The 59,237-nt window shown below is 46.8% G+C and overlaps 1 protein-coding gene across 6 annotated transcripts; it reads right to left on the minus strand.

The window, feature by feature from the left end:
- Positions 1–16,061: 16,061 nt before the first annotated feature.
- Positions 16,062–53,409, minus strand: MAFK (MAF bZIP transcription factor K). Of its 6 annotated transcripts, none has more exons than XM_044303657.1 (4): positions 23,981–24,069; positions 23,500–23,563; positions 21,819–21,898; positions 16,062–17,920 (listed from the first exon to the last, which is right to left on the minus strand). In XM_044303657.1, the coding sequence occupies exons 1-4, from the start codon at positions 24,056–24,058 to the stop codon at positions 17,486–17,488; spliced, it is 657 nt and encodes a 218-aa protein (XP_044159592.1). In that variant the 5' UTR covers positions 24,059–24,069; the 3' UTR covers positions 16,062–17,485. The 6 variants fall into 6 exon arrangements, 5 of the variants coding, with proteins under 5 accessions (XP_044159592.1, XP_044159594.1, XP_044159595.1 ...); XR_006391071.1 differs by lacking the exons at positions 16,062–17,920; positions 21,819–21,898; positions 23,500–23,563; positions 23,981–24,069 and adding exons at positions 48,013–48,423; positions 48,615–48,760; positions 50,591–50,785; positions 53,283–53,409; XM_044303659.1 differs by lacking the exons at positions 23,500–23,563; positions 23,981–24,069 and adding an exon at positions 53,283–53,382.
- Positions 53,410–59,237: the final 5,828 nt, after the last annotated feature.

Raw genomic sequence — 59,237 nt, forward strand, 5'->3', positions numbered from 1 at the left:
TTGAAGGCTGAATGGCATCAGAAAAGATAGCATTTAGCATAGGTTCCTGTCCAGTAGAGGTCACCTTGCTGTGGGGGATGGGCACAAATAATTTTTATTAAAATATCATTAAGGGTACTTTCACACTAGTGTTAGTGTGATCTGGCAGGCAGTTCAGTCGTCGGGGCTGCCTGCCGGATCTGCCGATCAGTGTGACAACTGATCCAGGTGAGGATCCATCTACAAATGCATTGCAAGAACGGATCCGTCTCCCCACTTGTCATGCGGATGGACGGATCTGTCTTGCAGTCTTTTTCACAGGATCCGTCCTTCAGTTGTTTTGCAATGCCGGATCCGGCACTAATGCAAGTCAACGGGAATTAATGCCGGATCTGTCAATCCGGCGACTGATCAGGCATTTTGGACAGATATAATACCGCAGCATGCTGCGCTATTATGTCCGGCCAAAACGCCTGACAGTGACTGAACGGAAGGCAAACTGATGCAAAGTGAACGGATTTCTATCCATTCAGAATGCATTGGGATATGCCTGATCAGTTCTTTTCCGGCATAGAGCTCTCCTTTGCCGGAAAAGAATAATGCTAGTGTGAAAGTACCCTAATATATATAATTTGTGATCATGTACTTTGTATAGGCAGAGTGCTAATAAAGAACCAGGAGAGGTGAGAACTAGAGATGAGCAAATTTCATATTTTGAAATTCGTTCACGTTTTGTTTGGTGGTAAAAGCAGAATTGCGTTATGGATTCTGTTACCACGGACCATAACGCAATTCTATGATGGAATGCATAACAGAATGACTTTAGAGGCATTCCGTTATTCATTCCATCATAATAGAAGTCTATGGGCTGCAAAACGGATCCGTCCCATTTCAGTTATGCAGGGGAGTCCTCTTCTGCTTAACAGAAATGGGACGGATCAGTTATGCAGGTCATAGACTTCTATTATGATGGAATGAATAACTGAATGCCTCTAAAGACATTCCGTCATAGAATTGCGTTATGGTCTGTGGTAACGGAATCCATAACACAATTCTGCTTTTACCACCAAACGAAGCGTGAATGAATTTCATAACATGAAATTCGCTCATCTCTAGTGTGAATTGATAATCATCACTAGAATGCCATGCTTATCACTGTTTATAGTATAAGGGACAGGAGAGGTGAGAACTGATTATCTATCACCACTAGAACAATCGCTGTTTACAGTATAGGGACAGGGGAGAACACAGGAGAAGTGAGAACTGATTATCACCACTAGACCACCCTGCTTATCACCGATTATAGTATATTGACAGGAGAGAACACAGGAGGGTGAGAACTGATTATCTATCACCACTAGAACACCCTGCTTTTCACTGTTTATAGTATATGGATAAGAGAGAACACAGGAGAGGTGAGAACTGGTTATCCTTCACCTCTAGAACACCCTGCTTATCACTTCTCATAGTATAAGGACAGTAGAGAACACAGGAGAGGTGAGTACTGATTATCTATCACCACTAGAACACCCTGCTTATCAACGTTCTTAATAAATAGGGGCATTTCTAAATTTTTATGAAAGTTTTACAATTAATTACACACTATTAATAACATAATATTTGTACATTTCTTCCAAATTCACAGCCCTGGGAATAACCTAATGTGTGATACATAACACATTTTCCTTTTCCATATTCTGGACGGTGAGGGACAATGGAAGGAGTGTGATATAAGTGAGCTGCTGGACAGTGTAAACAATGGGGGCAGATATTTTATTTAGAAGGCCCATGTAAATCACACATTTTCCTTCAATGTCACTTATGTTTGTTGTTTACAGGCCTATGCTGTGATCATTGTATGTATCAGTTTACCCAGAAGAACATCTACCATGGGTATCAGCTTTCACCATCAGCAGAGATGGGGGGATTTCACAACCTAGTTAATGTAACACTCTGCAAACTGAGACGTCAAAATGGCTGATTTAGCAAATGCCGTGGCAGCCAAAGAATGGCTATGAGTGCACAGGCCTGTTATAAGACATTACTGAACTGGGACCCTCCAGACATCTGCTGTATATACATCATTGTAATGGACCAGTTGGCACAAGTGACAGAAGCTACAGCTGATGTAGGATCGTCGATAGGAGGCTTAAAGGGAACTTGTCACCAGGAAATATTACAATTAATTATTGCTCTTATGGATCATGCACACGACCGTACCCTGGTTTTCGGTCTGCAAAATGTGGATCCCGACCACGTGCATTCCGCATTTTGCAAAATGGAATGTCTGGCCCATAGTAGAACGGTCCTATCCTTGTCCGTAATGCACACAAGAATAGGACATGTTCTATATTTTTGCCAGCGACATGGAACGGACAGCACATGGCGTCTTTTGCGACTCCATTGAAGTGAATGTGTCTGCATCTGATCTGAAAAAATTCAGATCGGATGCAGAAAGAGTATACGGTCGGGTGCACAAACCCTTAAGCTAGCTGCACACTGGTGCGCATTTAGAGATTTTTCACACAGATTTAGGCCTCATGCACACGACCGTTGTGTGCATCCGTGGCCGTTGTGCCGTTTTCAGTTTTTTTTTTCACTGACCCATTGACTTTCAATGGGTCCGTAGAAAAATCGGAAAATGCACCGTTTTGCAGCCGAGGCCGTGATCCGTGTATCCTGTCCGTCAAAAAAATAGGACCTGTCCTATTTTTTTGACGGACAACAGTTCACGGACCCATTCAAGTCAATGGGTCCGTGAAAGAACACGGATGCACACAAGATTGGCATCCGTGTCCGTGGCCGTAGGTTGCTTTCATACAGACGGATCCGAAGATCCGTCTGCATAAAAGCTTTTTCTGATCTAAGTTTTCACTTCGTGAAAACTCATATCCGACAGTATATTCTAACACAGAAGCGTTCCCATGGTGATGGGGACGCTTCTAGTTAGAATACACTACAAACTTTGTACAAGACTGCCCCCTGCTGCCTGGCAGCACCCGATCTCTTACAGGGGGATATGATAGCACAATTAACCCCTTCAGGTGCGGCACCTAAAGGGGTTAATTGTACTATCATATTCCCCTGTAAGAGATCAGGGCTGCCAGGCAGCAGGGGGCAGACCCCCCCCTTCCCAGTTTGAATATCGTTGGTGGCACAGTGTGCGCCCCCCATCGCCCACCCCCCTCCCTCCCTCTATTGTAATAATTCATTGGTGGCACAGTGTGCCCCCACCATCGCCCCCCCCCCTCCCTCCCTCTATTGTAATAAATCGTTGGTGGCACAGTGTGCCAACCACCATCGGCCCCCCCTCCCTCTATAGCAGTAACAACAGTTTAATCGCTGGGGCTCCTGATCGGTAACCATGGCAACCAGGAAGCTACTGCAGCCCTGGTTGCCATGGTTACTTAGCAATAGTACAACAGTATAAGATTCATACTTACCTGCTTGCTGCTGCGATGTCTGTGACCGGCCGGGAGCTCCTCCTACTGGTAAGTGACAGTTCTTTAGCAATGCGCCGCACAGACCTTTCACTTACCAGTAGGAGGAGCTCCCGGCCGTTCACAGACATCGCAGCAGCAAGCAGGTAAGTATGAATCTTCTACTGTTGTACTATTGCTAAGTAACCATGGCAACCAGGACTGCAGTAGCGTCCTGGTTGCCATGGTTACCGATCGGAGCCCCAGCGATTAAACTGGGACTCCGATCGGAACTCCGCTGCCACCAATGATGGGGGGGGGGGGGAATGGGAGGCCGCACACTGCCACCAATGTTGTTACTGCTATAGAGGGAGGGGGGGCCGATGGTGGTTGGCACACTGTGCCACCAACGATTTAATACAATAGAGGGAGGGAGGGGGGGCGATGGTGGGCGCACACTGTGCCACCAACGATTTATTACAATAGAGGGAGGGAGGGGGGGCGATGGTGGGCGCACACTGTGCCACCAACGATTTCTAACATTAGAGGGAGGATGGGGGGCGCACACTGTGCCACCAACGATATTCAAATTGGGGAGGGGGGGGGGGTCTGCCCCCTGCTGCCTGGCAGCCCTGATCTCTTACAGGGGAATATGATAGTACAATTAACCCCTTTAGGTGCCGCACCTGAAGGGGTTAATTGTGCTATCATATCCCCCTGTAAGAGATCGGGTGCTGCCAGGCAGCAGGGGGCAGGCTTGTACAAAGTTTGTAGTGTATTCTAACCTGAAGCGTCCCCATCACCATGGGAACGCCTCTGTGTTAGAATATACTGTCGGATCTGAGGTTCACGAAGTAGCTCATATCCGACAGTATATTCTAACATAGAGGCGTTCCCATGGTGATGGGGACGCTTCAAGTTAAAATATACCATCGGATTGGAGAAAACTCCAATCCGATGGTATAAAAGAACTCCAGACTTTACATTGAAAGTCAATGGGGACGGATCCGTTTGAAATGGCACCATATTGTGTCAACATCAAACGGATCCGTCCCCATTGACTTGCATTGTAATTCAGGACGGATCCGTTTGGCTCCGCACGGCCAGGCGGACACCAAAACGACTTTTTTTTCATGTCCGTGGATCCTCCAAAAATCAAGGAAGACCCACGGACGAAAAAACGGTCACGGATCACGGACCCCGTTTTTGCGGACCGTGAAAAAAAACTGTCGTGTGCATGAGGCCTTACATGCAGACTTCTCTGAGTTTCTGTTCCAAAATCTGCATGTGGTGCTTGTGGATTTGCACCCGGTCTCACCCTTTCCATTGCAGCCGCAGCATTTCATTTGTTGCTGTGTATTTTTAGTTCAGATTTAAAAATCCGCACTCCAAGTCAATTTCTGTACTGACGTGTACATTTCTAATCGCATACACTTAGCTGGTATTGTATTACACTGTGGTAATAATCTGCAGCGTGTGCAGGCAGCCTTACTCACTTGCACCTATACCTCCCATCATGTTGTATACAACAGCAGCACAACACCTGCTGAGCTCCAACTAACTCCTCGATGACGCCGACGTGCTGGTAAGGAGGGTTGGTGAACTGGAGAATCCTGTTCCATTGATTGGTAAGTATCCAAGAAGTCAGATCCCCACCAATCTAACATTTAGTACATATCCCGTATAGAAGTGATACATGATTAAGGGCTCTTTCACACCTGCGTTCTTTTCTTCCGGCATAGAGTTCCATCGTCGGGGCTCTATGCCGGAAGAATCCTGATCAGGATTATCCCCATGCATTCTGAATGGAGAGAAATCCGTTCAGGATGCATCAGGATGTCTTCAGTTCCGGAACGGAACGTTTTTTGGCCGGAGAAAATACCGCAGCATGCTGCGCTTTTTGCTTCGGCCAAAAATCCTGAACACTTGCCGCAAGGCCGGATCCGGAATTAATGCCCATTGAAAGTCATTGATCCGGATCCGGCCTTAAGCTAAACGTCGTTTCGGCGCATTGCCGGATCCGACGTTTAGCTTTTTCTGAATGGTTACCATGGCTGCCAGGACGCTAAAGTCCTGGCAGCCATGGTAAAGTGTAGTGGGGAGCGGGGAGCAGTATACTTACCGTCCGTGCGGCTCCCGGGCGCTTCAGAGTGACGTCAGGGCGCCCCACGCGCATGGATGACGTGATTGCATGGGGCGCTCTGACGTCATTCTGGAGCGCCCCGGGAGCCGCACGGACTGTAAGTATACTGCTCCCCACTACTACTATGGCAACCAGGACTTTAATAGCGTCCTGGCTGCCATAGTAACACTGAACGCATTTTGAAGACTGATCCGTCTTCAAATGCTTTCAGTTCACTTGCGTTTTTCCGGATCCGGCGTGTAATTCCGGCAAATGGAGTACACGCCGGATCCGGACAACGCAAGTGTGAAAGAGCCCTAAAGGGGGTATTCCAGGACTTTACTAGTCCTTAGGATAGCCCATCAATATCTGATCGGTGTGGGTCCGACGTTCTGCTGTCACGGTCTCTTCCGTGACCGGGGTCAGAAGATCTAAGAGACTGGCTGCACGTGATGTGATCTGACAGCCTCTATGGTTTTACTTGTTTTTGTGTTGTTGCTGGTTATGACCCCACCTCTCGTCTCAGGTGTAGCTTAAGTGATCATTCCAACTCCTATATTTAGTCTGGTCTCACCCATCATGCTATGCGGTTGTTAGCTCCTTTCTGGTTGTGGAAGTGCTGGTGTTTGGTTCTCCATCGAGTTCCTGCTCATCCACGTACTTTGGAGTTAAGTGTCCTTTTCCTATTTCTACTTTGTTCTATTCCCCTATCTTTTGGTATTAGGCCTGAGGGAGTCTCCTGTTCCTTCAGCTGGGAAGGAACAGGTCGCTTTTGTCCTGACACTGTTTCCAGGGCCCTTTAGGGTTAGACAGGGCTCTAGGTTCCAGTGTATGAACATTCCTACCATTGAGGTCTTTTCATACTGATAGTAGTGAGGGCTCGGTTTAGGGATTTACTAGGTGGTGACCTTTCCCTAGTTTTCAGGCCCAGTACCTCTTCACTTCCCTCCTGTGTCCGGTGTGGAGATTACTACCCACACCGCGCTGTGACACCAGCATCCTCCAGAAACTGAAGTGGTTCTGGCAACTGAAGTCAGCTACAAAATTGTACAGCTCCATCCAGTGTGTAGTAGACGGAGCTGGTTACTCCCAGCGCTGCTCCTGCTGAAGTGAATAGTAACCAGCTCTATCCACTTCTGATCAGATATGGATGGGCCACCAATACGAAAATCCTGGTTCTCCCATGACGGATGTAAAAAAAAAATGAAAATGAAAACATCATATGATACAAGAGAATCTCTAACAAATATAGAATCAGCCCTGTGCCTCACATGTACCCCATTCATTGCTCCAATTGCTTTGGTAGAATCTCCTCAGAGTGGCTGCTCAGAGGGCATGTCTTTTTGCTACAGCTCTAGGATGCGTGTCGGAGGGTCCTTACTGCTGCAGCTCTCTCCTTGTTACTGTCAAAGTTTCCAAAGACAGACACAGCTGGTGGCAGCTGAAGGATGTACCTGAGCACGTGCAACCATCTCAGTAGGTTGACATGCACATTACTATACAGATTAAACACCAGGTGGCGCCGTTATAATGAAGTAAAAAGATTATCAATAACTGGAGCATTTCTGTAACAGAAAGTAAATTACAAAAGTAACTAGTTTTTCATACTGGAGAAATTTGTGGATAGCTCACCACCCTCCTCAGTCAGGTAAGGGTGCTCTAGACGAAAGACTGCTCACTCAATCAGTCTAGAAAATGAAGAGTTAAATGGAAAACACGGCTGGCACTCACTATGTGGTTCACATCAAACAACTATTTTATTAATCCTAGTTCACAATGGAACAAAGGCAGCAATATATATATTAATATACACACTATAAATTAAAAAACGTTCAGAAAACCCCTAAAAATTGGATAAAATATAATAAAACTGTATAAAACACTACTATATATCTATAGTGATATTGCACAATGAGAAAATCACAGTACTCTTTTGCTTGATAGCAATTAATATCCAAGTCTCTTATATTTGGGAACTTATATCTTTAAATGTGGGACGCTGTAGCGTCGATTCAATGTCCGCTGTAGATTTGGAATACTCAATCCAGAGGCTGCAGTGGCTTAGTATATCAAATGCTAGGAGGGTGCCGTTGCCTTTTAGACAATTCGATATAGCAGTCCTTATATTGTGGCTTTTGGTGTTTTTGCCTATAAAGGAATGTTGCTTACCCTTCTCAGGGGAGTCTTCAGCAGTCAGAATCGGCCGCTTGTTGCACCGCTCGTTTTCGGCGTCCTCGCTCTCTGATGCTGGTCACGTGATATCTCAGAGGTATCGCGGGACTTAGAAACTGTGTTTCAATGTTCTTATGAGCGGTGTTGTTTTGAATATATCAGATGGAGCGCTCCACTTCTGAAAAAATGATTCAAATTTTGTCGTTCATGTCCCAAATGTTGCAGTATTCAGGGATATAACGCTAAACGCGTTTCGAGGACTTCAGTCCTCTTCCTCAGTAGCTGAGTGGCCGATTCTGACTGCTGAAGACTCCCCTGAGAAGGGTAAGCAACATTCCTTTATAGGCAAAAACACCAAAAGCCACAATATAAGGACTGCTATATCGAATTGTCTAAAAGGCAACGGCACCCTCCTAGCATTTGATATACTAAGCCACTGCAGCCTCTGGATTGAGTATTCCAAATCTACAGCGGACATTGAATCGACGCTACAGCGTCCCACATTTAAAGATATAAGTTCCCAAATATAAGAGACTTGGATATTAATTGCTATCAAGCAAAAGAGTACTGTGATTTTCTCATTGTGCAATATCACTATAGATATATAGTAGTGTTTTATACAGTTTTATTATATTTTATCCAATTTTTAGGGGTTTTCTGAACGTTTTTTAATTTATAGTGTGTATATTAATATATATATTGCTGCCTTTGTTCCATTGTGAACTAGGATTAATAAAATAGTTGTTTGATGTGAACCACATAGTGAGTGCCAGCCGTGTTTTCCATTTAGTTTTTCATACTGAATTCTATTAAAATAACATTTAATAAAAGGACACAACCCCTTTAGATGCCACATATTAATACCAACACCACCAACCCTGTACTTGGTCACAAACTCTAGTGCATGGCTGTGCGGTCTCGCTGGTTACACCTTCTTCCTTGCAACGTGATGGTCCTGTCCACTGACATTCTAAGATGGTAATACCACACCTAAGGATAGGTCATCAATATCTGATCGGTAGTGGTCGGACACCCGAGACCCCTGCTGATCAGCTGTTTGAGAAGGCACCGGCGCTCGCAGTAGCACAGTGGCCTTATCGCAGCTTATTCTGGGCCAAGTGACGTCACATTCATCAGTCACATGGCCTAGGTGTAGCTCAGCCTTCTCGCAGCTTTCCATAGGCCAGTGATGACATGTTCATGCGTCACATGGTCTAGGCGCAGACGAGAGCGATGCCAATCACAGCCGCTATACAATGTACGGCGCTGTGCTTGATAAGGGCTCTTTCACACTTGCGTTGTTCTTTTCCGGCATAGAGTTCCGTCGTCGGGGCTCTATGCCGGAAGAATCCTGATCAAGATTAGCCCCATGCATTCTGAATGGAGAGAAATCCGTTCAGGATGCATCAGGATGTCTTCAGTTCCGGACCGGAACGTTTTTTTGGCCGGAGAAAATACCGCAGCATGCTGCGCTTTTTCCTCCGGCCAAAAATCCTGAACACTTGCCGCAAGGCCGGATCCGGAATTAATGCCCATTGAAAGGCATTAATCCGGATCCGGCCTTAAGCTAAACGTCGTTTCGGCGCATTACCGGATCCGACGTTTAGCTTTTTCTGAATGGTTACCATGGCTGCCAGGACGCTGAAGTCCTGGCAGCCATGGTAAAGTGTAGTGGGGAGCGGGGGGAGCAGTATACGTACCGTTCGTGCGGCTCCCGGGGCGCTTCAGAGTGACGTCAGGGCGCCCCACGCGCATGGATGACGTGATCGCATGGATCACGTCATCCATGCGCATGGGGCGCTCTGACGTCATTCTGGAGCGCCCTGGGAGCCGCACGGGCGGTAAGTATACTGCTCCCCACTACTACTATGGCAACCAGGACTTTAATAGCGTCCTGGCTGCCATAGTAACACTGAACGCATTTTGAAGACTGATCCATCTTCAAATGCTTTCAGTTCACTTGCGTTTCTCCGGATCCGGCGTGTCATTCCGGCAAATGGAGTACACAACGGATCGGGACAAGAAGGCAGCAGCAGTGTTCACAAGAATATCGGTGCCGTCTCAAACATCTGGTCGCCGGGGGTCCTGGGTGTCAGACCCCCACCGATCAGATACTGATGACCTACCCTGAGGAATCAAAATCTCAGAAAACCCTTTAGTTTAGTTTATTTTTTTTTTAACACAACTCACATAAAGTCACAGATCTTTCAATGAGAACTCTTTATTGGAAAGGTACAAAACCAGTCACAGCAGTATTATATACAGCAATAAATTACTTTGTGGCTGTCATATAAGGAGAAATTGGTGCACACGTACAGTACACAGGATTACGGTCTTGACATACAAACATAAATCCACAATTACTTGGATATATCCCAATAATTTATTTTTTTATTTTCTTTTTTTAAAATTTATATAATGTATAAAAAAGCAGCACAGGAAAAAAATAAAATAAAAATAAATATTGAAAATCAGCCTACTGAATAAAACCACAGAGACGAATCAGGAGGCGATGAACTCTACAAATGATCTCTATTCTTATTGACAGAAAAGCAAATTTGACTGCCCTCGTGGTTGTGTCTTTAACCTAAAGACGCAGAAAAAAATAAAAAATAAAAAGACGTCGATATGAAGATAAAAAGGAGGAAACAAATCACATTTGAAAAACAGCATTTAAAAAAAAATATGATAAGAGGTATTGGGTATAAGAATAATGGACTGTGAAATCACGCTTACATCCAGCTGAGGTTCCATACGTTTACAGCTCAGATATAAAGATGGAGGATAATTTCTTCGTAATATTCTCGTGAAGGAAGCGATAAGACGGGTGCTTTCACTCTTACAAACGTGTGCAATATAACATTGTAAATGCTCCACCATACAATCACTGTTCACTTCAAAAAAGTATATGCTTTTTAAACATTTTAAATCGGGGGGATTATAATTTTTTTATTTTTATAAAAGAGCAAAATTTTGTGAGCATGTTACTGAATCACAGACACGCGGCACGGACAGGTGCAATACACACGGTGGCGTTTTTAGCTGCGGAGGCGTGACGCCATGGGGGGGGGGGGGCGTGCCTCCATTGACATAACCAGATTAAAAACCCCAAAACACTCACAGCGGCTTCTTAGCTTGGACTGATAACAGCTACGACACCGAAACAGCAATTGGGTTATGTTGGCTTAAATAGATGCTCGGAGATTAAGGCAAATGCACCATTTAATAGTCTGGGTGTGTGTGGGGGGGGGGGGGGGGGGGGGGTATGTGACAGTCAGGATTATTTACCTAGATGGTAAGAGGACGAAGTTTGAAGAACACAGCGCGTGTGGAACGTATATACGGCGACGACCGGTAGAGGCCGTACGTAACACAACAGCACAGATAGCATCACGGGACGACATCTGAAGGCTTACGTTGCGGATACGTGGTGAATAACTTAAATCTGGAAGAAGACGCAGCATGTTAAACCCCCCCCCCCCCCGGGACCATTGTTACAGAGCAACATATAACAAGACTTAACCACTAGACGGTGAAGAAACGCGTGGGACTCTGTCTTCAAGGTGCTCGACAGCAGCATGAACTGACTACATGTGATAGCACAGAGTCTGAAAAGACAGCGAGTAATGGGGTTCAACAAGTACAGTTGTTTAGGATTTCCGAAGGAGGGAGGTCAGACATTTTCTAATGCACCCCCCCATAGATATGCGTGCACCGATCCAAACAGGTGCGTAAAGTACATGTATATTAAGGCAACCTTGGACAAAGGTTAATACTGCAAGTGCAAGTCATTCTCATGGGGAACCTGTCTCGATGGGACGCTTCGTCCGCTCAAAATTCAAATCGGGAGGGGTTTAATAAACCAAAAGAATAAAATAACAGCTTGACCCACAATCCCCTCCCTTCTGTGAGCGTCTCCAGCCATTCAGGGGAGTCAGCAGTGGTCACGTGATGCTTCCTAGCAGCCCCAGGGGCCCATTTTAATTAAGAGGCGAATTGCTCTTCTCCCAGCTGGCACTTTGGGGTCGTTCTGTGGATGCCAAAATTAGTACAAAAATTTTACAGTGAGGCCTCATGCACACAAACACGATTTTGTTTCCGTGTCCTTTCCGTTTTATTGGCGGATAGGATGCAGACCCATTCATTTCAATGGGTCCGCAAAAAATGCAGAATCCACGGATGGCATACGTTTTATTTTTTGGGCGGACCGGTCATGTGCATGTAGTCTAAACCAATTTTTTTTTGCTGGTATCAATATTAGATAAATAATCACTATTCCAGGTGTTTGATCTTATTCCCACCCAGGTGTTCACAAAGCGTCATCAACCTCTAGCATCAGCTTAAAGGGGTTGTACAGGTTTAGAAAAAATAAAATAAAAAAAGACTGCTTTGTTCCAAAAAGCGCCACCTCCGTGCATTGGTTGTGTCCGATACGTTAGCTCAGCTAAAGGAGCGGAGCTGCGATACAACACACACCCCGTGGCTAGGCGTGGCTCAGTTTCTCGGAGAAAGCAGCCATATTTTTCCAGTCCTTTACAACCCCTTTAAATCTGAACTAGCAGCCCAATGGCAGAGCTTTGATTTAGTTTTTTTTTTTATATATATAAAATATAAAAAACAAACTTGAACTGGGGGAGAAGGAGGTCAGCTCAGAGGAAGAATAAGATCGCTTCCAGTGAAATTCCTGGACAAAAAGGAGTGCTTGGGGGGGGATTCAATTAAGAACATCCACAGAATAAAATAAATAAATTGGTTATAACAGAAATGACATACAATATAGTAACCCATAGAATAGATAAAATACAATTGTGCGGAAAAAAAGAAAGAAAGAATGAGGAACGTTAACCCCTTCTGCACCACATCAGCCTAACTGTACTCACTTGTAGGCTACTGCAGGAAGCAAAGGGTCACAATTATTATTAATATTTTTTTTTTCTCTAATAATTTTTGATCTTTAAGTCAAGTCTGGCGGGGCCGATAGAGATCAAGAGGGAGGTCTCCTCTTACCCTACAATATTATTTTCACAGTAACCCATACACGATTGCATCGTCTTCCAATAAAAGAACTGCATTTACTAAACGTGAAGACAAAAAAAAAAAAAGTTTTTTTTCCCTATTAAGAAAAAAAAAAAAATCTTTGTATGATAAAACATTTTTTTTTTTAATCTCTTTAAATATTTCCATATGTTCCTTATGGATATCCAATATGGATTACCTACCATTTCCATGGTATCAACAGCATAATGACACCTAGGTCCCTGTTCTCCCTTTTTCTCATTTAGCTTATCCGCCTCCTATAGGGCAGGAGGGGAGGAGTCACTTTTTTTTGCTTCTTTCTTTGATTCGGGCTAGCAACTTCGTAGCCAAAATAAATTATTTGGCACACGTCAAATAAATAGATAAAATCTAGAAAGAAAAAACATCATAGAATCCTCTTATCTGTTCCTTTCTGTAATATATCACTATAACCTATGCGAGGACTGTGTGTGGTTATATACCCTACCGCTAGGCAGGACAGGCTCGGCTATTCAGACACATGTCCCTGAATGAACAGGACTTCACAGACAGATGACGGTAGGAGGTTGTTTGTCTCCCTCCCCCGTTACTTAACTATCTTTGAAACTCCATTGTCCAATTCAGGAACTATGAGCCTTGCGATAGTACCAAGGGAATCTGCCCGGAACATGTGATGGATAGGACTCGGACACCTTCAAAAACCTCTTGCCGCTGAAACAAAAACAAAATAAAAAGGAAATGTACAGCAGTTACATAAGATGACTGGCATGACGTGTACAGATATTACTCGTACAGCGCGGTAAAATTTTCCCTGTCATCTTGGAAATCCTCCCCACCATCCACATTTTGAGTAGTAAGCGGGTTGGAGTCCGACAAAGGATAATGCGCATCACCGATGTTACAGCCGCTAGTTGCTGCAATGTAGAAACCATACTGTAACATACTGATGGCCGTACACATTAGATGAACACTGTCGTTCTAGCCGAGACTGCACCAAGACAGGACACGTCCTTTCTCAGCACGATTATGGCCGTAAACCGCAGCCTGCCATTGAAAACAATAGGAGGTGGGTTCCGTGCGGCCAAATTTTGGCGCGGAATCTGCTCTAAATTCTCACAAAAAAGACGCCATCTGGACATCCCCTAATGTGTAGGGCCACCTTTAGGGACACACCGAGTAAGATTTAGCAAAACAGGTGCAACGGAAAACTAGCTTAGCTGCTCATAGCAACCAATCAGGTTCCGCGTTACATTTTTCCAAAGGAGCTGTGTAGAAGGAGAGGTCGAATCCAATGGGTTGCTACGGGCAACTAAGCCAGTTTTCCTTTTTCACCAGTTTTGATAAATCTGCCCAAGAATGTGAAAGCTCATTTCCCAATTCTCACTGTAGTTTTTCATTAAGTTGCACAAAAATAAATAAAAATTTCACAGCGGCCATGAAACTAGTGCTTTTAAAATGATTATAATAAGATAACAAGTTGGAAGTTTAAAAAAAAAAAAAAAAAAGAAGAAGAAGTGGTCACTGCCGTCGTTCTTCTCCCATAGGCACTTTTTCAGCCTATGCAATGCAAAATCTTTGCAGGATAACAGTCAAAATGAAGGACCACCAATGAGCAGCAAAGTGAACAGGAACATGCAGCATAAGCGAGTTCTGATGGTGAATTATAATTTTAAAAAAAAATAAAAAAATTGTCCTTCAGGTCACCTCCTACACAAAAAAAAACAAAAAAAAACAAAAACACTTTTGGTTGCCGACCTCTTCTTGCAACACACAAGTATATCACTGCGACAACAATCCAATAATCGCCCCTCGGTTGGCTGCAGCGATCGATAGTTTTTCTCGATGAGCCTCCCCCCCCCCCTGACGCTCTGCTTTATAGCTGCAGTCCGACGTCACTTGCACAGACTTGTCAAGCATCAAAAACCCCCACAAAAGGTCCAGTCGAATCAACTACTACATTCTGTATACAATTGTGTAACTGGTTCACATTAAAACGATACCATCCGATGCCATCCCTGCCAATACAGCAGTGGTCGATTCGAGCCAGGGACGTAAAAAACTCCTACAAAATACCTACTAAGTGCCAAACAAAACTCTACAAGAACGATTTCATCATGGCCTCATCAACTAAACGGTGGAGGAGATCTGTCCATGACTATGTCCAATACTTTCAGGATAAATACAAGTTAATGGTAGCACTCCTAAACCATACAATACGTAGAATAAAAAAAAAAAAAAAAAAAAAAAAAAAAAAAAAAAAAAGAAACAAAAAAAGAACAAAATGCCAAAAACCACCTACAAACACAATACAGGTCTTTAGAAACATACAATGTCTGCTTATCACACAGATAACACTTACAGAGTCCATCAATACATCTCCGTCTATATAACGCCAACTCTCTATAAGGGTGGTTTCACACTTTTTTCCCCCCCAAAAAAATACCTAATTTTTTTGTTATTTTTTTGCAAAAAGGCAACGGCTAGGTATTACACATTGGCCTATAGCAAACTATGAAACAACCTAAAAACATTAGGGGAAGATCTAACTACTCCCCTGGGTTTGCAACTTTTTGAACGCCCCTGCGACTAGATTTAGTCGCATTTTGTGTTTTACACTGCCATTGCCACTTTCCAAAAATGTGGGTGGTGCCTCGGCACAGTTATTATCCTTTACGCCAGTTTTCTGGTGAAAATGATGACTGAAATCTACACCGGCATAGATTTCAATCAGACGTGCGACTACCAGAGGATTTATCCGGGAATTTATATTGATTACTAGAGATGGGTGAAATTGTGTTTTCAAGTTCGGCGTAGTACAAGGTTCGGGTTACCTAAGAATTCAGTCATGGATTCCGCTACCACCGATCATAAGTTGGATAACTCGAACCTTGTATCCCGAACTTGAAAACACAAGTTCGCTCATCCCTACTAATCACCTATCCTCGGCGCTGTCCTTGGAAAGCTCCCGGGAGCCGGCTGCACTCACAAGAGCTTCAGTGAGGGTGGCGGGTCCCTGAAACAGCTGATCCTGGATAATCCCTTTAATGACAAGGCGTGCGCCTCATCATAAGGCCTCATGCACACAAACGTATTTTCTTTGTGTCCATTCCGTTTTTTTGCGGACCATATACGGAACCATTCATTGAAATACGGAACGGAAATACGGAATAAACACAGAGTAACTTCCGTTTTCTTTGCGGACCATATATGGAACGATTCATTTCAATGGGTCCGCAAGAAAAAAAAACGGAAGTTACTCTGTGTGCATTCCATATGTCCATATTTCCGTTCCGCAAAAAGATACAACATGTCCTATTATTGTCCGGATTACGGACAAGGATAAGACTGTTCTATTAGGGGCCAGTTGTTCCGTTCCGCAAAATACGGAACGCACACGGATGTCATCCGAATTTTTTGCGGACCGCAAAATACATATTGTCGTGTGCATGAGGCCTAAATGAGATGCCTCCTCCGGCTGCTTAGGGGTTAGCACAGACTGGTCTTAATACATCTCCCCCTGTGTCTTTTTGTACTGGCGTTTTTGGTCCCTTGTTTTTTTTTGTTTAAAAAAAAAAATAAAAATCAGCCACCCCCCAACCCCAAAAAAAAAAAGAAAGCGTGGCAGCACCCTCACACCTTCATAGCACAAAATCATTACCAGCTGTAACGTTCAACCACTGCAATATCACAACACTAATAAAGGAGCACTCCGGGCACAACAGACCGCGCTGTGCCTAGTGCAGGGAATAAGGAGGTGGAGCGTGACACAAAGAACATTACATAGAAAAGTCATGCTGCGCCACCTCCTCGGGCCCTGCCCTAGGCATATAGCGCGGTAACAATTTACCTGGTGGTTCCTTTAAGCCATCAACAATACTACTATTTGGGGAGCCGCAACATTTCCAGCAGAATGTACGGCATTCGCTGGAAATCGAATATGACTGGATCGGCCAGCCAATACAAAACAGTGGGTAGCAAGCCAGTCTACCTCAGCCCGTCATTTTGCCCAATGGCTGCGGGATTACAAATGCATCAGTGTGAATCACGAAGATCAATCTACAAACAAAAGAAAGAAAAAAAGAAAAACAAACACACAACCAAGTAGAAAAATTGCGCTCTACAATGGTTTTACGTCATCACCAGCTGTGAAGGATTTGTGAGGACGGAAATGATTACAACACGTGGATGCCACCTTGGTACATTTCAATATTTAAGGAAATCCTGAGATTCTTTACAAAGGCCATTAAAAAAAATGGAAAAAATTAAATAAAACATCCCACCGGAGAACGACAAGCGACAACTCCACAGGCGCTGACCACAATCCTCACAAGGACATGACGTCGGCAACATATAAATTATTACATATTGATATTCTGCTTTTATTTCTGGTTACCCAGAAAAGAAACAAAAAGGTCTTCAAAAAAATTTAACAAAAATAAATATAAAAATCGGTCGAGCCCCTGTCACTTTCCTAAAGTGATGTTTATGAAGGGTCCGAGAAGATCCATAATTTAAACATAAAGTCCTATTGAGAATGAAATTAAGGAACCTCATCCAACGCAACGAGACATATTCCCTGGTACAACTACGACAAGGCCATAGTGTTGTGAACCTGCGTGTAACCTCTATGCGTCATGTCGGGGTGGGGTACGGAATCAAAGGCAATGCCTAACATCTGAATAGGCGGGAAGGAACTGAGAAACGATATTAAGCGAGTCCCATAATGTCCCTCTCAGAACAGGCAGCTAGTTCTCTCCACCGCTCGCTTTTCTGGATACTAGGACGCTGCGGAGAACGGTATGGACGCCGAGGACAAGTCGGCAGACTTCACAATGGTGATGACGCTGGTGGTGGCAACCTTGGTCGGGGTGATGGGGCCCCTGGCGACTGTGCGGGCAAAGGTCTGGAGGGCTTCGTACTTGGACCGTAGAGCATCCAGCTCAAGCTTCATGCTGGAGTTCTCTCGCGCCAGCTTGTCCACTTCGTGCTGCAACTCCACGCGCTGTCTCTCGAGCTCCTCTTTTTGGGTGACGCGCTTTACTCGGCAGCTGGCAGCGTAGCCGCGGTTTTTCAGTGTGCGCCTACGCTGCTTTAGGCGGATGATATCCTCTTTTGAGAGACCTCGGAGGTGCTGGTTTAGCTCCCGCACAGACATTGACACGAGCTCATCATCGCTTAATGCTGGGGCGTTCTCTCCTGCCTCCTTCTTTACCTGGAAGAAATGCGACAGGTTACTACAGTGGCCCAGAGACATTTACCACATTACATAGGTAAGCGATCATTGATTATAAGCTGGTTCCACCTTTTTATTGTTTTGAAGGATCTAAGGATAGATGAAGAAGCTTTGAAAGTATTTTCATCCTACTAGCCGCTGTACAATATAGTATATTGAACAGGACGGCTGATTGGTGGGGGTGCTGGGAGTCAGACCACCACCAATCTGATACTGAAGACCTATACCAAGAGTCCTGGAAAAACCCATTTAATTTAAATATTAACCAGATTTCCCCTTTACGAATGAATCAGCCCACAAAAATTTTGGCGAGACGGGAACTTCTATCACGATTAACGATGCGGATCGCTCCATGTAAAAGACAAAGTTCACGGCATCGGTTGTGGCAATTGACGTGAAGCAAATTTTGCATTTTAAGCCGTTTCCAGATAAAGGGAAAGAAAAGACGAACAGAAAATGACAAAAAAACATGAACCAGGTTCTCTATAGCTTCTACTTCCGCTGTCAAAATGCCTATAAAAATATCACAAAATAACAAAAACTGTGGAATTTCCTACACGGAGACTGGATCCTAAACCAATGGCACTTCAAATTTACAGCGGCTGTTGCAAATAGAGACATCTAGGGAAGACCACAAAGAGTTAAAGTATTTTAACTAGAGATGAACCAGAGGTGCCGCAGGTGATGGTGCCAACCTAAATACGACCCCCGGGTGATGGAGCAGGAGGCCATCAGCGCCCATCATCACGTAGCGGCTGGTTTAGATGGGATAAGAACAGGAGGTCCACTTATTTCCGGTACCGCAACAATCCCATAAACCCCTTTAACATTTTATAGACCTGGCATTATACAGTTTGATATAAATAAGAGGTGTCAAAGTGGCATTTTTAGTGGCGATTTACACAAAATCTCAGCCTTTTTTGCAGCAATCTTGCACAAATCGAAGCAAAGAAATGCATGTTGATTGCAACATATAGATGTATCTTGACAATATGAAGTCAGGAAGGGCGCTTACAGCAGAGAAGGGTCCGTTTGCTCTCTGTACTCTATACATAAAGTACGGCGCTATGGCTCCAACCGGCTCAGAAGACCACTTGTACGGATAAGTGGGCCATAAACAATGTGTGGTATCCACATCCACATAGGACGCGCTAGGAGATGTAATCTATAGTTGGCTTGGGTGGCAGTACTTATTCCAGTACATTATCTGGTCATAGATCACGGCTAGGTCATGCCCAGGCCCAATCTTTAGGTGCTGATCACACTAGAGCAGGGGTGGGCAACCTGCAGCACTCCAGCTGTTGTGAAACTACAATTCCCAGCATGCGCCATTTATTTTTACGAGAGTTCTGAAGAGCAGGGCAAGTATGCATGCTGGGAGTTGTAGTTGCATAACAGCTGGAGTGCCACAGGTTGCCGACCCCTGCATTAGAGTCCTCGTTCCAGGACGGCCAAGCAACGGCCATTTTTAAAGTCAATACAGAGGAAGGATGATGAACCCCTCTGCCTGATAAGGGGTCAGCCAGGTTTCCATTAGGGATGTGAGAACAGCACTGCAGACTGCTCTTCTTGCTTTTAAAAAAATACTGGAAACCCTGACTAATGTGAACAGTCTTACTGGCATTAGTATGACCTATTGTATTCAAAAGCGCAATGCTGTAATTGACCAAAGCCAAAGCCCATTATTCTTATAACAGAAGAGGTTCACCAAAATGATAATGAATGTATGGCTGATGGTTCGTCATCAAATGCTAGGTAACAGCTTACGGCTATTTTGGATAGACATGTACATTAGGGCTGCATGATATGGGAATTTTGTGCGATTGCGATTAGGGCCCTAAAAATTGCAAAAACAATATGCGATACGATATTTTAAAAGGGAATTGTGCTAGAGGTCTATTTGCTTGGATTTTCAAGGCAAAAGCACACACAAATTACTGATAAGGCTGAAATGTAGTTATGCTCAACTCCAGAACTGAAATGCTGACCGTGTTTTTCAAAATAAAACCTCTTTTACTAAATTAAATAACATATTTGCATTACTGCAAAAGTACAAAATACTTGTCATTTTCTTAGGACGAATGCACGCGGCCGTGTTCCGCGGCCGAGAGCGGACCGTGGAAACCCGGCCGGGATTCCTGCTGACAGCATGAGCGCACGGAGTCATTGGTTGCTATGACGCCGTGTGCTTCATGGAGCCGCTGCTGTACAGTACTACACTATACTTAATAGCACTGCACAGAATAGCACTGCTGTTCAGCATAGCGGCCGGCGATACATCCGTGTCAGCCACGTAAAAAGTCAACCATCGCTTTTTGGGGGAAAAAGTTTGTCTAATAAAGCAAAAAATATGGTAATATAATTGCAGCATTTTTGGGTCGGGCGATTGCGATATGGCGATTTATTGCGATTGCTTTGGTGATATATTGTGCAGGCCTAATGACACTGGCTGACCTGTTCCATGTGCACTTGGCAGCTGAAGGCATCTGTGTTGGTCCCATGTTCATATGTGCCCGCATTGCTGAGAATAATTAAGTTTTAATATATGCAAATGAGCCTCTAGGAGCAACGGGGGCGTTACCATTACACCTAGAGGTTCTGCTCTCTCTCTGCAACTGATGCCCTCTGCACTTTGATTGACAAGACCAGGTGTGATAACGTCCTCACACTTGGTCCTGTCAAAGTGGACAGGGTGCAGCAGTTGCAGAGAGAGCAGAGCCTCTAGGTGTAATGGCAACGCCCCCGTTGCTCCTAGAGGCTCATTTGCATATATTAAAAACACAGAGGTGAAAATGCCCCAGGGTCTAATGGGGCAAATACGAATGAGCGCTTCCATTATGGAAACGCTCATTAGTACTGGAGGACCGGGAAGCGGTGAAGGCTCTGTACTCACCGCTTCCTGGTCCTGTGCTGCGGCTACGCACAGTGTGAGGGCGCTCTGTGAGCGTCAGATGTCACAGCACAACCAACGGTAGGAGGAAGTAGATCGCGCTGGATGAGAGGAGCGTCAGCGTCCGGAGCAAGAGAGGTAAGTGGACAGAGGTCGCACTACGTTTTTTGCAGAAGAGTAAAAGCAGGGTCACTAGTGGGGGGAATCCTATTAGATTTTCTGTCTCCCCTTCTTGTATTTCTGTAGGTCATGTCCTCATCATACCTATTTTGCACACCTAAAGACTATGCTCCTCATTATCCTGCAGCCGGAGAGGGGTGCTAGTTATGGGGTCATAGCAAGGTGGACAGGACAACAACTCATCCACCCCCCTCTAACCGGGGGCAACACATGCCTGGGGGCAGCTTTTCTCTCAGACCAGTCACATGAGTCAGCGGCTCCTTACCTCTCCAGCGACCCTGTCAGGTTTCCTGGGGTCCTCAGACAGCGTGCCCCACTCTCCTTACAACAGCCACCCCCGGAGCTGGCCCCTCCTCATCCCCTGCTGCAGGACCTGTATAGCTCCGGAGCGCACCTATACCAACCAATAACAAAGCTCTTTGCTGTAAGGAGCTTTGCTATTGGTTATTTTAGGCACAGTTCACAGCGCTCACGACTGTGGGGGAAAAAAGTCTAAGGCGCATTGGTATCCTTTAGACTTTTTTCAGGGAGAACAGGCATTGTACAGGCGTTATTGCGACCTTTGTAAGTGGACATGGGGGCTGATATGAGAGACAATGGGGCTCTTATCTGAGGTCTGATTGGGAGGGGGGGAATCATTCACATTGGGGTCTTATTAACATTGGGGGTCTGACCTGAGGTCTAATGAAAAAAAAATTTCCTCCTCTAAAACCTAGGTGCGTCTTATGGGCCAGTATGTCTTATAGGGTGAAAAAAATATGGTAAATGAAGAAAAATTATTTTAAAAAAAAAATGGGAGTTTCTTACCTTTAATGCCTTGTTTGGTTTGAGATTAGTCGTCATAACCTGTAAACAATCACCAGGACAGAACGGTGCAGAAAAAGCAGCTAAAAAAGAAAAATGTAAAAATACTTAAAATCATTATAAAAATCTTCACTCTACTTAATGTGCATATATACATAATTCATGTAATATAGATAAAAAACAAACCAACCACAAGATCCCTTACAAACGGCCTTACCATGGAGGTATACAAGGAAGTGGATCACCCAAAACAATAACTTTTAGAAAATGTCAAGGAACCTAAACGGTATCTAGAGAGGTGTTGGGAGATCCAGTAAATCTGACCAGTAAGCACATATTAAAACCAGCAGCTGCACCGAGCGCAGAATCAGAGGTCGGGAGCCTCCCTCCTGGCAATCAAATAAAACGGCACCGGAACCGGATTCGTGCCTCCACACGATATGACAAAAAATAAAATAAAAATCACGCACTGCTTATTACAAACCCCGGCATTTAAATCATTGATGAAAAGAAAATGTAGCTGAGACACTACAGATTTCCCAAGGATGGTTGCCATGGAAACCATGAAAAAACAGCCAACTTGGAGACTGTAACCATGGAGACAAACGACGATGAAGAAGAAGGGGGAAAAAAAAAAAAAAAAGTCCAAGTGTGCAGATGACTCAAGGGCAAGTCCAACAAAGACGGCAGAAGAAGAATAAAGAGCGAACCGTCTCATTGATGGCGCTGGAGGAGGACGTGTTGGGAAGAGAACCGCTGGAAAGATGAAAGAAGGCATCCTGGGCGCTTACCATGTAGGAATTAGATCATGACGGCTCAAAAACTGGAAAGGAGCGAAAAAAAATAAAAAATAAAATAAAAGAAGTGGCCTATTGCGTCCTATTTCAATCTTATTAACACCCCTTTAAATTTGGATGAAGTTTTTTGTCACTAGTTAAGCCAAAAAGGATTAGCCTGGAGAAAGGTACAGCTGGTTTACTCGCCTTGGTAATGATAGGCTTCAGAAATTCATAAAAGAAACCGTAAAACAAATATTAAAAAGGGAATGAAGAAAAGTCATTACTAACTACACACGACGCTCGCAGTTGGCTGCCCGGCGATATCGCGCAATGAAAGGAAGAGTGCCACGGGGGCGAGGTCACAACAAACAGCGCACGCTTTCATTAAGAAGGAGACTATCGCGTCTCATTCTACCGGGAGGGAAGATATCTCATCTAAGCAATCTCTTTAAGATATTCGCCTAGACAGGGGGTCGGATAAGGCGCTGGCCATCCTGCACTTACCAGAAAAGGAAACCACTTGAGATTGAAGCTTTAAAAAAAAAAAAAAAAAAAAAAAAAAAAAAAAAAAAGAGCGCCATCCTTCTTTTTGATAGGGCCAACACGCTCTTGCAATAGATTCAATATTCAATGTTAGAGCTCATGCACAGGACCGTATGTATTTTGCGGTCCGCAAAAAATACGGATGACGTCCGAGTGCATTCCTTGTCCGTGATGCGGACAATAATAGGACATGTTAAAAAATTTTGCGGAACAGGCACACGGAGTAACTTCAGTTGTTTTTTTTTGCGGACCCGTTGAAATGAACGGTTCCGCAAAAAAAAAAAAGAGAAAACATAACGGACATAGAAAGAAAATACGTTCATGTGCATGAGCCCTTGCTTCTATAGTAAAAACACACAAACCTTGAAAAAAGTACGATCTGCTATCTCCGTCCATTCCAATCATGTGCAATGCCTTTGCCCCCAGCTACCAAGATAAAAAAAAAAAAAACAACCTGTAAAAACCTCCATAAAAGTTTCCTTGCGCCATACCTGACTGTTACTAACTAGTATCACTGGAGGGTCTGGATGTTATAAATTGGCGGCTCAGTGGCCGGCACTGGGGTCCTGACCAAGGACGACATCTGCATGGAGTTTGTATGTCCTCCCCACGCTCCAAAGACATACGAATAGATGGACAGTGAGAGACGATATTCTGTAAAGCGCTATATAAGTGAATAAAATGTATTAAAAGATTACGCAAGCGTCAGGCCTGCGACTCTACTACTTGTGTCCTGCTCACGCTCTTATCAAAAAATGGGGGAAATTAAAAAAAAATATATAAATAATAATAATAATAATAATAATAATAATAATCCAGCCATGCCGGACTCTGCGTTCTCACCTGGTACTGACTTGGGGACCTGGTGCGGTGCTTAAAGTGTAAATATGCTGGAGGAGGCCCTGCGCCCTGTAAAGACATTGCCTGCGTACACCCACCACTCACACAGAAGGAAGCCACACTGAGGGAGGCCCTCCTCGCTGTGTGACATAGCAATGCCGTGACTCATCGGCTGTTTACAGGCTTTGCAGAGCTCGCATTCCCACAGACCAGACCAACACGCCCCCCGACTCCCACGTGCTTATGGCTAAAAACTATAGTAGTACATAAGGAAGTCCCCCCCCCCCCCCCTAAATTTGTATTTATAACTCTGCACATGGGAAGCCTGATGCAGCAGCAGTTTATTTATTTATGTTTTTTTTATTTATTTTGCTTTCTGCACAAAAAGTACCAAGTGGAATAAAAACAAATAAATATTATTATAGGAAAAAAACCGTATCCAAACCCAATGACGAAAAGAAAACATTCCTGAGGCGTGGAGGTGTAACCGTTTCTGTGGGGAAAACAAGGAAACGAAAAAGAAAAGTTGGAACGGATTAAGACAATGCGGTTAGAAAAAAAAAAAAAAAAAAAAATTGAACATTGCCAAATCTAGAGAAATCCTATGGTTCCAGGCTCTGCACCAGCGAGGTTTTGGGGGAATTTTATAGCGGACGTAGCGCGTTTCATGCCAGTCTAGCTTAGGGGAATTTTACAAGACGCACAGTAAACAACCTCCAGACAATCTGCTAGTCACACTCCTGGATGCTGACTTGGTGTTTGAGAGCAAAGTTAGTTTTTTGGGTTTTATGCACATAGCTGTATAATGCATGACCTGCAAGTTGCACAGAGCCAGAACGCTGCATCCGAACTCTTAGGCTCCATTCACACGTCCGCAATGTGTTTTGCGGATACACGGAGCCACGGATTCCGCAAAACACAGAAAGCGGCAATGTGCGTTCCGCATTTTGCGGACCGCACATTGCCGGCACTAATAGAATATGCCTGTTCTTGTCCGCAATTGCGGACAAGAATAGGACATGTTCTATTTTTTTGCGGAAACGGAAGCACAAGTGCGGATCCGCAAATGTGGATTCGGACAGCACATTCCGGCCCCATTGAAAATGAATGGGTCTGCACCCGTTCCGCAAAATTGCGGAACGGATGCGGATCCATTTTGCGGACGTGTGAATGGACCCTTAAAGGGGTTATACGGCTTCCAATTCAGGGGATCGACTTGTAATAAAGAATAAATGGTGACTTACCAAGGAGGTCCTGTGCCGCAGCTTTGGTTATCCCCGACTGCAGCAGAGTAGTCAAATTGACAGCAAGTGACCTCTGCAGCCAATCCCTGGACTCAGAGGTGTACTGAAGCGGACAGTGATTGGCTACAGCGGTCACATTTTGTCAACGTGACATCACCTCTGCAGCTGGGAAAACAAGAGCCCTGCCGGAAGAACCGCCATTGCGGCGCAGGATCTGTCAGGTAAGTAATCATCTATTCTTTATTATAGGTCCACTGGAAAAAGGACAATCCCTTTAAGGCAGGGCTTGACAAATTTCCTTGGAATCTAGGAGCCAGCTAAAAAAAAAGTTAGGAGCCTTTTTTTTTCCCCCTTATAAAGCCTTATTTTCAGCGACAAAAATAACACCTCTTAAATTAACATCTAAAGAAGTCTAGAACCAAACAACATGGGCACTAACAAGACAATGAAAATATTATGATGCGACACCAGATTATTTTTATCAAATAGATCATTTTGTTTTCACTTGTTTTAAAAAAAATATATAAAAAATGCCCCCTTCTTGCTAGTAACCCTGATGTGTATCTTTACAGATGCACACAGGTTTACACAAACATTTGCCTCTCTGCTTTTTCGCCCATTAACCTTCTAAGATGCCAAAGTAGATTAAAAAAAAGAAAAACGCAAAATCAGTGAATCAACTTGCACGTGTCACATCGGACTAATAAGTAACGTCTCCTTGTGGGCCCCCCTCTCCTCGTACAGTATAGCATCTCCCTGTGGCTGCCCCGTGCCAAATAACATGACCCATGAAGGATAGCGGCAGCACCTCACTAGTCACCATAAACCAGTTCACACCATTACTGACATTTCTCCATGGTGACTATCAGATGTTTGTGGGAAATGCGTTGGTTTTATACCCAAACTATTTGCAGAAGTGACATCGTGCTCGGTTTCCGCTGACTGAAGATGACTAGACAAATGAGTATTTCCCCAATCAATGCTCCAAACTTTTGCCAGTTTTGTGTGGTCTGCGCTGCCAAGTTAACCAAACGCCGCACGTTGCCTCCTTACACATGACACTTCCGTGGAGATGCGACACCCCCTCCTGCTGGAATACGAATGTGTTTGTGACAAATCCGGTTACCTTATTAATATAACTAACCACATCCCACTTTTGCCGCCCGCGTATTAGGGCATGTTCAGAAGGATTTTGGGGCGCAGATATGATGCTGAAAACTTGACCGAACATGTGCTGAAGTCGCCTCCCAGCGTTTTCAATAGGAGGCTGCGCCACAGTGCACGTGGCCAAGGATTTTTGCCACTCCGCACGGACCCCTCACAAAGCCGCAGTGGGAGTATGCTCACGGTTTAGCTCCATTCAAATGGAGCTAAACCTACAGTGGGTCCGCGTGAAAACCCACAGCAGCTGTTTCTGCCGTCAGATGCGCAGCAGATTTCATCACGGATTGGGTTTCTGCTGTGTGTTTTCATGCGGATCTGCTATAGGGTTAATTCCGTTGCGAGGGTACAGTGCCAAGAACGAGGTGCCTGTACATTTTAGGCTGGGTCTTAAAAACCGTGAGGCAAAACCCCGGGCCACATGGACACGGCAGCACAGCCTCCTACTGGAAACAATGACAGGTGGCTTCAGCCAAGTTACACTGAAAACTGCGCTCAAAATCCGACATCTGAACATAACCCACACGCTGCAAATATTTGTTGCAGAATTTTCCATAACTGAAATGGGACAAGCAGAAACCCATGTGCTCGCTGCCCCATTCAAACGGATGGAACTGATTTTCAGAAGCAGAAAATTCAGCAAACAGGAACGTATGGCCAAGAGGCTCCATACTAGAGACCTGTATAACCTCCAAAAAGCAAGGCTCCGCCGAGTGCATGATACCAAATGCAGTTTGTGGATCCAGCCCCCACTCATTGTTCGGGTGCACAGAGCTAATGGACTGCATACATATAGTGTTTTCAGTGGGGCAATGTCTATGGGGACCTCACGACTCTCCCCCAACATTATTAGCGGTTGATCCATTTGCTGTCTCAGGAGATCACCACCGCTGGCTCTTCTCCTCTCCCCCCACTGAAAGCACATACTGTTCATACATATATGGGGGAGACTGAGGGTATATGGCACCTCAAGATATGTAGAATCTGCCCTCATGTGTAAGGTAAGGGTCGCCCCAGACGCCATGACAGCAGCGGCTCCTACCTGCGCCGTCCCTCCCCGTCTCCATCTGACATCTCCCAAGCAGCTCACCTCGTCCTGCAGTCGCAGAGTCACAGTTCTGAGGAGGAGGAGAGGTGCTGCGGCGCTGAGGAGCCTGAGCGGTACGACGAGGACAGCCTGAGCCAGTAGCGGTCCTCTTCACTGTAGTCTGGGGCGGGAAGCGTGAGGGGCGGGCCTAGTAGACGCGGACTCCTACATGACGCCGCGTCTACTCTAAACTTATTGATACTGCGCCCGGCTGCTGGGGCTATTTTCAAGCAGGGGCAAATACCCAGGCACCAGGACAAAATTCCTGATCGCCATGGGGACCTGGGATTTGTCGAGCCCTGCTTCAAGGGCTCATGCGCACGAACGTGTGTCGGCCGGGCCCGTGCGGTGGACCGCAAATTGCGGCCCACAATGCACGGGCACCAACCGTAGGATCCATTCACTTTAATGGGGTTCACGATCCGCAACGCAAAAAAAGGAGTGCATGCACAATTTAATTTTTTTTTGCAGTGCGGAGGCATGGACAGAAAACCCACGGAAGCACTCGGTAGGGCTTCTGTGCCGCACCGAACCTTTCGGATTGCGGACCCATTCAAGTGAATGGGTCCGCATTCGTGATGCGGTGCACAAAGGGCCGGTGCCCGGTGTATATTGCCGATCTGCTATGTGCAAGCCGCAATACATGGGGATCAGCTATGTGCAACGGTGGTGTGCATGAAAAAAAAAAAAAAAGGGGAAGACCAAAACTGTGCAATGTTCCACGGCAGGCAGTATAAGGCCGCTTTCACACAGTCCGTATTTTGGTCAGGGATTTCCATCAGTGATTGTGAGCCAAAACCAGGACTGGAGCCTCCACGGAGATCAGGTATAATGGAAAGATCTGCACCTGTTTTGGCTCCCGATCACTGATGGAAATCACTGACTGTGTGAAAGAGGCCTTACCCTGGGTTCACACCTGAGCGTTTTACAGCGCGTTCAAACACGCTGTAAAACGCTTAAGACATGAAAACCAATGCTTCCCTATGGGAAGGGTTCACACCTGGGCGTTTTACAGCGCGTACGAACGCGCTGTAAAACGCCCGACGCTCAAACAAGTACTTGAGCTTCTTTGGGGCGTTTTGACGCGCGTTTGTGGCCATAGGACACTGCAGTCAATGACACAAACGCGCGTCAAACGCGCGTTTACTATTACAAAAAACGCGCATAAAAACGCGCGACAAAAACGCGCGTTTGAGGAACGCTCAGGTGTGAACCCAGGGTTAGAGGGAGTTAGGGCACGGCACACGGGATGACTCTGCTGCTGAATTTCAGTAATGGAAATTCAGCGTCGAGTTTTTCTGAAGTCTACGGCCTCATGCACACGAACGGAGATGCGAAACGGAAGCACGGATCGGAACCCCATGGAAGTGTTACGTGGTGTTTCTGTCCGCGCCTCCGCACCGCAAAAAATAATAATTTTTGAATATAACTTGTTCTATTTTGAATGGGCCTCGATCTCTCCCGGCCGCCACGCGGACGTTGCCCGTGCATTGGGGACCACAAATTGCGGCCCCCACACGGATGCACATCGTTCGTGTGCAAGAGGCCTAAGGGGAAAGCCGCACAAACAAACGACATGCTGCGGATCATAGCAGGTGTACACAAGATTTAGCAAGTCTCCTTCACGCTGCGGGTACTGTATTAAGGTTTTTCTGCCAAAAATATGTTCAGAAAAAAAAATTATAAAACGCGCAATAGGGGTTGCCTGGGACTGGAGAAAGAGGCATTTTTTCCCCCCATAAACAGCACCACTCTTCTCCGCTGGCTGTCTCTGGTATTGCATCTCATCCTTCCCTTTCAAGTGAATGACGCTGACCACCAAAGCCAGACACGGTCCGTGGAGGGGGTTGAGAAGAATTGTTTTCTTTAATCTTTTTCACAACAGAAGAGGTCTTTTTGGGCATGGAAATGCCATTTAACCCTTTCAGGTTTCTTCCTCAGTAAATTCTGTGAAGTGAGGAAAGTAATAATTAAAAAAAAGAGGGTTGAAAGAAAAAAGAAACGTATTTAGGCAGAGGAATTCTGACAGCTCCAGAGGAAGCACTGGGACATAGTTCTCCGCTGACTCATGGCTGGACTTGGCCAATAAATAGAAGCTTGCTGCAGTAAAGAGGCATAGAAGGGAAAACACTGGAATATAGTGAAAAGACATTAAGAGGAAATAGAGATGATTTAATACTAAAGGACTTTAGGGGGGAAATCAACTGAGGGTCAGAAAAATATTCAAAGTAATAAACTAATCAAAGAGGAAGAATCCATTAGGTTTAGACCACAAAACGTGTGGTTTTTCTGTGTGGATTCCTGTGCGGAAAAACCGCAGTGTATACAGTACACTAATCTCGTGTAGACTTTGCAGATTTTTTCAGTGTGGAAATTGACCTACCGGGCAGATTTCTAATGAAATAGCCTGCCAATTATGTTTGCAGTTTAGGGTACTTTCACACTAGCGTTTTTCTTTTCCGGCACTGAGTTCCGTCACAGGGGCTCTATAACGGAAAAGAACTGATCAGGCATATCCCCATGCATTCTGAATGGAGAGCAATCCGTTCAGGATGCATCAGGATGTCTTCAGTTCAGTCTTTTTGACTGTTCAGGATGGAAATACCGCAGCATGCTACGGTTTTATCTCCGGCCCAAAAAAAACAAACTGAAGACTTGCCTGAATGCCGGATCCGGCATTTTTTTCCCCATAGGAATGTATTAGTGCTTGATCTGGCATTAAAATTGCTGCATTGATGGTTTCGGTATTCCGGTCTGCGCATGCACAGACCTTTAAAAATGTGGGGGAAAAAAACGCGGATCTGTTTTGCCTGATGACACCGGAATAACGGATCTGGTATTGCAATGCATTTTTCAGACTGATCGGGATCCTGAGCAGTCTGAAAAATGCCATGCGTTTGCATACAGTTTGCCTGATTAGGTAGGCAGTTCAGGCAACGGAACTGCCTGCCGTAATCAAACAACGCAAGTGTGCCCTGCCAACTGATCAGGATCCTGATCAGTCTTAAAAATGCATCAAAATGCCGGATCTGTCTTTCCGGTGTCATCCGGCATTTATTTTTTTTCACCTTTTTTTCAAAACGGATCCGGCATTTTGAATTTAATTTTAATGCTGGATCAGGCACTAATACATTCCTATGGAAAAAAATGACGGATCCAGCGTTCATGCAAGTCTTTTATCCCAAAAAGAGTAACATGCAATCATAAAAAATAAATCCCTCCGAAGGTGTACATAGCCTTTAACTGCATATGTAAAATTCCAAAAGTGCTTCAAAGATCAAGAAGCGTTTACGTAGCGCAGCAAGTCTAATGTATTTCATGTCGGCTTGTTCCCAGTTGCTTTAGCTGCAGCTTTCTGAGCATTTACTAGCCGGTCCGATATTATAAGGAATCATACACACGAACATGTGCCGCCCATTGGGGACCACAATGCACAGGCACCATCGGTGTCGCCTGCGCTAATGGATGCAGCCCTATTCAATTTGAATGGATCCGCAATAAAATAGAGCAGGTTCTATATTTTTGTGGTGCGGAGACACAGACCGAAATGCCACGGAAGCGTTCCATAGTGCTTCCCTGGTCTTCCGTTCTGTATCTCCCGGATGGCGAACCCACTGAAGTGAACGGGCCAATGCCTATATATTGCATACCCGCTGTTTGCACAAGTCCTAAAGCAGGGGTGCACAACCTTTTCTGGTTGGGGGCCACACTGTCAGACTGAAGGAATCCCAAGGGGCGAAAATAAAAGGTTAAATGGGTATTACCAACTGAAATACTGCATTTATGGTGTATTGTACACACAGTATATACTATAAATGCCTGGTTACACCTCCAGGACCCTCATCTAATGGGAGAATACATGAAAAATGCATGTGAGCAGCCATAAGACATAGACACACATGTCTGTCACCAGATGGTTGGGGGTCACACAGAATGATATTGAGGGCTGCACCCCTGTCCTAAACAAAAACAAAACTAAAATCTGCAATTGAATGCAGAAATTTGAAAAAATAAAAAAAATAAAAAGCGCAAATACAAATAAAAGCGTAGAAATATATGCAAGATCAGGCTTACTTCTGGGTGGCTTATGTTTGCAATTCTGGCACAAAGTCATGCGGCAGTGACGGAGTTTGGCAAGGTCCTGGGTGACCCCTTCCATCAGACACAGGCAGTGGCCTCTATACCAGGTGCTTCCAGTACCGTTACCTACTATCTTCACCATGCAAGGACTGGGCACGCACAATCCACTGCCCAATGCAAAGGGCACAGCAGCCCATTGGGTTCATCTGTCTGTTACCTCTGTCCACAGCACAAGGCAGATGAGATCTGATCACGTCAAGCACAGTATGAATCACTTACGATATCCCACTAAGACACCCTGGCAACTTAAGTAACATTTAGAGGGAGGTTAATGTTGAAATCACCTCTCCTATGTGACAGTCACATTCATGTGACATCAGTGTGACAGCATCTTTTCCAGGAAGCCCCTGGAGCTCTGTTCCTGCCGCCTTGTTAGTACAGCTACTTTCACACTAGCGTTTTTTTTGCAGATCCGTCATGGATGTGCAAAAACGCCTCCGTTACAATAATACAACTGCATGCATCCGTCATAGACGGATCCGGTTGTATTATGTCTTCTATAGCCATGACGGATCCGTCTTGAACACTGTTGCAAGTCAATGGGGGACGGATCCATTTTCTATTGTGCCAGAGAAAAAGTTTGGCTCCGCTTCGTCAGACGGACACCAAAACCCTGCAAGAAGCGTTTTGGTGTCAGCCTCCAGAGCGGAATGGAGACGGAACGGAGGCAAACTGATGCATTCTGAGCGGATCCTTTTCCATTCAGAATGCATTAGGGAAAAACTGATCCGTTTTGGACGCTTGTGAGAGCCCTGAACGGATCTCACAAACGGACCCAGAAACGCCAGTGTGAAAGTAGCCTTGTGCTGCACCATGAACATTGTAAATTTAAAGTGCAAAAAACAGAACTGTTTTTCATTACCACACCAAAGAAATAAAAGTTATTGTCATCAATATGTTATATGTACCCCAAAACTGTGGCGCTAAAAAATACAATTTGCACAGTAAAAAAAAAAAAAAAAAAAAAAAAAAAACACAACAAGCTCACATATGGCTAGATTGACAAATAAAAATAAAGTTGATAATGCCGAGATTTTGGTTTGGCCAAATCGCCCGGCAGTAAGTGTGAAACAATAGAAGTCAGAAGTCTGGCTTAGGCCTCATGCACACGACAGTGATTTGGCTTCAGTGGTCCGTGTCCGATTTTACTTCTGTTGTGTTTCCTTGTGTCTTCCTTTTTTTTTTGTCCGACAGGGGAAAAAAAAAAAAAAGGAAGGGTAATAAAAAGTGTAATTTTATTGCACCAAGGTCTTGTAGAAAAAAAATAGACACGTATGACATACCAGTTGTGCATACATTTTTTTTGACGGACCCATTGACTTGAATGGGCCCGTCCTCCGTTTTCCACCGACAAGAATAGGACAGGTTATATTTTTTTTAAGGACTGGAATCACAGACGTGGAGAAAAAAACAGGAGGACTATCAGTTTTTTTTTCACAGCTCCATAGAAATGAATGGGACCTCCACTAAACTGTGAAAAATGACGGAACGGACGCACACAACGGTCGTGTGCATGAGGCCTTAAAGGGAAATGCCGGCAGGAAGGCCATGTATATGACAGAGGGGGAGACGCGGAGCTCTGCCAGGCATACATTAGGTTTATATGATTTCTCAGAGCCAATCCCGGCAGGACTCCTCGGAGAGCCAGTGAGAGTCCTGATGACTGACAGCCTTCAGTCTATACACTCTGAGGGCTCATGCAGACGGCCGTTGTCCAGCCTTTTCCTGCATTGGGGACCGCAATTTGCGGCAGGGGTGAACGACCAATGAGGCGAGGCGATTGCCTCGGGCAGCACCAGGTAACGACAAGTAGGGGGCAGCGGAAAGGCCTCGGAAAAGGAGTGCTATCATTTGTCGCACAATATGTAATGTTTTCCAAGTATGCCTTTAACAGTAAAGCCTCATGCAGACGTCCGTGGGAAACACGGTCTGCGAGATACCGGACTGGCATTGTAGGAGTGCACAACATCATAGCAACCAATGACGCTGTGCGCGCCTACAATGGCAGTCCGGTATCTCACGTACCGTGTTCCACGGACGTCTGCACGAGGCTTTAAGGCTGGAGGGAAGGTGGTTAAGTTGAGAATTTGGCATGGCGGAGGGGTGGAGTGTCATTTCAGTTTTCTCCTCAGGCAGCAGAAAGGCTAGATCAGGCATCCTCAAACTGCGGCCCTCCAGCTGTTGCAAAACTACAACTCCCAGCATGCCTGAACAGCTTACAGGTATCAGCCTACAGCAGGGCATTGTGGGAGTTGTAGTTTTACAACAGCTGGAGGGCTGCAGTTTGAGGATGCCTGGGCTAGATGCACCCCTGATTTGCGGCTGCTGCAGACGGATCCAGGTCCATTCAACTTGAAAGGGTCCGTGATCCATCTCCTAGGAGTCCTGCCGGGATGTACTCCTTTGCTTTTAAAAGGTACAAGAGATCACCTGACAGGTTTCGCTTTAAATACTCAGTGCCACAAGGCAGCCGGCACATGACTGCGCGGTGCTGTAACCTTAATAAACGCCTATTCTTGTGTTTTGAACTAAGCTACTAACTATATCACCTTTATCTGTAAATAGCTCAGACAGAATAAAGGTCAGAACTGCTGCCGCATTCCCCTGCCAGCACGAGCACAACAATCCATACAGACTGCTCTCCTGGACAAATTCCAAAACGTCCTCGGACACCGACGGCTACGTTTTTGGAGCCACTTCTTGGTTTGTTTGACGACTGAAGTTATTTGGACCATAGTCACTTACCTGTAACTTCATAAGACTTCTGACACGTCAAATATTTATACTGGAAGCCGTTTCACCCCCCCATATGATCACTATCAAGCCTCATTCACACGTCAGTGTTCGGTCAGTGATTTCCATCAGTGATTTTGAGCCAAAAACAGGTGTGGCTCTAAACACAGAACAGGAGCAGATCTTTTCCTTATACCGTATGTCTGTGGAGGCTCCAGTCCTGGTTTTGGCTCATAATCACTGATAGAAATCACCGAGTTGTGAATGAGGCTTAAAGGGGTTGTCCGGGTTTAGCGCTGATCCCGGACAAATCTCCATATTTACCCCGGCAGCCCCCCTTACTTAATCATCAGAGCAGTTCATGCTCCAATGCTCTCCTTTGCCCTGCGCTAAATGTCTCACAGGGCAAATGCATTTTCAGGAGTTTCGGTGACGAACCAGGATCTCCATGGGGCCGCCAGGAAGCCCGGTGACGTCACCGATGGGGCGGCTTTAGCGCTGCCCTAGCCAGTAAAATGGCTAGAGCAGCGCTAAAGCACGCCCATCAGAGCCGGTGACGTCACCGAACACACTGCCGGACGGAAGCTTCCACCCGGCAGTGTGTTATTGTAAACAAAAGAGCATGTGGATCACAGGGTGTCCTGCTGCGAGGATCCCTAATGATCGACTCTATTCTGCAGGGAAACCTGGCATAGAGTGCTCAGTCATTGCAGCGCCACCACAGGGTAAATAAGGCATTACATGGTGAAATCAACAGGCTGTTCCGGGTACTGCAGAGCGACGCACTTTTCCTTTTTATGGCCGCTGTCAGCTGTGTTTCATTGATGGAGGCTTTCTGAAAAAGCCATATTAGGGCATAAGGACGTCATAAAAGGGGGTCCCACAACCAGGACCTCCTCTATAAGGGTCCATTCAGACGCCTGTAAGCGTTTTGCGGTCCAGAAATTGCAGATCCATCAAACACGTATACAGGCCATGTGCATTCTGCATTTTGCAGACCACACATGGCTGGCCCTATAATAGAAATGCCTATCCTGTCCTTGATTGCGGACAAGAATATGACACGTTTTATCTTTTTTGTGGTGCCGCAGAACAGGACTACAGAGGCGGACAGCACACAGTGTGCTATCCACATCTGTTGTGGCCCCATTGAAATAAATAGGTTCGGACCCGTACCCTTACACCTAGAGACACTGCTCTCTCTGCAAGATCCTCTAGGTGTAACGGCAACGCCCCCGTTGCTCCTAGAGGCTCATTTGCATATATTAAAACATAATTTGTAGATTGTAAGCCCTCACGGACAGGGCCCTCTCTCCTTCTGTACCAGTCTGTAACTCGTCTTGTTCACGCTTAGTGCAATTGTCTGTATTATGTATGTGCGCCCCTTATCATATGTACAGCCCCATGGAATGAATGGCGCTTTAATAAAAAATTTATAAATAATAATTTTTCTGAGAAATAAGGGCACATATGAACATGGGACCAACACAGATGCCTTCCGCTGCCAAGCGCACATGTAACAGGTCAGCCGGTGTCATAGGTACAAAACTGCTGACAGATGCCCTTTAATATCCGAGACAAGCCGGCCCCTCTAAGTGCAGCACGCTGTGCGGCTTTGTCCAGTAAAATGCTGGACTCCTGGATGGAAACCTGAGGGACCCAATTAAAGCTGATGAGCTCCGTACGTTTCCTTCCGATGACGAATCCAGTGCTGCATTTTTCTACTTCGTTAGAGGAACATTTAATGCAAATATGAGCGCAGCCTTATTCCGGTCAGTGATTTCCATCAGTGATTTTGAGCCAAAACCAGGTGCGGCTCTAAACACAGAACAGGAGCAGATCTTTCCCTTATACCTTATGTCTGTGGAGGCTCCAAATCAGTGACGGAAATCATTGACCAAAACACTGATGTGTGAAAGAGGCAATAAGCCCCATTCACACGTCCATGTTCAAATCCATGAGCAGGTGGTCAATGATGCATCCGTGAAGCTGTCTGTGAAGGATCCGTGTGTCTGTTTTTTTGCTGTCCGTGTTTCGCTGACACTGAACAGCTGTAAAATAATTTTCAAACATTTTTTTTTTAATGTTTCGTGAAACACGGATTGCATCCGTGGTTTTCACGGACCCGTAGACTATAATGGACGTGATGGATCTGTTAACAAGGACAAAATAGAGCATGCATCCGTGCTGAAAACACTGACCCACGGACCGTGCTAAAAGCACCGATGTCTGAATACACACATTAAAGTGAATGGGAACATGTGCCGTTTCTGGAGAACACGTACAGCACACGTCCGTGAAACACTGACGTCCGAATGAGGCTTTAGTACGCGTTTTTTTTTCTTCTATACAAAAACTACATTCACAATCTCACGCGCATTTAGGTAACATCAGCGAAATGCAAAGTACTAGCCCAGCTGTATAGCTCAGGCATGCTCAACCTGCGGCCCTCCAGCTGTTGCAAAACTACAACTCCCAGCATGCCCGAACAGCCTACCGCAGGGCATTGTGGGAGTCGGAGTTTTACAACAGCTGGAGGGCCGCAGGTTGAGCATGCCTGGTATAGCTTACACACGACTACTACCAGGACAGGCACATGGAATTGCACTTGATAAACTGTCCATTAGGGTCCATTCACAAGTCCGTATGTGTTTTGCCGATCCGCAAAAAACGGACACTGGCAATGTGCGTTCCGAATTTTGCGGACTGCACATCGCCGGCACTGTCATAGAAAATGCCTTTTCTTGTCCGCAATTGCGGACAAGAATAGGACATGTTCTATTTTTTCGCGGATCCGGAAGTGCGGACAGCACATTCCAGCCCCATTGAAAATAAACGGGTCCGCATCTGTTCCGCAAAATTGCAGAACGGATGCGGACCCATTTTGCGGACATGTGAATGGACCCTTACTTAGATCTCCTATTTGCACCTCTATCGAGAGGAAGCTATAAACCCTGCAGCAATACGCTTTCACGCTGAGGTCCACGCCGTAACACAGGTGGTAGACCGTCACGTCGGACACACGCTGGAGTCCACAGGGGCGGCAGAAAACAAGGTCTGACCTGTTGCCGCAGGATTAACGCTTTTATTTTTGTATATGATCGATCATCGTAAAGTTCTAGTTGCCATGGAAACAGGGCTTGGAGCATTAATGGACGTATGGATGTGACAGCGGTGTCACCAGGGAAGGATTTGCAGCTGCATACCACAAAAAGATAAAACATAACGTAAAAAAATGTAAAGTAACGGGAAGGAAAAAAAATATGTTGTGACCTTTAACGTCACCTACAGGGAACCAAATTGTGAGCCCAAAAGGGGGAAAGGAAAAAACAAAAAAGCATGGGCGTGGTACAAAAATGTGTGACTAAGCTTTATGTGCAGAGACCCGAGTCATCAGCCGGTGTCCGACCTTTATACAAGGAAAATGCTGATTAGTCACCTTTGCCGGGGAGGACGACCGTTAATATTAAATGTGCACACTTTAACCAGTTAACCACCACAACAAAGTGCTTGCCGAGGGGGCGAGTAAGGGGGACGCAGTGTCCCATGACGAAGAAAATGTCAGGCATGGAACACCTAAAAATAGTGGGACTGGGGGGGGTAATAATGATTAAGAGGGTGCGGGGCTTGTGAGACCCAGATCTGACAGGTGACAATTATTATAACAATCCTCGCTCGTAAATGATCGGTTCAACCAAAACCTCAAAAAATTGGTCCCCTGTGCTGTAAGATCACCATCCTCAATCGTCCTATACGTCATATAGTCCTTCTGCGGGAGAAACAACCTTACAGATTGCACTGCTACCAAGCTGATACTTTGTGTCACGCAGATAAGCGGCGCCAGATACAGAGAAATACTACATTCCTTTGGTATAGTATTACCAAGGCCTTGTTTGTGGATCCAGCACAGAGCAGCCTGCCGGATCGCAACTGACTGCAATGGAGTCTGGCAGTGATCCAGCCGATTTCCGGCTGGGTTTCGGCTGGAATAAAACCATTGCATTCAGCAGTTTATGTCCGGCATTTCTGACTGCAATGGGGATCCGGCGGTGAAGTAGAGGATCCAGCATGGGCGGCCCTGTGAGATCCGGCAGGCTGCTCTGTGCCAGAACAGGATCCACAAATGGAGCCCAAGGGAGTCAGGGCGGAGAGGCGATGGCAGACATTCATGTCTAGATGAGATTTGGATGTCAGGTGCCCGATCCCTTGGTCAACAGAACAGAAAAAATAAATAAAAAATAATCGACCACAACAAAAACTTCATGACACTCGGCGAAATGATCCAAATAAAAATACGCTCCTCAAACTGACCCAATACCAACCCCGGCGCAGCAGATGTGGAGAATGAGGGTGCGCTGTTCAGCCGGGAGGCAAGTCTCCTGCAGAACTGTCCAGTACAGGCTTCTTTCCTACTCCCACGTGAAATATTCTGTGTATGGCTGGCTTAAAGGGAGTCTGTCAGCATGATCAACCCTATCAAACCAGGCATATAACCTGGCAGGGATGATCATGCTGAAATAAAAACGATACCCTGATTATGTATTTCTGTTATCCCATTCCTGATATGTAAATGAGATTACTGGAGCACCGGGAGTCCCGGCCCAAGCCCTCTGAGCACCAGTTAGTGACACCCCTGCAGCTTTTGTCCTCCCACCCTTTCCCCATCTAGCCCTGTCTTCTTGAGCCTGTGCCGTGTCTCCTGGTCTTGGCGTCCTGCTCAGTTGGAGCGCACTGGTTTAGGGCGCAGGCTCAGATCCACTGCGCAAGTGTCAAGATCAGGAGGCACTAGAGCAGTGATGGCGAACCTTTTACAGACCGAGTGCCCAAACTGTAACCCAAAACCCACATATTTATCACAAAGTGCCAACACAGCAATTTAACCTGAATACTACAGTCCAGTATAGTATTATATCTTCCATGTACTTTATAATTTAGCTATAACAGCCTGCCTACATTCAATGCACTCTCTGTGCTGTTCATAGTGCGCCCTGCGCTGATGAATGGCAGGAAAATACTAAGGCATACTGGTACATCATAGACTATTTCCAGGGCGTGGGTGCTCACAGAGAGGGCTCCGAGTGCGGCCTCTGGCACCCGTGCCATAGGTTCGCCATCACTGCACTAGAGCTTTAGGCGTGTTACTACCTAGTGCTCCGAGGGCTAGGGCCCGGACACTCGGTGCTCCAGTAAGCTCATTTACATATCAATAACAACCTTCTTTTCTCTGGAATGGGATAACAGGAATATATAATCAGGGCTAGTCTTTGTCAGCATGATCAACCCTATCAGGTTATATGCCTGGTTTAATAAGGTTGATGATGCTGACAGATGCTCTTTAAAAGGCTATGTACACCTACAAAACCATTTTTTTTATTTTTTTTTATTGAATCATCCAAAATAAAAAATAAAGTCTTCATTACAAAATGTTCTACCATTTTGTGTCTACAGCTGCGATGTCTCCATGGTAACAGACTACAAAGAAACCCTGTGTAGTCTGATCCCCCGTTCACATTCTCTTTGGTCACCAACTAATATGTCAAGTGTAAGCCAAGAAGAAATGGTTAACCATGGAAGGTAGCGTGACCGCGCGATCAGACTGTCGCCATGGAGACACACAGGACTGCATGGCCGCTGTAGACACAAGAGCAGGATAGTTTTAATGAAAACCATCAGCAGTGTTGCTTCTCTTTCTATTGTAGATGCACTGAAGGAATAATAATAATAATAATAATAATAAATACTAGTTACAAAGGCGCACATAGCTTTCATTGCTATGCTACTCCTCTATTGAAAGGGATTGTCCCATAAAAAATATTCAACAGTTTTCAAACCAGCACATCTGAACAGTTTCGGAATCGCACGTAATTAAAAATGTATTATAGCCACTGAGTTAGACTACATGCACACGACGGTTGTGTGTTTTGCGCTCCGCAAAACACAGATGGCGTTCCGGAACGGCACAGACAGCCTTTAATATAACTGCCTATTCTTGTCCGCAAAGCGCAGACAAGAATAGGACAGGTTATATTTTTTTTGCAGACCACGGAACGGAGCAACGGATGCGGACAGCACATGGAGTGCTGACCGCATCTTTTGCAGCCCCATTGAAGTGAATGCGTCCGCATCCGAGCTGCCAAAACTGTGGCTCGGGTGCCGAGCAAAACAGCGGTCGTGTGCATGAGGCCTTATCCAATTGATTTCATCTGTATAGCGCCACCTGCTGTCTGTTCTTTCTCTAATTTCTCTCTACTGCTCAGCGAGGAGGACGCACATGCTCAGTTGCATCCTTCAACTGCCGCTACCTATAAAAGGACACGCCCCCGTGATCTGCTAGCTGGATATAAATCTAGCAGAGTACCTGGAACAATGAATGGGGGGGGGAGATCTCTGGATCCATGTGAGGTACAGGGCTGGTTCTAGGTTTGCTGGACATTGTCATGTACTGTATGATGTCCTATTTTCATGGGATAACCCATTTAAAAGGAGACTTCTCTGCTCCAAAAATTACACAGATAAAGAAGCGAACATCCCTGTGTGTGCACGGAGCAGGTCTCGGAGGTATGACCCACTCATATCTGGCATTTATGGTATAGCCTAGAGATATGCCATTAATTCCTGAGACAGGTCAATTTCTGAGACTGGAATACCCCTTTAACTGATTGGCAGAGGTCAGACTCCTGGCCCCACTATCAGTTAAAGGGGTATTCCAGTAAGATTAAGTTCTAGCATAACCATAGGATAGGGGACAACGATTAGATTGGTGGAGGTCCTACCACTGGAACCCCCACGACCATGAGAACGGGGGCCCCGTATCCCTTGCAGCCCCCCCTGAAAGGAACGGATGTGGGATCTGCCGCTCCATTCCTTTCTATGGGAGTCCCGGAGATTGCCAAGCACAACGCTCCCCTCTCTCTGGAACTCCCTTAGAAATGAATGGAGCAGCCGCACGCATGCCTGACAGGCTGCAGGTACAGGGCCCCCATTTTCGTCATCAGTGGGACCCCCACCGATCGAATAGTTATCCCCTAGGGATCAGCAACCTTCGGCACTCCAGCTGTTGTGAAACTACAACTCCCAGCATGCTCCTTTCACTTCTGTGAGAGATCAGAGAACAACCAAGCACGTGTGCATGATGGGAGATGTAGTATCACAACAGCTGGAGTAACGGAGGTTGCTGACCCCTGCTGTGGATAGAGGATAACAATCTAACCAGAATACCCCTTTAACTGTTCCACCATAAATTGGCGCTGGTTACTGCTCAGACCTGTGAAGCTCCAGCGCCGGAGATGCTGCAGAACGGTTGATCGGTTCTTTGCCAGGAGTCGGACCCCCGCCAATCTGGATGAGGACAATAGAAGCGTCCGGAGAAGCCCTTTACATCCTCTCCACAGACCACCCTTTACCAGACTGCCCGCTTGGCCTTGGTGAGGCTGGTATACCTCCGTGCACCCCTACTCCATACGCAAACATCACACACAAATAAAGCATAGGGCGCAATGGACGGTTTTTAACATAGTCCAGTGAATGTCTACGCGTGGGCATAGGTCGGAGGCACCCATTCGCAGAACGTAGAGGAAACCCAGTGTGAACAGGCCCCAACGGTCACGCATTTCAAGGGCTACTCTATAAAAAAGGTTAAAAGTGGGCAGAAACTGTACATTTATAATATTGTTACCTGTCTGACAGACCTGGTGTTCTGCACTGAAACGTGCCCTTCTCCAGCTGTTAAAGAACTACAACACCCAGCAAGCCCAGGCTGATTGCTGCAGTCAGAGCATGCTAGGAGTCGTAGTTGCAGCAGACTGCAGAGCTGTGGTCAGCACCTCGCTGTGTGGAGAGCAGCTGCCAGCGCCTCCGGTACCGCACACACGTGTGTGAGGCGCCGCTGTCATGGCCCCTCCATGCTGAGGCCTACTCCCCTCCTGTCATGCCTGAGGCCTGGGAGACCCCGACCACTCGGCGACCACACCGGTCACACACACACGACAGTGAGACGCAGTTACCGGAACTCCAACCCGGCTCGGTCCCGGTGACGCGTTATTCTACCCTACCTCGTGAGATTTCCCTACCCTCTGACTTCCTGTCGCATGAGCGATGACGTCGGGGGGCGTGTCTCACCTTTCTCCATCTGCGCATGCCCAAAAGGACACTCTAGTGAAAAGCTCAAGGCTGAACTTAGCAGCACGCCGGGAACCTGCGCATGCGTCTAGGAGCCGAGGTAGGGAAAAATCACGGGTCAGTGCGCAAGCGCAGTTAACTCATTAAAATCCACCCGATATACGCGTCCCAGTGCGCAAGCGCCGAGGGTAAGCATGAATATCCATGCCAAAAGCACTTTTAACCCTTTGCAGGAGCTATTCTCATATTGGTTCTTGACTGATTGTCCTCCTATATATAGGTTCTATTATATAGGGGGTCTGTCTGCACAGTATATGGGGGGGGGGTCTGTCTGCACAGTATATGGGGGGGGGGGGGGTCTGTCTGCACAGTATATTTGGGGGGCTGTCTGCACAGTATATTTGGGGGGCTGCCTGCACAGTATATTTGGGGGGCTGTCTGCACAGTATATTTGGGGGGCTGTCTGCACAGTATATGGGGGGCTGTCTGCACAGTATATTTGGGGGGCTGTCTGCACAGTATATTTGGGGGGCTGCCTGCACAGTATATTTGGGGGGCTGTCTGCACAGTATATGGGGGGCTGTCTGCACAGTATATTTGGGGGGCTGCCTGCGCAGTATATGGGGGGGGGGGGGTCTGTCTGCACAGTATATTTGGGGGGCTGTCTGCACAGTATATGGGGGGCTGTCTGCACAGTATATGGGGGGCTGTCTGCACAGTATATTTGGGGGGCTGCCTGTGCAGTATATTTGGGGGGCTGTCTGCGCAGTATATTTGGGAGTCTGTCTGCGCAGTATATAGGGGGCTGTCTGCACATTAAATGGGGGGGCTGTCTGCGCATTAAATGGGGGGGGCTGTCTGCGCAGTATATGGGGGGGGCTGTCTGCGCAGTATATGGGGGGGCTGTCTGCACAGTATATGGGGGGGTCTGTCTGCGCATTAAATGGGGGGGGCTGTCTGCGCAGTATATGGGGGGCTGTCTGCGCAGTGTATTGGGGGGCTGTCTGCGCAGTGTATTGGGGGGCTGTCTGCGCAGTGTATTGGGGGGCTGTCGCACAGTATATGGGGGGGCTGTCTGCGCATTAAATGGGGGGGGCTGTCTGCGCAGTATATGGGGGGCTGTCTGCGCATTAAATGGGGGGGCTGTCTGCGCAGTATATGGGGGGCTGTCTGCGCAGTATATGGGGGGCTGTCTGCGCAGTATATGGGGGGGGCTGTCTGCGCAGTATATGTGGCGCTGTCTGCGCATTATATGGGGGGCTGTCTGCGCATTATATGGGGGGGCTGTCTGCACATTATATGGAGGGGCTGTCTGCACAGTATATGGGGGGGGCTGTCTGCACAGTATATGGGGGGGCTGTCTGCGCAGTATATGGGGGGGCTGTCTGCGCAGTATATGGGGGGGCTGTCTGCGCATTATATGGGGGGGCTGTCTGCGTAGTATATGGGGGGGCTGTCTGCTCAGTATATGGGGGGCTGTCTGCTCAGTATATGGGGGGCTGTCTGTGCAGTATATGGGGGGGTGTCTGCTCATTATATAGGGAGGTCTGTGCAGTATATGGGGGGGGGCTGTCTGTGCAGTATATGGGGGGGGCTGTCTGTGTGGTACGGTATATTGGGGGATGTATGTGCAGCATATTTGGGGGGGGCAGTGTATTATATTTGTGGCCTGTGTGTTAGATGTGTACAACCCTATTTTAACAAAAAAATAAATAAAAATTCCCTATATCTCCTATGCCATGGCATGTTTTTTGCTACGAAACTGCAGTCATCTCGTCACTTGGAGAAGGATGAGAAGCGGCCCCCATCCAGAAGGACACACCTGCCACCAAATCCGTCTCTCACTGGATTCTGTAATCCCCGTCTGCTGTGTATGTGCGCACCGTCCGTCTGCTGCACTGCGTCTGTTCTGCCATTTGCTCTAACCATTTTAATAAAAAAAAATTGTGTCACAACTCTGACCAGCATGTTCTCCTATGGAACACGAAGTACCTGAAGTGGTAAGAAGAAGCCCATGTTTGAGGCCTGCGCCCTGGCGGGAGCATTGAAGGGGCATCTGACAGGTGACGAGCTGCTCCAGCATTGTGTACTGTGATCACCGCGAGTTCAGAGGTCTTCACCCATAGGCCGTCCACATGCTGTGAATTACATCTCCCATCATGCTGGTAAAGTATTATGGGAGGTGTAGTCCAAAACATCTGGAATACCAAATGCGTATGAATGAAAAGCATGGTGTGTGACTGGTCAGTAACAAGGGTTGAAGCCTTGACGTGGCGTTACTGCTCACATGTGTATCCATGTGCCAATTCAACCAATGTGAGTGACTGTAATTAATACTGATTAGGTAACTATAAATACTGTGACAATGGAGAATTAAACGACCGTATCTCCTACACACCACTTACACCGTGACTGTATCTCCTACACACCGCTTACACTGTGACTGTATCTCCTACACACCGCTTACACTGTGACCGTATCTCCTACACACTGCTTACACCGTGACTGTATCTCCTACACACTGCTTACACCGTGACTGTATCTCCTACACACTGCTTACACCGTGACTGTATCTCCTACACACTGCTTACACCGTGACTGTATCTCCTACACACCGCTTACACTGTGACCGTATCTCCTACACACTGCTTACACCGTGACTGTATCTCCTACACACTGCTTACACTGTGACCGTATCTCCTACACACTGCTTACACTGTGACCGTATCTCCTACACACTGCTTACACCGTGACCGTATCTCCTACACACTGCTTACACCGTGACCGTATCTCCTACACACTGCTTACACCGTGACTGTATCTCCTACACACTGCTTACACCGTGACCGTATCTCCTACACACCGCTTACACCGTGACCGTATCTCCTACACACCGCTTACACCGTGACCGTATCTCCTACACACAGCTTACACCGTGACCGTATCACCTACACACCGCTTACACCGTGACCGTATCTCCTACACACTGCTTACACCGTGACCGTATCTCCTACACACTGCATACACCGTGACCGTATCTCCTACACACGGCTTACACTGTGACCGTATCTCCTACACACCGCTTACACCGTGACCGTATCTCCTACACACTGCTTACACCGTGACCGTATCTCCTACACACGGCTTACACCGTGACCGTATCTCCTACACACCGCTTACACTGTGACCGTATCTCCTACACACTGCTTACACCGTGACCGTATCTCCTACACACCGCTTACACCGTGACCGTATCTCCTACACACCGCTTACACTGTGACCGTATCTCCTACACACTGCTTACACCGTGACCGTATCTCCTACACACTGCTTACACCGTGACCGTATCTCCTACACACCGCTTACACCGTGACCGTATCTCCTACACACCGCTTACACTGTGACCGTATCTCCTACACACCGCTTACACCGTGACCGTATCTCCTACACACCGCTTACACTGTGACCGTATCTCCTACACACTGCTTACACCGTGACCGTATCTCCTACACACCGCTTACACCGTGACCGTATCTCCTACACACTGCTTACACCGTGACCGTATCTCCTACACACCGCTTACACTGTGACCGTATCTCCTACACACCGCTTACACTGTGACCGTATCTCCTACACACCGCTTACACCGTGACCGTATCTCCTACACACCGCTTACACTGTGACCGTATCTCCTACACACTGCTTACACCGTGACCGTATCTCCTACACACCGCTTACACCGTGACCGTATCTCCTACACACTGCTTACACCGTGACCGTATCTCCTACACACCGCTTACACCGTGACCGTATCTCCTACACACTGCTTACACTGTGACCGTATCTCCTACACACGCTTACACCGTGACCGTATCTCCTACACACCGCTTACACTGTGACCGTATCTCCTACACACCGCTTACACTGTGACCGTATCTCCTACACACTGCTTACACCGTGACCGTATCTCCTACACACTGCTTACACCGTGACCGTATCTCCTACACACTGCTTACACCGTGACCGTATCTCCTACACACTGCTTACACCGTGACCGTATCTCACCTTTTGGACTCTTGTACACGACTATATGCACTAAAACATGTATAGTGTTAGTTAACAGGCCATATTGATCGTGCGTACAGGAGCACATGGCATCTTGATGTTGTTCATGTTGTGCCTCACAATGGGCTATTGTCCCGCATTCATATGATCTATTCTCTATTCGTGCTAAGCAATAGCCCCACCTGAAGCTCGACTTGCGCAGCATCAGTGTAATCTAGGATTGTGTGTACTCCTGTTGGCATGATCAATGCCAGTGCGGGACATATGGCCCTCTTGTAGGGAATACAGTCGTGTGAAAGAGGCCTTAAAATGAGTTTTCTCATCTCAGACAATAGGGGCATATCGCTTGGATATGCCATTGTCTTATAACTGCTGTTCCCCGCACCTATATTGAGAACTGGTCCCCGAAATTGGAGTATGGCGCAATGCGCATGCTCTGCCGTCCTCCACTCTTCTCTATGTGAGAGTTGTGGATTAGCAAACAGTGGTCGACGGACCCCATTAAATCTGGTGTCCTCCAGCCACAGCGCTACCTGCTCCGTTCTCAATATAGGTGCGTGTCCCATCGGTGGTACCCACACCTATCAGACAATGGTTGCATATTCAAGCAATATGCCACCATTGATTGGGATACCCCTTTAACAGCAGTTAGTCCCTTGCGGTAATCACACTAGTTATGTCATAGCGTCATAGGGAAATCATTAATCAAACTGTTAAATTACAATTTATTAATGAATTCCTGATGATGCTGATGGACCGTGACTCCCACAAGGGCTCAAATGAAAAGGGGCAAGATTGAACGACGAACAAGCCTTTGCTGTTCATGTGGCAATCATAGGGTCTACGATCAATAAAGGGCCAAAACATAGCTCATTACTGATGGTATTGTTCATGGTTCACCTTTGGCAATAATGTCGTTTATGGAAAAAAAAAATACCAAGGGCTTTTCAATAAACGTACTGTAGTGACCCTATGGTAGTTGTAATGTCACCACAGCGGTAGTGCTAAAGGGTACTGTTACCCTGTACCGGCCAATGAAAACACAAATACATCGAAGTTAACTATACATTTTTTTATTTTTTTATAAATTACAATATATCCATAAAAAAAAAAATATATATATATATATATATATATATATATACATACTATACAAAAAAATAATTTTTTTTTGTGGAGTAGGACTGTCGTGTAGGTGGTTTGAGGTTGGCAATGGTAGCCCCCCTGTCCTCTTTATTCTCTGAGCTAAAAATACAGTCCACAAGAAAGGATGCAGGTTGAAATTGTGGGTTGTATAAGGGTCTGAGGAGGAGGGTACCCGAGCATGTGAAGAGGTGGTGGGGAAAATAATGGGACGGAGAAGTAGAAAAGAGACAGAAGGGAACACATGCCCGGGGGCTGGGAATGGGAAGGTTGTCGGTAATGGTCACTGGTGTGGGATGAGGTTGTGGGGGCCGTGGCCAATTTCTGTGACACATTCTCTAAGCATGATATTAAACTCATGCAACTGCTCGGGCGTCATTGAGTCCACCAAATTGATTATGCTTACCCCATAATGGTAGTTAGGGCTGCATTGGATCGCCGACTCTGCTCCCTCCCAGCGGCGAATCAAGGCAGCACTAAACTCCTTCTGATGTTCGTCCAAACCTTCTACAGTGTTGGAAACAACCTCTACACGGGCCACATAATCATTTTGCTTTGGCACACCGGATCTCTGCCTGCTCAGCAGGGCTCTTAAATTTTGATGTCAACCTAAGAGCCTCTGTTGAGCAGAGGGATCCGGTAGGGGACCCGGATTCTCCCGAGCAGATGCATGAGGGACAGGAGGTCTGGCGTTGGCGATCCATTCATTTTCCGCATCAGGAGGTTGTTCAGTCTCCAGAGTGCTGCTCTTAGTTCTGTATGAAAAAAATGAAATAAAAATTTACCTTTAAAAACACCATCCATGTCCGATGCTACGTCTACATTACACCATAAGTTGGCTGTCCAAAACAGGGTAGCCAAACGCTCTGCTGTTACAGACAGTCCCTTAAATTACATTTCTTTTTACATTTCATTTACATTTCTTTAAAAAATATATATAATTTACCTTCTTTGTGCCATTGTGCGTCGTCGTAAACCAAGGCCGCTGTATATGTACTCCCTGAGGTTGCGCCGGACCCAATCGGGACTGAACCTCCTTCTTATAGTCCATCCTGAAGCCGTCCTGGATAGATCAGCAACGCGTTGTGTAACCTGTTTAAATGTTGGAAAAAACAAACATAACATGATGTAAGGTTAAGAACAATATGAATGTTTAAAAAAAAAAATTGCTGTTCTTACAACATATCTTCTGAGACACCGCATTTAAATCCCCCCAGGTCTCAGAAAGGTCAGAACATATGTCCCTCTATGGCCGTGTAAGTGGTGTGTAGGAGATACGGTCACAGTGTAAGCGGTGTGTAGGAGATACGGTCACAGTGTAAGCGGTGTGTAGGAGATACGGTCACAGTGTAAGCAGTGTGTAGGAGATACGGTCACAGTGTAAGCGGTGTGTAGGTGATACGGTCACAGTGTAAGCGGTGTGTAGGAGATACGGTCACAGTGTAAGCGGTGTGTAGGAGATACGGTCACAGTGTAAGCAGTGTGTAGGAGATACAGTCACAGTGTAAGCGGTGTGTAGGAGATACAGTCACGGTGTAAGCGGTGTGTAGGAGATACGGTCACGGTGTAAGCGGTGTGTAGGAGATACGGTCACAGTGTAAGCAGTGTGTAGGAGAGACGGTCACAGTGTAAGCGGTGTGTAGGAGATACAGTCACAGTGTAAGCGGTGTGTAGGAGATACAGTCACAGTGTAAGCGGTGTGTAGGAGATACGGTCACGGTGTAAGCAGTGTGTAGGAGATACGGTCACGGTGTAAGCCGTGTGTAGGAGATACGGTCACAGTGTAAGCGGTGTGTAGGAGATACGGTCACGGTGTAAGCGGTGTGTAGGAGATACGGTCACGGTGTAAGCAGTGTGTAGGAGATACGGTCACAGTGTAAGCGGTGTGTAGGAGATACGGTCACAGTGTAAGCAGTGTGTAGGAGATACGGTCACGGTGTAAGCGGTGTGTAGGAGATACGGTCACAGTGTAAGCGGTGTGTACAAGATACGGTCACAGTGTAAGCAGTGTGTAGAAGATACAGTCACAGTGTAAGCAGTGTGTAGGAGATACGGTCACAGTGTAAGCGGTGTGTAGGAGATACGGTCACGGTGTAAGCAGTGTGTAGGAGATACGGTCACAGTGTAAGCGGTGTGTAGGAGATACGGTCACAGTGTAAGCAGTGTGTAGGAGATACGGTCACAGTGTAAGCAGTGTGTAGGTGATACGGTCACGGTGTAAGCAGTGTGTAAGAGATACGGTCACGGTGTAAGCGGTGTGTAGGAGATACAGTCACGGTGTAAGCAGTGTGTAGGAGATACGGTCACAGTGTAAGCAGTGTGTAGGTGATACGGTCACAGTGTAAGCGGTGTGTACAAGATACGGTCACAGTGTAAGCAGTGTGTAGGAGATACGGTCACGGTGTAAGCAGTGTGTAGAAGATACAGTCACGGTGTAAGCGGTGTGTAGGAGATACGGTCACAGTGTAAGCAGTGTGTAGGAGATACGGTCACGGTGTAAGCGGTGTGTAGGAGATACGGTCACAGTGTAAGCAGTGTGTAGGAGATACAGTCACAGTGTAAGCGGTGTGTAGGAGATACGGTCACGGTGTAAGCAGTGTGTAGGAGATACGGTCACAGTGTAAGCGGTGTGTAGGAGATACAGTCACAGTGTAAGCGGTGTGTAGGAGATACGGTCACGGTGTAAGTGGTGTGTAGGAGATACAGTCTTTTAATTCTCCATTGTCACAGTATTTATAGTTAACTAATCAGTATTAGTTACAGTCACTCACATTGGTTGAATTGGCACATGGATACACATGTGAGCAGTAACGCCACGTCAAGGCTTCAACCCTTGTTACTGACCAGTCACACACCATGCTTTTCATTCATACGCATTTGGTATTCCAGATGTTTTGGACTACACCTCCCATAATACTTTACCAGCATGATGGGAGATGTAATTCACAGCATGTGGACGGCCTATGGTTGCCGACCTCTGAACTCGCGGTGATCACAGTACACAGGAGCAGCTTGTCACGTGTCAGATGCCCCTTCAATGCTCCCGCCAGGGCGCAGGCCTCAAACATGGGCTTCTTCATTCCACTTCAGGTACTTCGTGTTCCATAGGAGAACATGCTGGTCAGAGATGTGACACAAAAAAATAAATTAAAATTGTTAGAGCAAATGGCAGAACAGACGCAGTGCAGCAGACTGACAGTGCACATATACACAGCAGACGGACGGTGCGCACATACACAGCAGACGGACGGTGCGCACATACACAGCAGACGGACGGTGCGCACATACACAGCAGACGGACGGTGCGCACATACACAGCAGACGGACGGTGCGCACATACACAGCAGACGGACGGTGCGCACATACACAGCAGACGGACGGTGCGCACATACACAGCAGACGGACGGTGCGCACATACACAGCAGACGGACGGTGCGCACATACACAGCAGACGGACGGTGCACACATACACAGCAGACGGACGGTGCACACATACACAGCAGACGGACGGTGCACACATACACAGCAGACTGACGGTGCACACATACACAGCAGACGGACGGTGCACACATACACAGCAGACGGACGGTGCACACATACACAGCAGACGGACGGTGCACACATACACAGCAGACGGACGGTGCACACATACACAGCAGACGGGGATTACAGAATCCAGTGAGAGACGGATTTGGTGGCAGGTGTGTCCTTCTGGATGGGGGCCGCTTCTCATCCTTCTCCAAGTGACGAGATGACTGCAGTTTCGTAGCAAAAAACATGCCATGGCATAGGAGATATAGGGAATTTTTATTTATTTTTTTGTTAAAATAGGGTTGTACACATCTAACACACAGGCCACAAATATAATACACTGCCCCCCCCAAATATGCTGCACATACATCCCCCAATATACCGTACCACACAGACAGCCCCCCCCATATACTGCACAGACAGCCCCCCCCCATATACTGCACAGACCTCCCTATATAATGAGCAGACACCCCCCCATATACTGCACAGACAGCCCCCCATATACTGAGCAGACAGCCCCCCATATACTGAGCAGACAGCCCCCCCATATACTACGCAGACAGCCCCCCCATATAATGCGCAGACAGCCCCCCCATATACTGCGCAGACAGCCCCCCCATATACTGCGCAGACAGCCCCCCATATACTGTGCAGACAGCCCCCCCATATACTGTGCAGACAGCCCCTCCATATAATGTGCAGACAGCCCCCCCATATAATGCGCAGACAGCCCCCCATATAATGCGCAGACAGCGCCACATATACTGCGCAGACAGCCCCCCCCATATACTGCGCAGACAGCCCCCCATATACTGCGCAGACAGCCCCCCATATACTGCGCAGACAGCCCCCCCATTTAATGCGCAGACAGCCCCCCATATACTGCGCAGACAGCCCCCCCATTTAATGCGCAGACAGCCCCCCCTATACTGTGCGACAGCCCCCCAATACACTGCGCAGACAGCCCCCCAATACACTGCGCAGACAGCCCCCCAATACACTGCGCAGACAGCCCCCCATATACTGCGCAGACAGCCCCCCCCATTTAATGCGCAGACAGACCCCCCCCATATACTGTGCAGACAGCCCCCCCATATACTGCGCAGACAGCCCCCCCCCATATACTGCGCAGACAGCCCCCCCCATTTAATGCGCAGACAGCCCCCCCATTTAATGTGCAGACAGCCCCCTATATACTGCGCAGACAGACTCCCAAATATACTGCGCAGACAGCCCCCCAATATACTGCACAGGCAGCCCCCCAAATATACTGTGCAGACAGCCCCCCATATACTGTGCAGACAGCCCCCCAAATATACTGTGCAGACAGACCCCCCCCCCCCATATACTGCGCAGGCAGCCCCCCAAATATACTGTGCAGACAGCCCCCCATATACTGTGCAGACAGCCCCCCAAATATACTGTGCAGGCAGCCCCCCAAATATACTGTGCAGACAGCCCCCCAAATATACTGTGCAGACAGCCCCCCATATACTGTGCAGACAGCCCCCCAAATATACTGTGCAGACAGCCCCCCAAATATACTGTGCAGGCAGCCCCCCAAATATACTGTGCAGACAGCCCCCCAAATATACTGTGCAGACAGACCCCCCCCCCCCCCATATACTGTGCAGACAGACCCCCCCCCCATATACTGTGCAGACAGACCCCCTATATAATAGAACCTATATAGGAGGACAATCAGTCAAGAACCAATATGAGAATAGCTCCTGCAAAGGGTTAAAAGTGCTTTTGGCATGGATATTCATGCTTACCCTCGGCGCTTGCGCACTGGGACGCGTATATCGGGTGGATTTTAATGAGTTAACTGCGCTTGCGCACTGACCCGTGATTTTTCCCTACCTCGGCTCCTAGACGCATGCGCAGGTTCCCGGCGTGCTGCTAAGTTCAGCCTTGAGCTTTTCACTAGAGTGTCCTTTTGGGCATGCGCAGATGGAGAAAGGTGAGACACGCCCCCCGACGTCATCGCTCATGCGACAGGAAGTCAGAGGGTAGGGAAATCTCACGAGGTAGGGTAGAATAACGCGTCACCGGCTCACTGGGCTCCCCGCCGGCAGCTTACCTGCTAGGCCTCCGTGGGCTTAGACGCGGTGCCGGTGGCGCGCCTGACACTTCTCACCGCCGCCGCCGCCACCACAACAACAACGGCCAGCTCCGCCGAAACGCACTCCACTTCCGGGAACTCTCTGTCACAGCTGACGTCATCGTGACGTCGCCACGACCTCACTCCCCCTCCTGCGTTATCCATTCATTCGAAAGACAGGGGTGACGTCATGGAGCGGGATTCGGGAAGGGTCACGTGCTCGTGTCAGGACAGTAGAGCGGCTTGTCCTCCCTATAGAGATATAGCCTTCGGGGATTATATTTCTTCCTTTATTCTTGCGTCGTATTAGTCTTTATTATTATTGCTGATTAATTGGTAAGCTCATGGCAACCAATCAGATTCCAGCTTTCACTTTCCGGTAACAGAATGAGAAACGTCATGCGATTGGTTGCTCATGGCAACCAATCAGATTCCAGCTTTCATTTTCCGGTAACAGAATGAGAAACGTCATGCGATTGGTTGCTATGGGACACCAATAAGATTCCAGTTTTCATTTTTCAGTAACAAAATGAGAAACGTCATGCAATTGGTTGCTCATGGCAACCAATCAGATTCCAGCTTTCATTTTCCGGTAACAGAATGAGAAACGTCATGCGATTGGTTGCTATGGGACACCAATAAGATTCCAGTTTTCATTTTTCAGTAACAGAATGAGAAACGTCATGTGATTGGTTGTTATGGGCAACCAATCAGATTGAAGCTTTTATTTTTCAGTAACAGAATGAGAAACGTCATGTGATTGGTTGCTATGGGCAACCAATAAGATTCCAGCTTTCATTTTCCAGTACAAGTAACAGAAAGAGAAACATCATGTGATTGGTTGCTATGGGCAACAATAAGATTCCAGTTTATATTTTTCAGTACAAGTAATAGAAAGAAAACCGTCATGTGATTGGTTGCTATGGGCCCCCCCCTTTTTCTTTCTGTTACTTGTACTTGAAAATGAAAGCTGGAATCTGCGGGCCTCCCAACGATAAGGTGTCTTCTAAAAAGATGAGCCCTGTGGCTCCAGCTGTTACAAAGATACAACTCCCATGATGCTCCCTATAGCAGCAGGCTGTCAGGACATGTTGAGAGTTGTAGTTTTGCAACAGCTGGAGAGTCACAGGTGGGTGAACATTGCCTTAGAGCAGGGTTCAGCAACCCGGGGCACTCCAGTTGCAGTGAAACTACAACTCCCAGCATGCACACTTACTCGGCTGTTCTTGTAACTCCTAAAGAAGTGAAAGGAGGCTTCTGGGAGTTGTAGTTTCAGGAGGACAGGCATATGGGCTGCAGGTTTCCACTGCAGAAATTGCAAATCAATTTAGGCTACTTAAATGAGTCTGGATCTGACAAAGTCGCCTAGCGCTGCGTGCCTGCTGGACCCTATTGACTATAATGGGATGCGGCCGCTCCCCGGTATATCAGCCAGGATTCGGCTGGACAGAAATTGCTGCAAGCAACAGTTTTTGTCCATTTGAATCCTGGTCGGATCCCCACCGCATCCCATTATAGTCAAAGGGGTCCGGCAGGCACGTGGCACTATCCGGCGACGCTGGATCCGGAGAACTCCGGGTTTCTTTGACGCCTGCGTGAAACTAGCCTAACACTAGCCTCTTTTTTATTTTTGCATGGTAGGGGTGACATTTCTGAGAACACATTTCTGAGGCACATCCCAGGTGGCAAACCAACAGCAAATCTCAGCATTTTCACGTAGCTAATTTGCTGCGGCAGATCTGCGGCTTTTTACAGTGCCAGCAGAGAGGATGAGACTTCAAGAAACCCCATCCATATGCTGCAATGCATCATGCACACGACTGTGGGGCCGCTGTGCCCGTGCTCCAGTCCGCAAAACACGGGCATTGGCCGTGTGCACTCCACATCGCAAAAGATAGTCCTATCTTTCGACGCATCTTTCAGATCCTAGACCCATCGAAGTCAATGGATCCGCCCTGCGATGCAGAGTGCACGCGGCCAATATATCAGAAGTTTTATGTAAATTCATTGACCCTTTAAATACGCAGCATGTCAATTTTTTGTTGTTGTGGATATCTCTGCCGCTTTGCAATGCAGAGGAAGAAATTGGCTGCAAAATCTGAACAATGCGGTGGATATGCCATGTGTGACCGTACTCTTAAGTCTCCCCGAAATCTTATGCAAGGAAACCTATCAGCTCCCTCCTGCTACCCTGCGTGAGGGGAGCATAGTACAGAGACATATTTTAAGCCTTCCATCACTTATGTGGATGTGTGGTTTTCCAGAACTTACATATTATACACAGCAGCAAGGGGGGTCTGACAAGATGCTGGCTCAGCCTACCCCAGCCCCCCCCCCCCCCCCCCCCAACATCAGCCGCTGACTGAAATTGTATTTTGTATGCGTAGTAATACAGAAAAACCTTTCAATCAGATCCTCGCGGCATCACTGGCTGCAGTCTGCACAGCGGAACTTGTACGTTCTTAAAGGGAACCTGTCACCGGGATGTATAGAGCTGAGGACATGGGCTGCTAGATGGCCGCTAGCACATCCGCAATACCCAGTCCCCATAGCTCTGTGTGCTTTTATTGTGCAAAAACCCTGATTTGATACATTTGCAAATTAACCTGAGATAAGTCCTGAACGTGAGAAGAGTCAGGGACAGGACTCATCTAAGGTACATTTGCATATGTATCAAATCTTTTTTTTTACACAATAAAAGCACACAGAGCTATGGGGACTGGATATTGCGGATGTGCTAGTGGCCATCTAGCAGCCCATGTCCTCAGCTCTATACACAAAATCCCAGTGGCAGGTTAGGAGATAACTAACTGATCGGTGGTGGTCTGACTGCTGGGACCCCCTACCGATCCAGAGTTTCTCTTTCCCCGAACTGCTCCATTTATTTATTCTCTATGGGACTGCCAGGGATGGCTGAGCATACTCGACCTGTTGCTCCATCAGCACGGGGATAGGACCCCCGTTCTTGGGATTGGTGGGAGTCCAAGCAGTCAGACTTCCAGCGATCAGTTTGTTATTCTCTATAAACTTGGCACAACCCAAAAGTTTAAATGGTGCCTGCTTCAGAGCGCAGCCAGTGGCAGGGCTCCATAGGATCATACTGAATGTCTTATAGGCTACAATGGTAATTCAGTGCAGTATATGGGACAAGAGAGATAATGATCACATGTTCAAGTCCCCTAAGGAGACTTAACGTATTTTTCAGACTATAAGACGCAACTAGGATTTGGAGGAGGAAAATAAGAAATACATTTTTTTTCCATCAGACCTCAGAGCAGACCCCCAAATCAGACCCCTATTCTTCATTAGACCTTCAATCAGACCCTTATGAGACCCCCAAGCTCCATTAGCCTCAGTCAGACCCCTCAACCACTATTAGCCTCATATCAGACCCCAGCCTCCATTAGCATCAGATCAGCCCCCATCAGACTCAGATCACACCGCCAATCAGCCTTAGATGGGACCCCACAGCCCCCATCAGACCCTATCAGACCCCCCAGGTCCACTCAGCATCAGATCGGACCCCCCAGCCCCAGCTTGGACCCCCCAGCCTCTATCACCTCTGATCAGACCCCACTCAGCCTCAGATAGCACCTGCCCCAGCACCTATCAGACCCCCCCAGGTCCACTCAGCATCAGATCGGACCCCCCAGCCCCTATCAGCCTCTGATCGAACCCCACCTGGCCTCAGATCAGACTTAAAAAAGAAATAAATAAATAATAAACTGACCTCGCTTGCTCAGGACAGTGCCGCATATCCAGGGCTCACCACACCACTTTTTCCAGGTCCCGCAGTGTACTGTGACCTGATGACGCAGAGTGCGTGGTCAGGACACCACAGCGAGACCCGGAGGAAGACCAAGGGAGGTAACTACAGCCAGCGCAGCGCTGCTCTCACCTCCACAGCCTCCCGCATGCTAATGACTACTTCCATAATGGAAGCGGCCATTAGCATTCATACTATAAGATGTGCTGCCATATAACAATTCAAATCACCTCCCTTTGCCCATAATAAAAATAAACAATAAAAAAAATTACAGATCCGTTGCACCGCCACGTCCCCATAACGTCTGTATTTATCCCATACGGTCAACGCTGTTATGGAAAAAAATAATCACAGTGTCTGATTCACAGCTTTTTCGTCGCTTCAGCTCCAAAGAAACAAAAAGTTATGGAAGGCAGGAAGCAAAAAAAACTAAAACGCAAAAATGGAAAACTGCCCTGTCCTTAAAGGGGTTGTCTTACTTCAGCAAATGGCAGTTATCATGTAGATAGAGTAATGCAGGGATGGAGAGGTGGTCACTGTGCATCTGTCTAATCACTTCATTAGCACTTCCGAAAAGAGCGAAGTAAGCGCACTCAGCCATTTTCAGAAGTGACACCGAAGTAAATGGAGTCTGGGTGTATTGGGACCCAGTTCTGGAGATGGGAGTGAGTCCCAGAGGTGGGACAGACATCTATTGGACATTTATGGCGTATCCTTTGGAATACCCCTTTAAAAACCACACATCCGTATTAAATGACAGACGGCAGAGATCAGCCTGTCACTTACACCATGCTGTCCTGACAGAGAGGAGCTGGGGGGACCTGATGGGTTCCCTTTAACAAGATGGGAGCACAAGGGCTCCTTCAGACGAATGACTATCCCGCCGAGGTGCTGTCCGAGTGCAGAACAGATTCACATTCGCCGACCATTTGGTCCATGACGGGAAAATTGAAGCATGCCCCAACCGGCTCCGATGTTGACGAAAGACTCGCTGATGTAAATGAAGGGTCTGCGTGAAGAATGAGTTTACGACACTCATAAATGACATGTTCGTCTGATATTTTCTTAAAGTCGTGAAATGTAAATCTCAGAGCGGGTGAGTCTAATGGCTGGTGAATCAGTGAGACCTCTGGTCACTGGTCTGCAGCAGGCACTGTTATGACTGGCACCATGCCAGGGGCACTTACTACTAATACTGGGAATAGCAATGTATTAGACCCCTGCTCTCTAATCTGTGGGAATCCAGCTGCTGCAAAACTACAACTCCCAGAATGTCCTGACAGCTGCAGAACTACAACTCCCACAATGTCCTGACAGTTGCAAAAACTACAAGTCCCACAATGCCCTGACAGATGCAGAACTACAACTCCCACAATGCCCTGACAGCTGCAAAACTACAACTCCCAGAATGTCCTGATAGCTGCAAAATTACAACTCCCAGAATTTCCTGACAGCTACAAAACTACAACTTCCACAATGCCCTGACAGCTGCAGAACTACAACTCCCAGAATGTCCTGACAGCTGCAAAACTACAAGTCCCACAATGCCCTGACAGCTGCAAAACTACAACTCCCACAATGCCCTGACAGCTGCAAAACTACAACTCTCATAATGTCCTGATAGCTGCAAAATTACAACTTCCACAATGTCCTGACAGATGCAAAACTACAACTCCCAGGATGTCCTGACAGCTGCAAAACTACAAGTCCCACAATGCCCTGACAGCTGCAAAACTACAACTCCCACAATGCCCTGATAGCTACAAAACTACAACTCCCAAAATGCCCTGACAGCTGCAGAACTACAACTCCCACAATGTCCTGACAGCTGGAAAACGACAACTCCCAGAATGTCCTGACAGCTGCAAAACTACAAGTCCCACAATGTCCTGACAGATGCAAAACTACAACTCCCAGGATGTCCTGACAGCTGCAGAACTACAACTCCCAGAATGTTCTGACAGCTGCAAAGCTACAAGTCCCACAATGTCCTGACAGATGCAAAACTACAACTCCCAGGATGTCCTGACAGCTGCAGAACTACAACTCCCAGAATGTCCTGACAGCTGCAGAACTACAACTCCCATAATGTCCTGACAGCTGCAGAACTACAACTCCCACAATGTCCTGACAGATGCAAAACTACAACTCCCAGGATGTTCTGACAG

Source organism: Bufo gargarizans, chromosome 8 (assembly GCF_014858855.1).
Source record: "Bufo gargarizans isolate SCDJY-AF-19 chromosome 8, ASM1485885v1, whole genome shotgun sequence".
Taxonomy (NCBI): Eukaryota; Metazoa; Chordata; class Amphibia; order Anura; family Bufonidae; genus Bufo; species Bufo gargarizans.

Excerpts from the sequence above, each read along its gene's own strand:
- MAFK (XM_044303656.1), bottom strand. The coding sequence starts at position 31,691 with ATGGTGAAGATAGTAGGTAACGGTACTGGAAGCACCTGGTATAGAGGC. Across the intron at positions 21,899-31,543 it reads CAAACATAAGCCACCCAGAA|CTGCTTTTTCTGCACCGTTC; the intron begins GTAAGCCTGATC and ends TTTCTTTTTTAG. Across the intron at positions 17,921-21,818 it reads AACCAAACAAGGCATTAAAG|GTAAAGAAGGAGGCAGGAGA; the intron begins GTAAGAAACTCC and ends CATTTCTTCCAG.